Genomic DNA, 64832 nt, shown 5'->3' with positions numbered 1-64832 from the left:
TTCCTTTAATGGGGACGTTCTAACGTCGTCCCACAATTAAAAGAAATAAAATTAAATAATAAATCGTGTAGGGCTTCACGATTTGTAGGAGAATTTTTTTTTTTTTAGACAATTTGTTTTTTTTTTTTTTTTTAAACGAATTAGCAAATCGTGGAGGGCTCCACGATTTGCATTTTAAAAAAAAAAACAATAGCAAATCATGGAGCCTTACACGATTTGCCTTATAAATAATATCTTGGTAAAAGAGTTCATAGTTGATATCGCCTCTTTCTCCACGATTTGCCCTACTTTTCTTTCTTAGTCACAATATTGGTTTAGCTACGGATAATTACTACTTACTACTTGTGTGAGTTATTGCCCATTTGTAAAAATGAGTAAGTCCACTATTTATATACTTCTATTGTTTATTTGTTACATATTTTTGGTTTTTGGCTTCAAATTTGTGCGCTTTCGGCGCCGGACTCATAGTTGACAGGGTTCTGATACTCATAAACGAAAACAAAGTTGTAACAAGCATATGAGGAGTATTTCATACAGTAAAAAACATGTTTCATTATCATAACTCATAAGCAAATTGATCAGCAGGAAACATAATTGTGAGCTGTAATTCGGTTTACTTCTCCATCTTATATAAATGAAACTCAAAAACAGAACAAGGGCATTGAGAGACCTAGTTAAGAATTAATTACTGTAATTCTTACATAACTTGCACAAGATTTAGAATTGATCTCACACACACACACACTAGGAAATCTGCCTTAAGAATTCATTGCGACTGAAAGATGGAGGTGGTTAATTTCGCGCATACATTATTTGTTATATTTGTCCATCACCTTTATAAAAAGATTTATATGGTAATCTTTTTTTTCAGCTAACATTTTTTTTTGGGCGCACCATCGCTATACTCCTTTTCGGTCTTTTAATCTATGAAATTCATATATTTGTCTTTCATGAGCAGTTAAAGTTAACATGGTCAGATAGAGTTAAATTGCCTCTTGATTTCTTCTTTTCCTCTATGTAGTACGTACCAGTATATTACTTATAATTGAGGCAGAATATGACATTAACAAAGTTCTATGATTTCTAAGGTTAAGGAGACAGTTGAGTTTAATTAAGTGAATAGTGCAGCATAATTATTTAGCATACTAATATAGTACTAGGAAATTTGTAAAATTAAAGCAAAATGAAGGTAAACGTCTATTTTTGCTATAAACAGTCGTTCAACAATTAAAGTATGGAAATTCGATGTGAAATCATAGTTAGATTTAAGATTTTGTACTTCCAATTTATATTCACGACCACTCATTCCACGATCCAACACATCTTGGACATCGACATAGAGTTTTACCTAAAATCGCAAAAAGTAATAAATTTAAATTTGAACCTATAATTTTTAAACTACAATAGATTCAATACAAAAAACCATAAATGGTGAATTAAAGAAATTAAAATCTTGGATCTCTCTGCATTCATGTACTGTATTTCATAAGGCCAGAATTGCTTTACTTGCAAATCAAGTTACCAACTTTTTCTTTATTTCAAAAGTTTCCAAAACCTAGACAATATTGGAATCTTGAGATTCCTATTTCTACACAAACCATGCTTCTATAGTTACCATATTTTCCTTTATTTTCAAAATTTTGCTGAAACCTGGACAATTTAGGAAAAGTTGAGATTTCTATTTCTACACAAACTAGGCTTTCTCAAAGTCTATAAAAGACTTACACGGCTTGAACAACTAGTCACACTGCCTCTTCTATTCATTTAGGTTACCTTAAAATTTCTAATTCGCAATATCCTCTGTTTCATTGCCCCAACAAAAATAGAATATGGAGAATCTACATACCTCCTATGAGTCCAAAGTTTGGACAGACGACTTTATCATTCCGAAGACGCTGAACTTGAAGAGCATCATCAACAACAACCCTTCTACTACGACGTTTTTCATGATTGAACTACGGGTTCAAGAATTTCTTCAATATCTGCCTGAGAAAGAGGATTGCATAGTGGAGGAACCTCGAGGTCCATTTATCGTGAAATCTTTCTATCTGCCGAGTAACGCTGTGATTCATGACGATGCTGCGGAAGATAGCATCTGCAAAATACTAAGCTCAGTAGGTGTGCCTTTGTACAGAATGCTGCTCATCATCCGAAAAGTCTCTTTCTTTGCTCGGACCATGATGTCTCTACCTGCCAATTCAGGCCGCCCTCTGCTTCCAATTGTTATTGGCATTGAAGTTAACAGTTGGGATCCTAGAGATGCAGCAATCGCGTACGAGAGAAAATTTGGTTGGAGACCAGAGATTGAGGAGGAGGAGCCCACGGCTAAACGCCAAAGAATTAAAGATGAACACAGATACAAGGTCTATCTTACCCCTGTTTTAGGTGTTAGATACATGTGTGAAGCATAGCAGCACAGCTAATTCACTAGGAAGCTTCAAGAAAGTTACAAGGAGGATAGATTGCTACATATGAAATCTTGATTTAATTTTTAGTCTTAACCAACTTTATTTTTTTTGTAGACTGTAAGCCAAATATGGTTTTTCAGTACTTACATATCTTGCTGGATGTAATAATCGTTATAGGGCCAAAATAAAAATATACACTTGCAATTTTCCAGTTCATATTTATTCATATTTTGCTATCAGAAGTTAGTGTATTGAAGATTTCCAAGTTCCAGATATGTTTCATGCAATTTCTTATCTGCACATTTACATTGATCGTGATGATTATATCTTTTATGAAAAAACAAATCATTAGGTACTTCATGCACTTGAAACATTATTAGTTTGACAGTTGTTTATTATAACTCAAATTAAGTATGACAAACTCCATTAAAACTGCATCAGGCAAAGAATAGACAGAATAGTAACTATATATGAATCAAACCACGCAAATAGTACTGGTATTATGCATTAGGAAGTGATTTTCTTTATTTCACTCAAACTTGCTTCTAAAATGGTTATAATGTTTTGGTATTTAACATAGAATTATATCTTAATTTAATCCTAGACTTTTTATTCCCTAGTTTATGAACAAAAATCATATATGCATCCTCATTAATTTCCTAATAAATGAACAAAGTATTTTCATTTTCTTGAAATGAATGTTGTTTATTTTTTAGCAAGAATACTGCATAAACCTTTTGTCTTCCATGGAGCTTCAACTGTGGGGTGCACACTCCTAATTTTCATGTCGTTTACAAGAAAAAGATTAAACCAAGAGCTGGTGGTGTTGCCTTTTGAAGTCAAATATAAGGAGATGTAGAGAAATATAGCAGAAGAAAGGTAAATCAAAACAACAACAACAAAAAATGATGGGGAAATCATTAGTTAGAAAATTTTCTTCTGATCTTCCTTTCTATATCCTGAGAAAAATCTAATTATTCTTATCTTATCATGATAAGGCCATATTGTTTACTTGCAAATTTCAAGTATATATATATATATCAAAGATATTACAATATAACTTTAAAAACTCCAATTTCAAAACTTTCCAAAACCTTTTTATGACAATATAGAGATGAATCTTGGGATCATTTGAACTTAATACATTTAACGCATAGCATAATTTTTTTTTATATTAAAATTTAACAAATAATAGGTATGAACCCTTAATATTTGGATTATAATGAGGTCAATTTACTAATAGGAAAATTTTGTTGAAATTAAGACCAGAGTTTCTAAATACATGTTTCTATTTTTGCTCTCACACAAACAACAAGAAAATATAATGGGGATCGGAAATCATTAGTTAAAAATTTTCTTCTTCCTTTCTATTCTTGAGAAAACTATTCGCTCGTACTTAGTAAGGTTACAATTGTTTTACTTGCAAATCTTCCTTAATTTCAAAACTTTCCAAAACCTGGACAATATCCGAATTTTGAGATTCTTATTTCTACACAAACCTACAGGCTTCTATAGTTACCATATTTTCCTTTATTTGAAAATTTTGGAAACACAATTTACTAAACAAGCCGAGGCTTTCATCAAAGTTTTAATTTGCTATGTCCACACTTTCTGTTCATTTAGTCACTTGCATTTACCCTTTCTAATTCGTCCCAACAAAAATTGAAGATGGAGAATCTACAAACCTCCTATGAGTGGAAAGTTTGGACGGACGATTTAATCATTCCAAAGACGATCAACTTGAAGAGCATCAATAACAACAACCCTTCTACTACTCCTTTATTCTTGATCGAACTTCGGGTTCAAGAATTTCTTCAATATCTGCTAGAGAAAGGGAATGCCATCGTGGAGGAACCTCGAGGTCCATTTACTGTGAAATCTTTCTATTTGCCGAGTAACGCTGTTGTTCATGACGATGCTGCTGATGATAGCATTGGTGAAATACTAAGCTCTGTAGGTATGCGTCTCAACTCATCAATGCTGCCAATCATCCGAGACGTCTCTTCCTTTGCTCGGACCATTATGTCTCACCCTGCCAATTTGGGCCGCCCTCTGCTTCCTATTGTTCTTGGCATTGCGGTTACTAGTTGGGATCCCAGAGATGCAGCAATTGCGTATGAGAGAAAATCTAGTCGGAGACCGGAGATTGAGGAGGAGGAGCCCACGGCTAAATGCCAAAGAACTAAAGATGAATGCTGATACAGGGTTGTCTTACACCCGATATAGGTATAAGTTACAGGGAACGTAGCACAGTATCTAACTTACGAATAAGCACCAAGAAAGTTACAAGGAGAAGAATTGCTATATATATAATCTTGATTACTACTCTAGTTTTTAGTTTCATCCAGTATTTTCTAGACTTTAAGCCACATGGTTGCAATACTCGTTATAGGTTTTTCAATTTTACACTTGCAACTCCAGTTCATCTTTATACACCTTTTTATAATAAATTAGCGTGTCAAAGATTCACATACGTTTCATGCAATTTCTTATCTGCTCAATTACTTTGGTTTTGAAGATTTACGAAGGATCTTTTAATAGACCAGGTTCTTCATGCGCTCGAAGCTTCTCAATTCGATGATTGTTTACAAGTTTAACAACTCAAGTATGACAACTCCATTAAGACTGCATTAGGCACAGAGAATAGACAAAATATTAGTATCTGCATATGAATCGAACCAAATACTAATCTTTCCTGAAATATTTAATATTTGGGCATTTTCTCCTTAAAATTATCTAAAACACCCAAGAATTATGTTGTCTATCAGTAAAAATTTAGTACTCAATAGTCCATAATAGTTAACGGGTTACCTAGTCGAACCTATGGAAAGTTTGAGAAACTAACTTTGAATTAATAAGAAGTTCATTATAGTTTCTATAATTAGTTTAAAGGGTTCAATGCTTGGGTTTCTGAAGTTTCAGGACTTGTAGAGCACTTTACACTTGCTTTTACATACTTATTAAATTATTGCCCTATAGACCTGTACCAAAACACACTCTATGGACCATGGATCCATAAGCCAAACTGGTCGTACAGGGCACTAACTCTCCATTAGTATCAACATGCCTGCCTACTACTCGAATTGTAACTTGCAATTTGCCAAATCATGAATGTAATCAAAACATTGGAATTTGGACAATTTTACATAGCCAACAGACTGCATCTTAATTTCCAAGCCAGACACACTCAATCTTAGAAGTCTTCCACTAGAGCCCAATCCTAAGCCCCAACAATAATCACACCGGAGGATGAAAGCCTCCATCGAAGACCAAATTATGGCCAGTGACAAACTGAGAGTCATCCGAAGCCAAAAACAAGACTGCATCAGCTACATGAGAAGCTCTTAAAGTCCCATTTTTTAAGCAATTGAAAGACTCGAACAGTCTCTCTAACTCCTCTACACTCATCTTCATCGATTTCTCTAACAAAGGTGCTGCCACTGCCGCAGGAGAAACACAGTTCACACGTATACCATACTTACCTAGTCCTTTACTTGCACACTTCACCAATCCAAGTACTGCATGCTTCGACATTGCATAGGCAATTTTCTTTGTTATCCCCCTCGTGGCCGTCAAGCTCGCCGTGCATATTATATTCCCTTTTACATCACTCCCCACCATGGCCTTCGCTGCGCGTTTCACACACGCCACTGACCCGCGTACGTTGATCGCAAATAGCTTGTTTAAAGCATCCAGATTAAATCCCAGGATATCTTGTTCATGCTCGTGTGTGCTAGCAATTCCGGCATTACTGAACATGATGTCAACCTGACCTTGAATCTCCAGCATCGATTGCACCAATGATTGAACCTGTTTCTCGTCTGTGACGTCACATTTGATGAAAGTGCAGTGACTGGGCCCGACGGATTCCTCAACTGATCGACCCTTTTCTTCTTGGATATCAGCAATTACAATCTTAGCACCATGTTGAGCAAAGAGACGTGATGTGGCTTCGCCGAAACCACTTGCTCCTCCGGTGATGATGGCAATTTTACCTTCCAATTTTTTACTATCCATTTTCTTCAATTTTTGCACTCAGTTTGAAGGTAACACTTTAGTACTGGTGCATTTATGCATAACGTGAGACTACCATCTTCTTGCACGTTGACACATGCAACAAATTGAAAAGAAAAATTGACATGTGCAGTGTGGCAACTTCATAAAAGTAATGATTATGATTAAGTAAAGGCCAACATCAGTTGAATGTTGCGAGTTATTGATATTAGCAGAACAATCCTCAAATTTGTCTCTTCATATGATGGAATCAATGGGAAAGAAGATCCCATCGCTTGTTGTAGCCACCTTGGCCCTGGGGACCAGGGAAGGGGTCCAAACTTAGTTATATTTCATTTTCTTGTTATAATCCAGCAAAACGCGCCCATTCAGGTTGAAAAAACTTTGGCTCACATGTAATTGGAATCTGCAATTCACAAGGAAGATGTTTCTAGTTTTTCAAGATCCTAATCTGCCATTTGAGTTAAATAAACAATATCAGCTGTGTTTTGAACTAATCTCGTTTTCTTCTAGAAGCATCCAATGCCTCCTTAGTACCAAAGCACCTTCTTATATTGTGCATAGTGGACTTGTCACCCTCATATTGTGCATTCAACTGGAAAGAAGTCATTGCCCATCTTGACATATCTTGTTAACATAAAGGAGCTATACATCATTTCATTAGCAAGGAGGACAAATTCATCAAAAGAGACGCTATATTTGCAATCATGATTTTACTGAGCCTGTTAACACATAATTATTGACCAAAAGGATATCTAGATATATAATAATCCCTTACACGAGAAGCACCATCTCGGGAAAGGATTCCCTCAAGATCCTTGAAGCACCATCTGCCGGTGAAGCTGCCTGCATCAGTGAAATGTTTGACGTTGGCCAAATGGTTCAGTGGCGGATCCAGGATTTTCACTCAGGGTGTTCGGAAAAATAATTGAACCACTTCAGCTAGCCTTCTGTATTTGTTCAGGGTGTTCAAAAGTTAATATATGTACATGAACACAAAAAATTTACCCTAAATATATACTGTAATTTTTTGCCCAGGGTGTTCACCCGAACACCCTGGGCAAAGACTAGATCCGCCCCTGAAATGGTTAGTGCAAAGTGACATTCCAAACCCATGAAGTTTAAATCCTAGATCCACCTCTGTATAAAAGGGTGCTTCCCTTCAACTACCTTTTCACAGAGGTTGACTCCAAACGTGTGTCCCTTGTCAAGATGAAGGACCTCTTGGACATAGTCTGGGGCAACTCCTTTAACCTGCATTGCTGAGCATGATACAAGTTGGTCATAAATCTCGATACCATGATCACAAATTTTCTATATATTGGTATCATGTCAGAGGATGTTGGAGAATCAACCGATTACTGGATTTCAGCAGTAACCCAGAGGCAGATCCACAGCTATAGCGATTTGCCACTTTCTGTTTTTCTAGAGAGAGGCATTAGCACTTAACCATGGTTAAGTAACAAATGTATGTATGAAAGAGACACACAAATATTTGTTTGATGTAGGCACCAACTGTGTGGCTAAGTCTTTAACCTTAGACGTTAGGGACGTTCTGATTGTCTACCAGGTGTCTTGTTGCGCAGAATTTCTAGTAAATGGCAATAGTGGACAGGGTTCTGATATTTAAGAATTGTAAACGAAAACAAAGTTGCAACTTTAAAGAAGCATATGAGGAGTATTTCATACAGAAAAGCATGTTACATTATCATAAGCAAATCGATCAGCAGTCAACATGAGTTGATACTTTCAACGCTATCCCACTATATCAATAACTGGAAAAAGTTGAAGAACACTAATCACTGCAAAATGTTTTCAATGTCTGATGGGGGATACAAGCCTGTTAAGTCTGCACCACCAACATGGTACCCAGAGGAGAGAATCTCGTAGCATGTATTAAACCAATTCTCGGCAGGGAGCGTTCTACTCATCTTAGATAAACAAAGCTCAAAAAACAGAACAAGTGCATTTTTTTTTTTTTTATTGGTTTTCGTTTTTCTGGTTTATTGAATTAGAAATGTTCAACTGGTCAAGCTAGAGTAACTAATTCTTACATAACTTACACTAAAAAAAAGAGAAAAGACATCATTTGACCCCTTAACTTGACACGAAAACTTAGTTTAGCAACTAAACTTAAGTTGTATTTATTTACCCCCCTTAACAACTTTCAAGTTAATTAAATACCCTTAGCATGCGTGGGCCACTTGAGATCTAGGTGTTGTTCACCACATTACGTGGTGATTGGTCCACGTCATTAAATATTTTTTTAATTATTTTTATTTATTTAGTTTTTTTCTTTCTTCTTCATTCTTTCCCTATTTTATTATTTTATTAAACAATAATTAAAAAAAGAAAAAGATGGACCCATAGCCGCCGTTCTCCTCCTCCTAAACTCCCCACCTCCACACCGCCGCCGCCACCATCCCACCACCACACCATCACCATAACCACCGCCTCCTTAAATCAAACCAACTGAAAAATCCCATCTTTGTTAAAAAATTTCTTTATTAATCATATTTCCACCATAACCACCACCGCCGCTACCGCCAACCTTTCCAACCACCGAAGCAATAATAATTTCGAACAGACCATCTTCTTCCAATTGTGTTTCTACTTCTCATTCAAATCACCAAATTAAGAAAACCCACAAATTTTGGACTGAAATTCAGATTGATATCAACCAAAAAAAAAAAAAAAAGAGGCGGCGGTGGGTATTAACAAAAACCCACGTGCAATTTCTTCATTGCAGTTCGTGTAATTTATTCAATTTCTTCATTGTTGTTTAGAAAAATAAAGACGATAACAGAGGCTTCTCCCAATTTCAATATAGCATACCCACTTCCACTCTTTGCAAGCTTGCTTCGCCGCTTCTTCAAAATCTCAAATGATTTTTGAAAACTTTCAATGTCATTTTTCAAATCTGATTCGAAAACCTCAGAACACAATAATAATTCACCCAGCAACAGTTACACCGAGGTCAGCGTCGCATCTTTCAATTTCATATTCGCTTATAATAACTACTAGAAACCCATAATTTATTGTTGTTAAACTGCCCTTCAAATGGACATATGCAACAACAATGAAGAAATTGCGCGAACTGCCCTTCAAATATGCTCAGCAATGAAGAAAATGCACGAACTGCCCATCAACACAAAGAAAGGAGAAAAAAAAATTTAAAAAAAAAGGAAGAAAGAAGCTGAGGAAGATAGCAGCAACGATTTGGAGGATGGGGAAGAAGGAGAGGGAGGGCGGGGGGGGGGGGGGGGGGGAGTGGGGCTAGAAGAAGAAGAAGAAAGAGAAAAGAAAAAAAAAGGAAAAAAAATATTAAAAAGTATAATACATTATCATCCAATTAGAAGAGGACATATGTACAGCTGAAATCATTTTTGGGGTTTTTTTCCCCTTCTACGCGCTTTTGAGAAAGTCATCATACTTTCTTTAGCTTGTCACCCGCTAAGCGTATTTAATTAACGAAAGTTATTAAGGGGGTAAATAAATACAACTTAAGTTTAGTTCTTTAAATTAAGTTTTAAAAGCTTGAGGAATTAAACGATGTAAAAAATATGGGAGTATATTTAGAAAACATAGGCGATAAAGGGTAAAGCTACAAGGTTTGGAACTGATCACTCACATGAAAAAAATATTTCGAAGAATAAGAAAATATGCCTAATGAATTGTTCTTCCAATTTATTCTTCACAGACAACCGTACTGGGTCGGATCCAACATTTCTTGTACATCACCTACAGATTTTAATATAAACATTCTCAAAAATTTCGATAATTTTTACTAAATTTGAACGTATAATTTTTGAAAAGTGTAATGGAGTCCGAGCTAAAGATAAGATGGAATTCATTAAATTAAAATCTCGGAGTCCCTTTTGCTACATTAGTATACACTGTACTTCATAAGACCACAATTCTGTTGCTTCTTCTCAACTTACCAATACCTTTATTTCAAAACTTTCTAAAACCTGAACATACTAGGAATCTTGAGATTCCTATTTCTACACAAATCAGGCTTCTATAGTTGCCATAGTTTGCTTTATTTTAAAAGTTTCCTAAACCAGGACAATTTAGGAAACTTGAGATTCCTGTTCCTACACAAACTAGGCTTTCCTCAAAGTCTATAAAAGACTTACCCGGGTAAAACAACAGATCACACAACCTCTTCTGTTCATTTAGGTTACAACTTTGGAATTTGCAGTGTCACCTGTATCACTGCACCCTCTCCAATTCGCAATTCTCTTAAGCTATGGACTTATTGCAGCATAACATTGCCATCGGTGCTGCTTCGGAGTCAAAACAAAACCAACTTGCCCTTGTTCAAGGCATGAATAATCTTGTGGTTGAGCTTGATAATATGTCCAAATTGGGAGAAAAATGCAATAATATTCAAGTGCCAATGGAGGTTCTCAACTTGATTGATGATGGCAAGAATCCAGATGAATTTACAAGGCACATGTTGAATACTTGCATTGCCATGAACCAAATCACTAAAGGCAAATCAAATGCATTCAAGGCTTTGCGAGGCCATCTCCTCGAGGAAAATTACGGACAACTTTGAGGCCAAAAATTGTTTTAAAATTTTCGAAGATGACTTTTTTTAATTAATTTTCAAGACAGAAATTTATTGCAATAAAATCTATTCTTAAAGAGTCCAATAATCCAAGACCGTCTTCCTTTTATATTATTCTCTTTCATTAATTAATTTAACTATTTCTAGTTACTTGCGTTTACGGCCTCCATCTTTAGTCTAAGTGTTCTTTCAATTGCTTTTATTTTGCTTAATTTGTGATTTTATTATGAATTCCATGATCTCTTCAATTTTAGATATATCACTGAAAGTATGTATGTACGTGTTTTAATGGTTGGCAAAATCTTGTGAGATTAAAATTATTTCTTTTACCAAAGTTGGAACTACTTCTTTCCAATATTAGTGGGTTGAAGCCTAGCGCAGTATGTAATTTACGATCTAACAACCTAAAAAGTTATAACAAGGAGGAGAGAATTAAAGCTATATATACAATCTTGACTAGTTTAATTTTTAGTTTCAATCAATGTTTTGTAGACTGCAGCCAAGAATGGTTTTTCAATACTTATATATGTTTCATGCAATTTCTTATCTGCACAATTATTTTGGTTTTGATGATTATATAATTTTCAAAAATTAAACCATTAGGTACTTCATGCACTCGAATTCTTGAAACATCATTAATTGGATGATAGTTTGTAAGTTAACAACTCAATGAAGTATGACAATCCATAGAAACTGCATTAGGCCCCAAAGAATAGACAACATTTTCTACTTAAAATTATCTAAAACATTTTCTAGAGATTTTGAATATTTTTCGATACTTTAATATACTATTTATGACAAAGAATATTATATGGATACATATTTCCATCCTTAAAAGATTTTCCTTCATTATACAAAGTGTTATTAAGCTTACGATTTGACAATTAAAAAATATAAAATTAAATTTTATGCATCTTTTTTGCCTGTAACAACGAAATATATTTAAATAAGAATGTTGTTAGAGGTATATAATGGTCACTCGCTATAGCAGCAAAAAATTTCGAACCCAACGATTTTCTTCTTTTTTTTTTGGTCGAAAGGGAAATTTTTTATTTCAACCAAGTGTGATAATTACAAAGCCACTAGTTCATAGGAATCTAGAACTAGATTTCAGTCTCGTCTCTATTTCCTACCTATACAAAGATCTACAAAACTGCTCTAGATAGGAAAATAATTCAGCTTCTCCAATATGCTGGACTACTTCTTTTGTCTTTGGCCTCTGATGTGAAGCTGTAGGACTATCTCCTTAAGTCTAAATCTGTAATTTTTGCTAACATTCTGAAATCTCCTATGATTTCTTTCAATCCATACATGATATATGGTTGCGGGAAACAGGAAACTCAGGATCCCAACTCTTGGCTTGCTTCCACAAGTCCTCTTTGAAATCCATTGCACTTCATCAGTCCAGTTTCGAACTTGTCTTCTTTCACCCCTCCAGTTGAGCGGGGCAGCCCATGTATGTTTTGAGTAATCACAGGAAAAAAACAAGTGTGTAAGAGTTTCTTCAGATGAGGAGTTGCGTAGAACACACTCTTTTGGCACTTGGGTCCCCCATTTCTGCAGTCTGTCAATTGTTGTCAATCTACCTTGTATACCTAACCATGTTATAAACTGATGCCTTGGTATTAGGTGGGATCCCAACATTAAGCTCTTCCACTGAATTTTCTGATATTGTGGCATGAATGATCTGTAAGTCTTCTTGATACTGAACTTTCCTTTGGTACAGCAAAGTCTGAAGAGTAGTTGCACCATCAAAATCTGTGAACCAACCCCTAGCATCAAATATTTTCCTAACGACCCAACAAGCTTGTTTAGGAGTGATCATGGAGTTATAGAGCGATTTGACTGTATTGCCGTTGGGTGTATATATACATTTTTTTTGCGCGGATTGCTCTTCAAAGGCATTGGTCTCTAATTTTTGCCCCTCAAATTGTTGGTCTTTAATTTTTGCCTTTCGCCTAAAAATCCATGGGTTTCGGGTTCAAACCCCTGCTCAGTCAAAAATTAAAAAAGAAATCGCAAAGCAGAGTTTTGGATTCAAAGGTAGAGTTTGCCTTATGCCTGAAGGCAAACTCTGCCTTAAGGTAGAGTTTTGCAGCCAAATTCTGCCTTGCGATCCAAACTCTGTCTTACGATCTTTTTAAAAAAAATTTACTCAGCGGGGGTTCGAACCCGGAACCCATAGATTTTTAATCGAATGGCATAAAGACCACCCCCGAATAAAGACAATCGTGCAAACTGCCCGCATATATATTGCAAAGCCTGTGTACCACCTTTTCTCTCTCGTACTAATACATTTTCTAACTAGACTTAGAACAAGTTGTAGCTTATCCCACGACTTACAACAAAAGAAAATGGAAAAGGGTTAAAAATGCCCTTAAACTATGCGAAATGAACAAAAACGCCCTCCGTTCATAGTTTGGTCTACGAATGCCCTTAAACTATACGGAATTGAACAAAAAAAAAAAAAAAAAAAACCATGTTGTTACTTAATTGGGTCAAAAATGCCCTTTTCCTAATAAACATATTGTTTCTTTTCTTTTTAAACACATTATTTTTATAAAAATATTATTTTTAAAGAAACTTTTTCTTGTTTCTTTTCTATTAAAATCTCTTTACCTAATAAAAAAGTGGGAGATTTTTTTTTTTCTTCTTAATCTCATTTTATCAATTAAAATAAAATTACCCCATGTACTTTTTTAACTGATAAGATATATCATATATATAAGATCACAGTAACCACATCATTAATTTTCATTTAGAAAACGATAAAATTATTTTTCCAAATAAAATAGAAAATATTTTTATTTTTTAATCTTTTCTGAATTCAAGTAGGATGAGCATTTTTTGATGTAATTTTAAAGTTAAAATGAAAAAGGGCCAACAATAACTCCATCGATGATATCTTAAAGATATTTTATGATTTGAAACAATGTAATAAATTTTCTTGTTTTATGGCATTATGATTATTGTACTTAACTTTAAAACCAAGGATTATATCAGCAAATGCTTATCCTACTTCAATTCGAAAAAAATTAAGAAGTAAAAATATTTTCTGTTTTATTAGGAAAAAGAATTTTATCGTTATATAAATGAAATTAGTGATGGGGTTACTATGATCTTATATATGTGATATATATTATCAGTTAAAAAAAATATATGGGGTAATTTTATTTTGATTGATAAAATGAGATTATTAAGAAGAAAAAAATATATATTATCAGTTAAAAAAAATATATGGGGTAATTTTATTTTAATTGATAAAATGAGATTATTAAGAAGAAAAAAAAATTATCTCCCACTTTTTTATTAGGTAAAGAGATCTTATTAAAAGAAAAGAAACAATAAAAGGTTTCGTTAAAATAATATTTTTCTAAAAAATAATGTCTTTAAAAAGAAAAGAAACAATATGTTTATTAGGAAAAGAGAATTTTTGACCCAATTAAGTAGCAATAGGGCATTTTTGTTCAATTTATATAGTTTAAGGGCGTTCTTGGACCAAACTATGAACGGATGGCATTTTTGTTCATTTCACATAGTTTAAGGGCATTTTGACCCTTTCCTAAAAGAAAAATACAAATTCGGGGCCCACTAATACAAGACTAGAATTTATTTATTTTTTTAAAAAAATCATTCTATACGAGTCGTAGGTTATCCTACGACTCACAATAATTTAAAAAAAAAAATCCAGTCCCACTAATACAAGAATTAGAATTTTTTTTTTTAAAAAATTATATAATTATCCTAGGGAAAATGACACTACACACTATATTACAAAACATAACGATACTTTTTCTTATTTATAAACATACTAGATCTGAAAAAATTAAAAGCTCACCCTTCTCTTTCCCTTTTCCCAACCGCCTACCCTTCCCTTCCTCTTTTCTCAGCCGCCCACCTTCCCTTCCCCTTCTCCCCTTTTTCATTTCATGTATTTACAAAATAGCAGTTGTAGATTTGTGTTTATGGTAAGATTTTCATATTATATCTCTCGTTTTCGACACCTGGCATCATTCATGGGTTTGTGGAAAGCTTTTCTCAATTGGCACCTTATGTTTTATATATAAGAATGGATATATAAGTTGTATTCGCCATTTGTTTTGAATGAGAAGTTTTGGAATTTAAATGACATAGAGCTTTATTGAAAAATCCGAACAATTGAAGATTGGATTTCTGCCTAATGACGGTGTGCCGCGATGATGATGACGGCTGCAACGATGACAAAGTCTTTCCCTTTTGTCCCGATTGTAATTTCCTGTTTTACCTCATGGATAATAAAAGAAAATCTATTTTTTTTTATTTTGTTAGAAGATGAAGAGATTTGTAATAGTATTGTATGAAAGTTGTATACAATCTTGTTGTAGTTATGTTAAATTTAATTCTAATTTTGAAGCGAGATTCAAAATTGCATTAAGCTTGTATGAATAATGTATGAAAGTTGTATACAATGTTGTTGTAGTTGTATTAAATTTCCAAAAACCTAACACGGACTTTTGACAAATTTTATACAGTTATATACATATTTCATACAGTTTAATTTCTAGACAGTTATCATACACGAAAAACATGAGAATTTTAAGCCTTGAGTGTGATATACATATTTCATACACAAAATATTTGAGCGAAATTGTTAAGCCTTGAGCGAGAGATATACATATTTCATATAGTTTTCATACACTAAATTTGAGCGAAAATTTTAAGCCTTGAGGCAAGATATACACATTTTATACAATTTTCATACACAAAATTTTGAGAGAAAATTTTCGTATATGTTTTGTAAGAATCTATGGTTATAATATTTGTAAATATACCCTATATATATATAGGATAACCTATGACTTGTTCGAATTGTACAAAAAAAGAAATTAGAAATTCGGGGCCCATAGACCAAACGTTGGTGTAGGCCTTTAAGTAGGCATTTGGACATGCGATTTCATCTCATGAGATGAAATCAGCGTTTGGACATGCGATTTCATCTCTGATTTCATCTCATGAGATGGAATCCCAAATCATCCAAAAAGGCTTGATTTGAGATTTGAAATCAGGATTTCAAAAAATATAAATGTAAAATTTGAACCCATACATTTATATTCTGTAAAAAAAGACCCATAAGTTGGTAGATATATTTACCAATCATGTTTACCAATCATTTGTATTAAATATTAATCTGCAAGTTGGTAAAATATATTTACCAATTATGTTTACCATGTGGGAGGATTATATTAAAGAGTAGTTACATTACTATTCATGTTAAATTTTTCTTTTTATTGAACTAAAGTTTGATCAATTGATGTTGTATTTTTTAGAAAGGCCTTCTAGTAGCGTATTAATTTTATTATGAACTATGATTTACTCATTTGGTAAGATTGTATAAGAATTAGGAAAATTTTGATGGTTTTCACAATTTGTGGGGTTTTTATGTTTATAAAAAAAAGCGAAACTTAAGAAATCCAAATCGTACGTCCAAAACATTTATTTATTTAACGATTTCATCTCATTGATGAAATCATGTCCAAACGGCTCCTAAGAAAATTGTAAGTCGTAGAGTGATGTGCGGACAACCCGTTTTGGTTTGTAAATTTTTTAACAACCTCTTTTTGTTTATTTGCTTCAAAAACGTGTCCTTTAGGCTCCAGACTCTCTTCATGAATATCACCGTAAAAGAATGCATCTTTTGATATCCAACTTATGTAAATATCTGTAATGAGAAACATTCGGGGAAATAAACAAAAGGACAGAAGTTGGCTTGGCTATCTGGGAGAAGGTGTTAGAATAATCCACCCAACTTTGAGCATATCCTTTAGCCACAAGTCTGATTACCGAACAATCCGGTTAACTTTGATTTCAAAGAAACACTTACATCCCACTGCTTTCATTCATTTTCAAAACTCATCAAATCCCAAACGTGATTTTCATCTAAAGCATATATCTCCTCTAACATAGCGTCATGCCATTTAGGATAATTCAAGGCCTCTTTCAATACTGTCTTAGGTATACTTGTAGAGCCTATAAGGTAAAGCCTATAAGAGGGTGTCTGACTAAACTTATAAACTATCAAATTAGTTTATAAATACTTTTTGGAGATTACAAGTTTAATTTTTTTTTATTGCTCTTTTAAATATCATATCAATTCAAAGTTATGTCATATAAATTGGAACAGAAAGTGTGAAACATAAGAAACTCTAACTCTAACAAACCGAAAAAAATAAATCCCGAAATTCAAATTTAACGACAAGCTCCTTAGGAGGGAAAAAGGAGAAACAAAGCAACGGTAACCATACTTTTGATCTTGTGTATTGGCCAAATGCCTCCATGTTTAACGAACGCATGAATGAGTAACCATGCTTTATTTATCAAACTCGGCCGTGACACTAATCCTGTTTACGCTACTAATCTCATAACTAATTACATTTCCTCTGGTTTTCCCAACTCTCTTAACATTGCACACAAGGTGTTCGACCAAGTGCCTCACAAAGACACAACCTTATGGACAACTCTCATATCATCATACACTCGCTCCAATCAACCCCACAAAGCCCTTCATCTCTTCTCCAACATGATCCATCAGGCCCATTCAAACCCGCAAGCCCGGCCCAATCACTTTATCTTCACAACTATTGTCAGTGCCATTGGTTCTGCTCCAAAACATCTTGTTTTAGGACAAAATTTACATGCCCATGTTGTAAAATCTGGATTCATTACTGGGAATATCATTGTTGAGACCGCGTTTTTAAACTTGTATGCGAAATGTGGGGTTCTTGAATGTGCACGGAAGGTGTTCGATGAAATGTTTGAAAGAAATTTGGTGACGTGGAACGCGGTGATTTCTGGGTATGTTCAGAATGGAGAGGTGTGTGAAGGCTTGGAGTTGTTTTATCGAATGAAATGTAGAGAATTTTACGTGCCTGATGAGTATAGCGTTGCCACGGTTTTATCGGGCTGTGGGTATGTACAAGATTTAATTTTGGGGATGCAAGTTCATGGTTATGCAATTGTTAGTGGGTTTGAGTTAAGTTGTAGAAATTCACTTGCTAACATGTATTTTTATTGTAGTAGAGTTGAATCGGCGGAGAAAGTATTTGTTGGATTAGAGAGGGATCTTGTTTCCAAGCTTGTAAAGATAAGGGGTTATGTATTTAATCATATGTATGATGAAGCCGTGATGTACATTTTGTCGATGGAGAATGCTGTTGAGATTTTACTTACGGATCATACTATATTCGTGCCTCTGTTAACTACTTGCGCTAAGATGCATTTGCTCGATGCTGGGAAGCAAGTCCATGGTCTCTTTATCACTTTGGTGGATTCATGTAACACTGCTCAAGAGAGCAGAGCGATTATTGGTAGTGCACTCATAGACATGTACAGCAAGTGCTGTGATATTGGTAAAGCGCGAAAAGCTTTTGAAAGTTGGCTACCTGAACGACACATTCCACTGTGGAATTCTTTGTTATCTGGTTATATTAATAATGGACTCATCGAAGATGCTAAGGCATTCTTTGAGGATATGCCCGAGAAAACTATTGTTTCTTGGACTAGCATGATGACAGGGTATGTGCAAAAGGATTTGCCCCAAGAATGCTTAAATTTATTGGCTAAGATGTATTCTGGAGAAGAAGGATCTAGGCTAGAAGGAAACTGCTTGACCTTTGTGGTGGCTCTTGAAGCATGTTCCCATCTAACAGATTTGGACAAAGGAAAGCAAATACATGCGAAAATTATTAGAGCGTTACCGGATGCAGATGACAATGTGGCTGTTGGTACAGCTTTAGTTGACATGTATTCAAAATCGGGTAACTTGTGTTACACGCTACGACTTTTTGATGCAATGGAAGAGAAAAATGTTGTTTCTTGGACTTCTGCAATCCTGGGATTTGCTGTTCATGGATTTGCCTTCCAAGCCCTTGAACTTTTTCAGCGTATGGTAAACATGGGAATTAAGCCCAATGAAGTGACATTTATTGCAGTATTAACTGCTTGCCGTCATTGTGGTTTAGTCGACGAGGGAATGCAATATTTTACGCAACTGAGGGAGCGGTATGGTTTGATCCCCGATGAAGAACACTATACATGTCTAATTGATTTATTGGGACGTAACGGGAGGCTTGAGGAAGCATGGCATTTGGTGGAAGAAATGGACGAGAATCATCTAAGTGATAGGTGCTCTACTGGTGCTATTTGGGCTGCACTTCTAGGGGCCTGTCAGTTGTATGAAAACGTCGAAATTGGAAAAAAGGTAGCTGAAAAGATGATGGAAAAGGAGAACCAGGTTTCCACTGCCTCTGTTGCGCTATCTAATGTTTATGCGGCAGCTGGGATGTGGAATGAAGTGTACGGAGTGAGAGAGAGTTGGAGAAAAAAAGGTCATGCTGATGGAGAGCCTGGTCTTAGCCGCATATTCACACAACCTCGTTAATACAAAAGTTCTTAGACACAGTTTTATTGCCCTTTTATGTAATTAGTGAGGGGTCATCTTTCTGCAAAAGGTTAATGAGACTGGAGGAATTGAAATCATCTTGAGCTTTGATGATAAGAGTTGATTTCCTCCCTAATTTGTACTCTTTCTAACAGGGAAAAAGAAAGTTTAGAAAGAGGGAAGCTAATGTACACTACAGGATCCTTTCGTTCACATTCTAGTTACATGGAGATTGTTTATGCTATAAATAATAATGAAGCAAGATGAATAACTTTCATACAGATTGTTTTGCAATGAACAATAATAATACATGAAATGTTAAATACCAATAATATACCTAGCTACTTTGGGGACATTTATGTCTTTAAATTTTTTTTTTTTTTTTTTTTTTTTTAAATCTCCGTATCACTAATACTGATACTCTTATTTTGCATTAGATCCGCGTAACATAGGTGCATATATTTTTTAATAGCGCCAACCAAAAACCACATTACGTGGATGATTTTTGCTAATTCCTTCAACCAATAATGCATTATTTTATCTGAGATTTTATGTTGGATTTTTTTAATTTTTTTAAGGCATAATACATAAACATGCTCTCAAACTTGGCTTCAACAGGCAAGTATGCCCTCCAACTTTGGGTGCGCACAAGTAGGCACCTCAACTTATCTCCACTTTGTCAATTGAACTCCAACTTACAAAATAATCATCTAAACACCTCCAAAATTTATATATTGTTGAGTGTCTACTTGTACAAACTCAAAGTTGGAGGACATACTTGTCAGCTGAGACTAAGTTTGAAGGCCTGTATTATGCCTTTTCTTAATTCATCCAACCAAATGACCCCTATATGTACCATGAAAAAAAGCTAAAAATAATGGAGTAATATATTAACATGACAAATCAAACTTTAGGTCCGCGCCAAAATTGGTTCTCAAAAGTAGTTTCTTTCCCGACTTTTCACCAAATATCCCCTCAAATTCTCCATATTATGCGGGAAGTTCAACGGAAAACAACTCCCTACATTTTTCCTTCTCTCTACCTCCTGCTAAAAATAGCTCCTTCCTAGTTACCCAAAACATATTTCTAGGTTCTCCCTTTTTAGACAGCCTAATTACCTATCCATACGCATAGGTATCTATCTATCTTTATATACACCATTATACATTCACAGATCAACAAAATTTCTAAAGGTGTTTACACCTCTAGCGTTCTCATTCTCTTGATGTTATCAAGATTGAGTTTTAGAAGTTCGCTTTAAGACATTTGATAGATTTTGGAAATCAAAATTTTAGCTATTTATGGAATCAAGATTGTAGAATTTCTTTTTCCCTTTTAGAAGATTTAAAGACGTTGCTACAAGAAGTTGATCATAATTTATAAATTATATAAACATGGGCTGTTTTTCATGTTTTTCGTCGCAAGAAAAGAAGGCATTCAAAAGAATATATAGCAGAAGCAAAGAAACATCAGGTGTTGTTCATCACAGAGAAACACTCCTGCAACAGCAACAGCAACAACGTCCACGTTCATTATCAAGGCCAAAGCCACAGCAAGACCTGCATTTTCATCCACAACCTCCATCTGGTAAGTTATCAGTTTTTCTGTCTGTATGATATGTTCCATAAAAATGATAACTTTATAACGGCATTTTCAGTTTGTTGTAACTTTTTCTCTTCTTTCTTGGGTTTTGAAATCATATTCCAACTGTGATCAGGGCAAGATTTAAAATTAAACTAAGCTTTTGCTTCATAAAGGACGTTTTTTTGCTTTTTATAACCAATAAGTTTCCAAGGGGGGCTTGGCGCATTGTCCTAAACTTGGTCGATAATGGGCTCGTCCCTCTATCGTTCTCCACTTAAATACTAGTAAGCTTTTAGTTTGCTAAATCAAATTGCACTTAACACTCAAATCAAGTGTTGCGCTCTTACCACTGAAACAAAGCCAGGAGGCTGTTTCGTAAAGCTATTTTTCTGCACATTTTGGTGAATTCTACAGTAACCAAAAAAACAAGATGGGTTTTTGGAAGCCAACTTTTACAACAATAGAATAGAACAGTAATACAGAGGGAGATTGTTGTAGACGGTAGACCTAAAATATATAAGTTATCTCTCTATGGTAGTATAAAGAATTAGGTTAGATGGTTCACACAATTCAATATGGTAACAAAGCAGTAGAGGTCCTACGTTCTGGTTACAATGCCATATATGAATAAAATACCTTCAGGTGCTAGTTTAAAAAATAGGATGCAAAAATCAAATATGTTAAAGAGTGTTACCTCTAGCAACTTCAGCTTTCAGGGAAGAGATCCACACAATTTAACAGGAACCTCAGCTGTCATTTAAGTATTTCCGCTGGTGCTTTGCTTTCCTAATGTATAAATATTCTAACTTTGTCGGCAGAAAATACTAGAAAGGCGCCAGCAGAAGTCACACACCAAAAGGCTTCTAACAAAGGTGACGATCAGAGCATTGCAGCTCAAACTTTCACCTTTAGGGAACTGGCAACAGCTACAAAGAACTTCCGATCAGAATGTCTGATAGGTGAAGGTGGATTTGGACGTGTTTACAAGGGTCACCTCAACAAAACTGGCCAGGTGCTTTAACACTGGGAAAATTTTGCTATTGTTTTGGCCTGAAACTGTACTAATCCACTTCATTTTTTCCAGACTGTAGCAGTGAAACAGCTTGACCGCAATGGATTGCAAGGAAACCGAGAATTCCTTGTAGAGGTGTTGATGTTAAGCCTTTTGCACCATACGAATCTTGTAAATCTAATTGGCTATTGTGCTGATGGAGATCAAAGACTTCTTGTTTATGAGTACATGCCAATGGGATCATTGGAGGATCATCTGCTTGGTATTTATTTTTTTCCCCTAGTTTTCTTACTTCCTGCATTTGTAATAGAAGTTTGTTATTGTAATATTACAACATTATCTACATAATATTTGAACTCTTCTAATGCCCTTGCTGAGGTATTAAGGCCAAATACCATATTAGAAGAACCTGAAAACATAATCTACTGCCAACATATATACTTGCTATGTGTTAAGTTTGCTTTCTTAAGTAACATATCGTATATTATCAAACTAATGAAGAATCATATATATGTGTTTCCTCAGATCTTGAACCAGATAGAATTCCACTAGACTGGTTCTCAAGGATGAAAATAGCACTACATGCTGCCAAAGGACTGGAATATTTACATCATAAAGCCAATCCACCGGTGATTTACCGTGACTTGAAGTCGTCCAACATCTTGCTGGATAAGGAATATAATGCAAAACTGTCAGACTTCGGGCTAGCCAAGGTTGGACCTACAGGGGAGAACACCCATGTTTCTTCAAGAGTCATGGGAACATATGGTTATTGTGCTCCTGAGTACCAACAAACTGGCAAACTCACTATCAAGTCCGATGTTTATAGCTTTGGTGTAGTTTTATTGGAGCTAATCACCGGAAAGAGAGCAGTTGATATCACGAGGAACGGGCATCAGCAGAACTTAGTTACCTGGGTAAGTGAAAAATTTCTCCTTCCTTTCCACTTTCACCTTAATGAGCATTTTCATGATGAAACAATCGCCATTGAATACGACATGATCCAACACCAATAGTGTTTATGTGCAGTAATTTGACATACCATAGCCGGATTGCAGAAATCTATGCTTCTTTCATATCTAAAATGCTTTTTCAAGGTCATTACAAGAAATTGCTGCCATAAAAATTAATAAATGGAATAAAGATTGGAGAAATGCTCTTTAATTTTTGGGCTACTGACTGCAATTTTTGAGCACATTCCTGTATATTCTGTTCTTTGGAAAGTTATATGCTCTGAAAGTGCTCATTGAGATCATTCACTGCATCCATAAGCAAGAAATACACATGAAATGCAAATGTTTATCTTGCAAGTGTGTGTGCTCAATAAATACTGTTTCAAAATGTGAGCTTAAAAGAACTAGAGGTGACATGTAAGACGGAGGAGATGCATATGTTAAGAATCCAAATAGTATTGATCAGCGGCGGAGCTAGGAATTTCGATAAGGGAATTCAGAAAAATACCACATCTTGAACCTGTAATGCTCTTATGTTGAAGGAATCCAAAAATTTATATGTAAAAATAGTCAATTGTTACCCTTTACGCAGTATCACTTTCTAATGTTGGGGATTCAACTGATAACAGAATGACATAGATAACCTAGTTTCTAATATTTCTTTATCCCTCTTGATGGCTGATGTTCCATTTACTTCTAAATTCAACGAGGAGTTGATTTATTAAATTCCGCATAGTGTTGTCTTACTCTGTGTTTAAGTAAAATATGCTTGTTCCAGGCTGAACCGATATTCAAAGACACAAGGAGACACATTGAACTGGCTGATCCACTTCTTGAAGAAAATTTCCCAAAGAAAAGTTTCAATCAAGCAGTTGCTATTGCTTCTATGTGTCTGCAAGAGGATCCAGCCGTTCGTCCTCTGATCAGTGATGTGGTCACTGCACTCAGTACTCTTCCAACACCTGACACCACAGAATTGGATTCACCGTTTGCTTCTCCAACTCGAGCACCACCCCCAATGCAAATGTCGTCAACTGAAGACGACAGAATAATATCTACAAAAGAGTGCCAACGAGAAGTCGCAGAAGCCATAGAATGGGGTTCAAATTCAAGAACACAGAATGCAAGATCACTAGCATCTTGTGGTTCTTCAGTGTGACATAAGCACATTTTGGCTTATCACTGCAATAGTATTGGATTAGGTGATAAAGATGATCAGGTTGCTTCAGCCCCTCCAGAGATGCTCTTAAGTAATCACCTAGTGCTACCGCTGTTGAATTATTTAGGAAATGAAGCCACATATATGAATATTAGTACTTCAAATATTGTGTATGTTGCAACAATACTACAAAACGGACAATTTGTTACAGCCACTATCGCAGGGAATTCAAAGAAATGATGTATACTACCTAGCTCGCAGAATGAAGAATCCAAATGTCATTACTTAAATAGGATTTAAGTTATATAAATTGACCGTATAGAATCTTTTATCTATCAGTGTAGTTTAATCTTTGTAATGTTTTAACTCGACAATATAATCACGACTCACACGAGCAACGGTTTCCATTTTCTTTCTGGAAATATTTTGCCTGTGGTTCTCACCATCTTTTTGATATGATCTGAAAATCACTACTTCCTACATAAACGAATTTCTAAACTACTTGTTTTATGCTTATTTCCTACATAGTAAGGTGATCCCTTTTTGTAAAATTTGATTAGTACTTGTATGATCTTGACTATTTTATGGCAATATCCGCTAGATAAACAAAAGAAATAGAAATATGCCAAGACCATGTAACGTAGACTGCTACAGAGATCAATGAAATTTTGAGGAACAATAAGGCATGTTTTCCTTTGAACATACTCTTAACTGGAATCTGCATATTGCAGTGAGAAATACGTAAAGGCCAAAATAACATTATAATCTCAACGGGGGAAACTTCACTATAAAAAAACTATGCAGATTCTTTCTTGTTTAATAGGAGTACAATTTATTTTTCATGTAGCTAGAATATGTATTATGTAACAAAGCAAAGTGGACTACCCAGTATATCAAAATTATTCTACTAAGTAAATTTCACTTAGCCCGGCATCTTCACCCGATTTAAGGGGCGTTTATTTCATTTTTTAAGATTAAGATTTCTGAATCTAAATAATAAAATGTTGTGGTTAGATTTGAATATTGAATGATTAAACCCGTTTATTTTCTCAACATAGTATAAAACTCAAATAAAATAATCTAAATTTATATGTGTTGCCCTAAACCGCACACGCACTAATGCACGATCAATCAAGTAATAAAGAGTACTAAGTAAAGTATGATTTCCACGAGGACTAATAATTAACTATCACTAATTAAGCTAATTCTACTTTATCTAGCCAAGAAGCAGGTTCAGGGTGATTTTGAGATTAACAGCTAAAATTTGTGTTTAACAAAAAGAATAATTATTAACACACTTAGCACGATGGCTTTTAGTCATGAGAAGTAATATTCCAGAGCTATAGTTTCTTCTAACAACCCTATTAAATTCTTCAATTAATCTGACTAATTAATTGAGGAATTAATCAATGGACTTCCCAAGCTATGTTTTTACTGCAATTTGTGGGAAGTCACTTTTTTGGTTTAACCGTTATAGTTGTTTTTTTTTTACTTTTAACTAACAGACGTTGAATCTTGCAAATTTGGGAGCGTGTAATTATGCAAGGATGTAGTTTAATTTTAACGTATAGTGAAGTGATGTTTTTGCCCAAAAACTCAAAAATAAGCGGATTGTTATAAATACACCGTATTATGAATGTCCATTCAAACACACGATTTCCCGGATAAATTTGCAATTGGATAAACTTGCAATTAAACGGCGGCAGAAGCTGAATTATGCGGGCGGCTGACAAGGCTCACAAAAAGCCTTGGTAACAACAGCTTTAAATCAAGTAGATAGGCTGCTGAGTAGCTCGAGTTGGCGAGCACTTGTCGGCAAATAAAAAGCTCTCGAATCGCTTTTTTCTATAAATAGGAAATCAATTCAGTTTATTTGTACATCAATTGAAAGAGCAATAAAATCTCTCTATCTGCCCCAGCTCCTTTGGCTACATTTATTATTGTTGTGTACTTTTAATATTATTTCATAACACGTTTTCAGCACAAGATCATTCGGCCATTTTGAGCACTTACTTTGAGTTTGATTTCTATTTCAGGTGCAATTCTTAGAGATTTTCGAGAATCGGGGTGAATTAAGTTCTAATATCATAACAGAGATATTGGATAGTTTATATTCATTTGCCAACTGATCACCTTCAGTTCATATCAAAGAGTGGTTTTGATTTTTTTTTTTTTTTTTTCAGAAGGCAATTAGGAATGAAACACACTTTTAGTCATGGAATGTTTGAATTTTTTTTTTATTTGAACTTCACGTTGTCATGTCTAAAAGTCAAAACACCATTTATCTAGTTGCATGTTCATCAGGTAAGAACTAAGCTTTATACCTTATTGTTCATATCTTTTGGGTTCTTCAAATTCGATTACTTGACTGTAAATATGAGCAGAACGATATAGACGGCTAATAAAAAGGATGACCTCACAGAGAATATATATGGCTATTAGGAGTTTGCTATTGATAGAACAACTCGTTGGGTTCGTTTGATCCATGAAAACCTAATTGGTTTCGGATCATTTATGTCATAAATTTGTTCTTGAAGAACAATAATGTTAAGAGAGATTATGATGTTAATTTCATATCCCTCAATGGCTAAATGAGAATTTGCAAGAAATATATGATCATCAGAAGTGACAATATTCTTTATGCGTGGTTGTGGCATACGGTCATTTCAGGGATATCTCATGGTGCTTCATGTTGGCTTCTAAAGTAGCAATTGCCTTGAAGCTAGGTGTACTCTAAAAGATATGTTAGAGAAATTTTTTTTAACCTCATATGTATGCCTTGATTTGCTCTTGAATTAGCAATATCTTAAAAGAGATTCTAAGCTATCACGATTTGATATGCTTAATGCTCGCTCAAATGACTGTGTTCCTTTCCTAAAGAATGAGAACTTTTGATAAAAGCTATAAATATAGATTCATCCTTGAAGTGAATGTGTGCTAATAATAATAAAGCTTATCAATACAAACGTGCCCTTGGTTGTGAAGATATCACGACACACCTAGAAGAAGTAGAGTATTTGAAAAGAAATATTCTGGATATTTTATGCTTTACTCTTGAAGTAGTAAGCCTCTGAAATTTACTTCAGCATAACTCCTGAGGTAGTAAGAGTAGATAACTCTGCAGTTTACTCCCGAAGTAGTAAAACTCTGCACTCACGAAGTAGTAAGACTCTGAATTCTACTCGCGAAGCAGTAGAACTCTTGAAATCTACTCCTGAAGTAGTAGATATCTGAAACTGAAGTCTCTCGAAGAGGTTATATATGATAGCACCATTTACCCTAGATCGTAATTGCTACGATCGGAAAATAAATTGTAGTAAACCTGAAGTTTACTAGCGAGAAAAATGTTTATCATATTGAGACTACAAATGGTCGGAAGATTGACTATCTCCGAGTTATCGGGTAAGAAATACGTATGTGAAACGTTACTTGAGCATGATGAGATCACATGCCACAATAAACAAGAAGTTTATTGATATAAAATCTCATGCAACAAGAATCAGAAGTTTACTAAAACAAATAGCACATGTCATGGTAAACTTGAAGCTTATTAGTACAAATTATTTTATCAGTTGACATGACTGTTTTGGTTGTCCTGATTTAAATTTGATGTGTTAATTGAGTATTCAAAATATGTTGAAGAACTAGATGATTCTTCAAGAATTTGCTTGTTGCTTGTTCTCGTGATAAGTTGATTACACCAGCTAATGTTGGTTCAGAATCCCCTAAATTTTGGAAAATATAAAAGCTGAATGTGGCCCCTTCACCTGCGATGTGATGTCATAAATAGATGCATCTATGAGACGGTCACATGTATGTTTATTTTCAACTGGCAGTTTGACATAGAAGAAGTTGCTTGCTCAAAATAATTGAGTTGGAATCACAATTTTCAGAATATGTAATCAAGACAATTCATCTTGATAATGTTGGTTTATATCTAAACTGATTTGGCATTGCATGCGTTCATAATATAGCTAAACCATTGCTTAAGAGAACAAAGCTTCAGATGTTGGTCTGAGTTATGATATATTGCATACAACGGCACTTGTATGCTTCAGATCAATGAATTATAATAGATTCTCCCCTCATAATTGGTTCAGGGTTAGGAACTAGATATTTCCATCTTATAGCTTTTGATATGCGGTATATGATTAATGGATATACCACGATGCACACAGATGGATTTCCCAAAGGAAATGGGGATATATGTTAGTTTTTTCTAACATAAGGGAGAGAGAATAAGTAGCTAAGAAATATGTTGTGAATTATCATCAGTATGATCCTCAGATAATTCAAGTCAAATGCTAGAAGCATTTGCTGACCTAACTATTTCATATTTCATCTGCAAAATGCTCTAATGTCCCTGATGGACAGAGTCTATAACATGCATAGAACATGGTAGACCAATCGATTTCAAATGTAATAATCCTTGAAAAGGGGGAGGAGCAAATAATCATAATAAGGAGGTGATGGGCTCTTGAAAATCCTACGACATAACACTTCATGAAACCTTATGGGAGGTTCAGGTATCTAAAAATAATGAAGTGATGAGATCTCAGTAAGTTATGTCAAATTGTGAATCGATAAAAATTGATATATCGTCGACGATATCTTTGATATAATATGGTGCGCAATATTGTATAAGATTGTGAGGATCTGAGTTCTACGTCTCTTAAAGCATGCTATAATTACCAAGTGATATGATGCATCTTGGTAAGTGTAAAGTTTTTTGGACCTGCAGTCCAGACATCAGAAGATGTCACACCATTTAACTAGTAAATGGATGTTGTCACAGTCTAAGTGTCGTACTTGATAAAATTCAAAAATTTCTGAATGATTCAAAATGCCTGAAGCATATACAAGTTCTTGAGGAATTTGTTCATAATCCTTATATGGATTAAATCACGTAAGGTGAATGTGATTTAATCACCTTAGTGAATATTCATTAACAAAGGGTACAAAGATGACTTTGTTTACCCTTATCTCTTTATGATATCCAGAATTTTTCATATTGCTGTGCAAGTAGATGACTTGAATATTATTCGAGCTGCGAAGAGTTTTCAAAAGCAATAGATTATCTGCTAAAAGAAGTTGAAATGAGAATTTAGATTGGTCTTGAAGTACCATATAATTGTGCAATTGATGCATTTATTTATCTTGCTATAACTATAAGCATGATAAAATTTCTATCCTACATAGAGATATTGAAATAAGGTCAATTGCATTTTGCAAATGAAACTCCTGACATGAATGTGTTTATCCTAACAAATATTATCAAGTGTTTTGGATATACAGGGCATTTATCTGATTGGCATAAGATTTCAATCCAGATATGTTATCTATTTCCAAAAAGGATTACTGTTAGACCATGTTGTTTTACATGACAATCAAATTATAATAAGATAACAATATTTTATAAAGCAAGTAAAGAATGTACTTGGCGTGATTGCAATAATATTATATGGCGGTGATGCAACTCTATATAAGGAATGAAGATGCAGATGATCAGTCAGGTCGTCAAATGATCATTTGACAGATCTAATCACAAAGGCTCTGTCAACCTCAGGATCTGATAAGTTTGGTAAACAAGATCGGAGTATATTATCTTCAAGAACTATGTGATGCTTAATCTGGAGAGTAAAATACGCGTTGTACTCTTTTTATTTAACCAAGATTTTGTCCCATTTGGGTTTTGCTGGTAAGGTTTTTAATGAGGCAGCTAGCAATGTATATTACTAGATACATGTACTCTTTTTCCTTCACTAGGATTTTTTTCCCACTGGGTTTTTCCTATTAAGGTTTAGACGAGGCACATTATCTATTAATGAACATCCATGGGGGAGTGTTATAAATACACAGTATTATGGATGTCCATTCAAATACACGATTTCCTGGATAATCTTGCAATTGGATAAACTTACAATCAAACAAAATGCGCTTCCAAGCTCGTACCGGCGAAAGTTGTAGCGGCTCTCACGAAAAGCCTTGCGGCCGGTTTCCTCAGACTTGCAATCAAGCAGACAGCTTGCGAGTAGCTCAAGGAGGTACCTTACAAGTAGCTCAAGCAGGCAGCCTGTCAGCAGCTTCTGAAAAGCCTCGCAACTGCTTCTTTTTTTCTATAAATAGGAAGTCAATTCAGTTAATTTGTACATCAATTGAAAGAGCAATAAAATCTTTCTATCTCCCCCGGCTTCTTTGGCTATATTTCTTGTTGTCATGTACTTTTAATATTATTTCATAACACGGATATTGTTTCTCTTTAATGGAGGGATATCATTATATATTTTATTAACTTATTAAATAGTGGCTTAGCTCTAAATACTTTGTAAAAATTTCTTGGGCGACCAACATTTAATTGGTATCTGTCTTGCGTTTTATTTTGCATGAATAATTAGTTATTAGGTAATTTCAGATAAAAATGGCTTCTTCTTAGTTGTTGTACAATAATACTTGTCGAAATCTATAGCAATTGAATGTAATGCTTTGCAGAAACTTCAAATATAAAAAGTTTAATCAAATGGGTCTTGAAAACAATGGCAAATCCAATAATTGCAAAATGAATTTGTTAGATTTATTGTTGTTTGACAAATTGATGATTGAGATTTGTCCTTTGTGATATATAGAACTTATGTTTTAAATTTGAGCTTATTTGGAGTAGATTTGAGTGTTGAATCGTACCTTGAAATTTGAAAAAAAAAAAAAAACACATATGACTGAGATTTTTACCAATTTTTACATGCCCTTCAATCATGTACGAACAAGTTCAGGCGTACAGTAAAATTCAGATACACATGATATCCGATGAAAACATCTGATGTGCGGCCTTCACAAGATCACACTTTAGACACAAATGTCTGAAGTTATGCCTAAAGTGGGTAAACTTACAAAAAAAAAAAAAAAATCAACTCTGTAAATATTAAATGGCGACCCCAAAAATGGATGTTCGTGCACTTTGGCCAAATACGTTTTAAACAGTGGCTTAACTCTAAATAGCAGAGATTAAAATAAAAAGAGAAATTTACACCGTGGGTCAGACTTATAAAGTTATAAACATAATTAACACAATTTTTAAAGTACGTCAAAAATAGCAGGTATTTAAACTTTTTCAGCATTTTAAGATAAAATAGATATAGTTAATGATCCCAATAAATTAGGGATTCAATTTTATTCTCTTGCCCTTTATAATTGTTTTTCTCTCTTCTTTAAGTGATACTCCCGTATTTTTCTCACTCATTATTCTCTGGCTTCTTCTCCTTATTATTCTTCTTCAATCTTCAACCAATTCACCCTATTTTTTTCTAGCTTCTTCTTCAACCAATTCCCCTTCATTATTCTCTAGCTTCAGAGATACATAGAAGAGGATGAAAGACATTATTTCGATTCTGAATGTATTTATAATTCATATTTTGTCTAGGTTGATCTACTGCTAACATTTGAAATGTAGTTTTTGTTATTTTCAAAACTAGAGTTTTCTTAACGCAAATTATAAAACTCATTTAATTTACTTCTAATTAATTATTTCTGAACGTATAATGAGATCTAGAGGATTGTGATCTTTTTTTCCATATAAGAAGTCACTGGAGTTGCAAATAAATAACATATATATCTTATTTATTTTAAAGACTATATGTATAATATTGCTAGTTATACATGATCAATTATTCCCCATTTTGTATGCTATGAGCCTTAAACTCTCATACATTATATCTTATTTATTTTTAAGACTATATGTATAATATTGCTAGTTATACATGATCAATTATTCCCCATTTTGTATGCTATGAGCCTTAAACTCTCATACACACACCTAATGTATATGACAGATATATCAATATTATTATTAGAGTTTAATAATGTATACTAATGATTATACCAATGAGTATAGTGGTAATATTATTAGTATAATTAGTGATATACTTATAATATTATGAGTATAGTTAAACAATAACTATATACATAATGAGCATAATTATATATATTACTATTATACTCATAAATATATCTATAAATATATCTGATAATATTATGAGTATAATAATGTATTCGATTAATTATACCAATGATTATACTGCTAATATTATAGTATAATTAGTGTATCACTAATTATACTATAATATTATTAGTATATAATTATAATAATATTATGACTATAATAAAACATTAATTATATACATAATATTACTATTATACTCATAAATATATCTGATAATATTATGAGTATAATAATGTATTCGATTAATTATACCAATGATTATACTGCTAATATTATAGTATAATTAGTGTATCACTAATTATACTATAATATTATTAGTATATAATTATAATAATATTATGACTATAATAAAACATTAATTATATACATAATGAGCATAATTATATATATTATTAAGTAGACCAGTAATATTATAAGTATGATAATGAATATTATTAATTATACTAGTAATATTATAAGTATAATAGCAACAATAACCTATAATAATAAGAAGAAGGAGGAAAAGAATATGTATAATTAAAGACAGAAGGCTCATGGAAGAGAGAAAAATAGTAAAACTACCATTACCTATAAAAATATGGTTTATGCTAGTGGACAAAACCATTTTTATGAAAGAAAGAGAGAAGATAAGATTCATGTTAAGCATAAAATGAGGAACTACATGAAAGTTTTGGAAAAGATAATATTAATTTTTCGGAGGGAATTGTGATGGGGATATGAGGAAAAAAGATAGAAATGTAAATAAAATAACTGTTAAGAAATTATAAATATTTTTAAAATTTGCATAGTTATGTTTTTTTTCCCCAAATAAAAATGGTTCTCTCTACACTTCCCCCAAGTTTTACCCGTTAAGGTAGGCCCGACCCAATTTATATGGACAAGCCCAACAAATGAAGTTAGGTGAGCACGTGCTCCAAATTTCTCGCACGTGTCTCCTGGAAGTTTTGGATCGTATTTCTTTACCCAAACAAATAATCTGTAAAAATTGTTCCTTTGGAGATGTGCATAATATTGTTGCATAGTTCTATTAATCAATGAACAGCTAGAAAGAACACATTTGGGCTGAAATTTTTGGTTTAAAAGGAATGAAAGATCAATCTTGGAGATGGGTTTTAGGTTTGGTTTATATATTAACAGTTGCTTCAATATGGATTGCTGCTAGTTTTGTAGTTCAATCTGTTGTTGATGCTGGTGTTTCACCTTTTCTTGTTACATACCTTTGCAATTCTTTATTCATAGTATATATTCCCCTTATTGAGATTGTACGTTTTCTTGAAGATAAATATGGGAGTTTGTTGTTTTGGAGAAAGAATAAGAATAAAGATAGCATTTTGAATGATTCTGAGGAAACTATTCTTCTTGATGATGATGGGGTTGTTGTTGGTGATGGTGATGATGGGGTTGTTGTATTAAAGGAAGGAATTGTGGATCAAAGTGTTGTTGTTGATGTTGGTTTGGATGCGAAAGGGCGTTGGACAAGGTCTAGAGTAGCGAAAGTTAGCTTGTTGATATGTCCTTTTTGGTTTCTTGCACAGCTTACATTCAATCTATCACTCAAATATACTACTGTTACGGTAAGCATACTATCTTTTGGTTTTGAGAAGTTCGTTTTAAGTGTATATACCTATGTTATGTTTAAACTAGTTATCACATTTAGGGATCGGTTGATTGCTGGTTAGAGTTATGCAGGTATTAGTAATGCAAGGATTAATTATGCAAAGTTTAATTATGCAGGGTTTAGTTATTCTTGTATGCATAAAATTATACATAGATTCTCTCATGACTTATACATGTATTAGTTATGTTGGATTGTAAGTAATCAAACACCGTACGTGGTGTATTGAATTATATACGTAGCAACTAAATGCTGCCGACCACGGTACTAGTTATGCTGGTTTGAATACATAAATATTTCACTTCCTAACTAGCAACCAAACGATCCCTTAGCGGGTGGAATGTCATATCCAACCTTTGTTGATCGATTTGTTGATATGGGTTTGGATTTGAAAGGACGTTGGACACGCTCTAGAGTAGCAAAAGTCAGCTTGTTAATATGGCCTTTTTGGTTTCTAGCACAACTTACATTCAATCTGTCACTCAAATGTACAACTGTTATGGTTAGTTAGCTTGTTAATATGCCCTTTTTAGTTTTGAATGCTGCTAATCTGGAACCTTTTTTAAAGGGGTCATTTGTTTGCTGGTTAGAGTTATGCAGGTATTAGTTACAAGGGAATTAGTAATGTAGCGAGTAGTATGTGCTTATTAGTAATGCGGGTATTATTAGTTATGCAAGGTTAGTTATTTGTGTATTATGTGGAAAGAGAAAAAACCAACCAAACATTGTATGACTTATGCTTGATTCTGTGTGGGGATTATTTTTCCTCATTTTTGCAACCAAACAATGTACAATATAGTTATGTAAGTTTTAATTCATGAATAACTTTTCTCTAACCAGCAAACAAACGACCCCTAAGTGTATTTACCTATATTATGTTCCAACCATTTATCACATGTAGTGGGTGGAATGTTCATATCCAACCTCTGTTGACCACTGTGTTGTATGTGTAATGTGGTTATGATTTTGGTTTTTTGTACAGTCGAACACCATCTTAAGCAGTTCCTCCAGCTTGTTTACTTTTCTGGTGTCTCTTGTATTCTTGGGAGAAGTTTTCACATGGGTGAAGCTGTTCAGTGTTCTACTTTGTATGGGAGGAACAATCATTGTGAGCTTGGGTGACTCAAAATCAGGAACCAACAAAGTTGCTTCAAACCCTGTTCTTGGAGACATTCTTTCTCTCCTCTCAGCTGCTTTGTATGCTGTTTATATAACCCTCATTCGTAAAAAGTTACCTGATGATGATGGGAAAAGTGGCCACGCCAGTATGGCACAGTTTCTTGGATTTTTGGGTTTATTCAACATGCTGATATTCTTACCCATACCTCTTGTACTCAACTTTGCTAACCTTGAGCCATTTAACACGCTCACCTGGGAGCAAGTTGGCCTAATTGTTGGTAAAGGTACGTACCGGTCTATATTCTGTGCCTTCCCTTGCATATTTAAGTATGTATCAATTTGTCATGTCTCCGTGTGCATAAATGAGTGAAATAGGGAACTATGACATATGATAGTTCATTCCATTATTCTTGAACCAAATTTCTTGAAGTTCACGGATATACCCTTTGAAGCAAGTGCTTGCATTTGTTCCTGTCCTATGTAACACAATATGATTTGTATCTCTCGGCAGAGGTTGTATTTTAATTGTGTCGACAAAATATAACATAAAGGAAACAATTAGAGAATGGTTGGGAAAACTACACGGCCATAGGATAACTTGATTTTAACCTATCTAATTTTTCTAAAAGTGTTGAAGAACGACTTGAAGAAATGGAACCGAGAGGTTCTTGGATGCGTGGAAAAAAATATTACTAACCTATTTAACGAACTTAAAAGTACTAGAATAGGAGGAGGAAAAAGAAGGCGTAAATGATGATGGGGAAATCGAGAAGTAAACAATCAAAGGAGATTGGTGCAAGCATTAGTGGACCCAGAAATTACTTGGAGATAAAAGTCACACTTAAATTTGTTTGGAGAAAGGTTATAATAAGCCTAAATCTTCTATTGTGTTGCTAGTTCATACTTCATACAAAAGAAATAATTTCATTGTGTGCCCAATCAAATGCTGTACGTGATAAGGGGGAATCGGAGCTGCTTATGGACTGAATCACATTCTAGACAATTAGCGAGGAGGAGAAAGAGGAATGGAGTAACCATTCAAAAGAAGAGATCCTTTAGGCTTTGCGAAATTGTTTGGGAGATAAAGTGCTAAGCCTTCATTATTTTCCTTTGCGTTCTTTCACCAGTTGGGAGATGCTAAAGAAGGAGGTTGTGGAACGTATGAATCACTTCTACCAAAGTGGTTGTTTGAGAGAAGCTCTTGAATTCTTTAGAATCTTGTTTCCTAAGAAAAGTGGTGTTCGGTACATATAAGATTTTTGGCTGATTAGCTTGGTGGCAATATCCTTCGATTGCTGTTATTATCTGTTGTTTCTTGTATATTGATTATTGATTGCTGTTATTATCTGTTGTTTCTTGTATATTGATTATTGAGTATCTTGACCTTTGATTTATGGTACTGTGTGTATATATATATATATATATATATATATATATATTTTGAAACTGGTACTATATATATATATATATTTGAAGCTAGTACTTTTAATTTATGGTATTATCTGTTGCTTTTCTTTGAGTCGAGGGTCTATCCGAAACAACCTCCCAAGGTAGGGGTAAGGTCCGCGTAGACTCTACCCTCGCCAGACCCCACTTGTGGGATTTACACTGGGTATGTTGTTGTTGTTAGCTTGGTGGCAGTGTATAAGATCATCGCAAAATTATCCTTTAGATTGAGACAAACTAATTTTTACCTCATGGAATGCATTTGAGGGGAGTAGACAAATCCTAGGTTCAACTGTTGTTGCTAATGAGATAATAGATTGGAGACTGAGGAATGGAGAATAGAGAATGTTGTTTAACTGGATACAGAAAAAGTGGATAATTATGCGAAATGGAACTTCTTGTTATATTTTGAGATAAGTGGAGGCAGTGGATACAAACATTCATATCAACTGTTAAATTCTGTCATGATCAGTGTGGACTTTCCTTTGTTTCTTTGGTAATAGTAGGGATTAAACGGGAGAACCCTTTTTATTGTTATGGAAGCATTAAGTAAGCTTCTATCTTAGTGTTGGAGATGTGTAGTAATGAATGATTGTGCTTACTAATCAGAAAGCATTAAGTAAACTTCTAGAACATGTGAAGATCAGGTTTCTTTATTGGCTTTAAGTTTAATGGCTACTGGGTAGATTATCTTTCTATCCCACTTTCTTGTTTGCTAATGACACTCTTTTATCTTGTCCACAAATTGATACTAATTTACATCTTTAGTGTGGTTGAAGTAGCATTGGAAAATCTAAGTTTGTTCCACTAGGTATGACTCGAAATGTGTAGGACTTAGGCAAGGGTACGTGGACGCAAAGTGACTTTGTTGCCTACTAAATATTTGACGCCTCCTTCTGGAGGCAAGTTGAGAAACCTCTTTATGATGACTAAAAAATGTTGTATTATCACGGGTGTGAATGTAACACGGGTACAGATCTAGAGGTCAAATTCGAAATTTTGTAAATTTTTAGATTCATCAAATGACAGTGATACATCTAGGAGTACAGGTATTTGGATTCAGATAGTAGATGTGTATAAAATACCGCCGTGTTAAATGGTCCAAAACTTGCCCAACTTATTTTGTTCTTTTTTTTTTTTTTTTTTTAAATCAAGAAAAGTTGTTAACCGTTCTTCTAGGTCTTGTTTATAGAAGTGAACTTTATTTTTCATCCGAACTTGTTTGTGGGCCATCAAGAGAAAACACATTTCTCTGAATACGTTTGTTCAGCAACTTTTTAAAAGCCCAGCCTACCAGCAACTAGCGAAGAAAAATTAGCTTATTTCTCCTGCCCCCAACTAGCGAAGAAACCTTGGCTAAGTTACTCCCACCTGCGACTTGCTAAGAAACCCTAGCACAATTGCTCCTCTGTATTCAAGTTATGGTGGCTTCAAACTTCTCTATCAATCTCTAGACCCTTCATCTTAGTTTGAAAAGAGTGGTTTCATATGCCTATTTCTATTTGACTGAAGAAGTAGAAGGGAACATTTAGACATCTATTTTTGAATGACAAAAGAAGAAGTATTCCCTCTCCATTTTATGTGACACTCTTTTCTTCTACTTTGTTCAAAAAACAGTGATACATTTTATATATTTGGAAACAATTTAACTTTAAACTTCTCATAACATGCTTTTATAGCCACACAAATATCATGGCATGTTTAAGAGATAAATAACATGGCACGTCTAAAATCACAAGTTTCAAAAGTCTTTGTTTCTTTTTTAAACTTCTTGGCCAATGAAACTTGTTCACATAAATTGAAACGGAAGAGTAGTAGTTTTTTGTTCCTGGAAACTATCAGAATGTTGATAATACCTAGTTTTTAGTGAACAACATATGAGACAGTTGACTTATTTAGGACACCGGTGTGACGTGAGGCAAACGGAGTTTTAGGAAGGTGGCACTTCTCCAGTGTTTTATGTGAGATGCTATTCTAAGTGCGGATAATTTGAGGAAAAGGACACATAGTATATGTTTTGTTATTGTTTGTGGTAAAGGCATGAAAAAGATATGGACCATGCTTTGTAACATTGTATCTTTACTTAGCTATATGGGTCTAAGTTTAGTCCCTATACAATTCAGCTTAGACATTACCTAGAATGGTGATGGATGTTGTGGCAAGCTAGGAGGTGGAAAGTGTAAAGAAAAATAGAAAAGATAGCTTAAGAGGTAAGGATTGTTCAAGGCCATATAAAGAGACTACACATAACCTCAACAAATGTAGGACTTTAACACCCTATGTATGTTCGCCCAGATTTGGATATCTGAAGCGCGGTTAACATATTATAGGGGCTCAGCATTGGGTAATAGGCCCGCTTAAACCCTTTAACGAGGCTCAAACGTGTTGAGTACTTCGCGTCGCTTAATGTGCAGTTCAGTGTCATCATCAAGGCCCTAAGACATACTTTTCTTTGCCAATGAGCCTCTCCTAAAGAGGCAATGGTAAACAATTGATATTTCACTTTATCGTAAAAGAATTTCAATTTCTTTGTCTATATATTTGTCATTCATGCTTAGAATTAGTAGTCTTGAACTAAACATATATATTTGTATTTTTTCTCCATTTGCGCCTTTTTTTCACTAAAGCCCGTGCTTTATTTGTGCTTTGCGCTTAAAGCTACAACGGACCTTAGAGCTTTTTTGCGCTTTTCGCTTTTGATAACACTGAATAAAATGTTAGGATATGTCTGATGTTAATACAACATAAAGAAAAATAGACCTTGGACCTAACTTAACCCCAACAGCTAACTTAAGAGGTAAAGATTGATCAAGATCATATAAAAGACGATAATAACTCTCAACCAATGGGGCTTTAAGATAAAGCGTGAAAGCAAGGAAGAGAATGTGATGGAAGATAGCCTCTGTTGTACCTGTTTGGACGATTTGGTGAGAGAACTATAATTAGATATTTCAAGAGATTAGAGAAGCCAATCCATGATGTCCGGGCGATATCTTTTTACAATTCTTTTCGTGTAAAGAAACTATTCCTTCTTGTATGTGTAGATTTTTTGGGAGTTTAATGTAAAATCTGCATGTTTAGATAATATTGTCTTGGTGTGTGATTGAATAAAGTGATTTTAACTTATAAAAGAAGATTTAGTTTTTCTGAAGGAGAACTTATTTTAGGGCAGATACACATCGACGACTCCTTAAATTTGACTCTATTTTTCATTTATGCACCTTGTTTTTCATCATACGTCTTAAACTTGTCCATTCCGGCGAGTTCTTCGTTTTCTTTGTTTCAAAACCAGTAATGCTGTTTCTGATTCTTCTTTCTTATTCCACCATAAATAGCCGTTTATCCAAAGCTATACCAGATTCAAACGCCATTTCTTAAAGCGAGTACCAGGTTTTTCTTCTTCTTGCTCTTCTTAATTTATTCAAACCCATACCCGATTTTTCTACTTCGTCCTTCTTATTTATTGAAACGCCAAACACCATGGATAGCCATTTTTATAAAGAAGAAGAGTTGAGTCTTTTGCAGTTAGAAAGAATCTCTGATGTATACCCATAGGTCCCCAACTAAACTGCTGGAGTAAAACTGAAACAAAATCAAGAATTGGTTGCACTTTTTTACTCTACATTGCCGAGTTGAGAAAATGTTCTAGGTTCTACATTTTCTGATACCAGTTAGTCAGAAAGAATCTCTGACGCTATACGTCCCTGGCTAAACTGCCGGAAGGAAAAAACAGTAACAAAAATGGATGCCTCTTTTTTAGTGTACACAGCAACTTTTAAATTATAATTAACTTTAATTATACTCTATTTCATGACTTCTCTTTTTTGTATTTAATCTGCATCTGATAATTGAGATCAGGAGAAGCGACAACTAGGAAGCATAGATTTAATCTCCAGTCATATGATGATGAGTCCTTGACATGCCCTCAGATCACTGCATGTCAACTGTAAAAGAGATCCTTTAATCAGCTAGTATTATGAGATTTGATTTTTAGCTGTTCATTAATTCAAATTCACAGGAATCCTGTACCTTAAATATTTTAGTTGTGAAAGGTAGAGTTAGACTAATGAGGCATGTCGTCCATAGTGGCATATTATTCTTAGGAAATAGACTACTTGTCCAACGTTGGCATCAATGTTTACATTTCTTCATTCTTCTTGTCTTTAAGAATTTCTACTTTTCTTCATTAGACTAGGGGTTTGGCATGGCCACCTTTTGGTTTTTGTAACTAATTTCAAATAACCATATTTAGGTATGTTTGATAATGTGCTGAGCGATTTACTGTGGGCCAAGGCCATTCTTTTGACGTCCACAACAGTAGCAACAGCGGGACTCACCATTCAGGTCCCGCTAGCTGCAATCGTGGATACACTGACAGGAAATGCACCGCCCATCTTGGATTACATCGGAGCTGCAGCTGTTATGGTTGGTTTTGCAGGCATTAACATCCCTTCAGATTCATGTTCAGTACCAGAAGAAGCAAACATTGAACTAGAAAATGGGAAAACTCAGTCCACAGAACAGGATCACCTATCGCCAGGTAGATTAGAGAGCTAGCTCTTTTGCTCCACGTATCGTAGTTCAGGTGTATCTTATGTTAATCTTACTTGAGCGTTACAGAAAGGAACTCGATGTATTCTTTGTCTACGTCCCTGAGCATGTTCAAAGCTCAATGACACCCACACTCTTAGGTCAGTTCGCTGCAAAGTATAGGCGTGTGCAGATAACAATTAAAACCCCCAAAATTCTGTACTTAAATATGTAAAAGACATGATATCGAGTGAGAATTATCTCTTTCAATTTTTTTAAAGCTTCAAAGTACTCTTGTTTGTTCAGACTAGAATGCATGACTTCCCATCTGCAGAAGGAATAGACTAGTAAATCCTTTTACTTTTCTTCGGATGATCCATTTTTTAAGTGACTGAACTGACTATATAATTATCTAACCTGTCTTTCTCCATCTAATTGCACAAACTTTGAGTCCAAGGAGCATTGAGAATTTGGTGAACTTCGTGTTACCGAAAGTCCGAAACAAATAGAAACCCAAATAATTGAACTGCAAAAAAAAGTTGATGATTTGGTTTGATTTGGAGTTTTGATTTTTATATTAAATAATTCAATTTGGTTTTCGATTTTTGCAAAAATAATACAGACAAATTGAAATACCATACTGTTTCATACAATTTAAAATCCTTATCCGGAAGTATCGTTAGCAAGTGTAACTTTCTTTAATATTTTGATTCTTTCTTTTTCTGCACAAAAAGAAAGTATCTGAAAAGTATTAACTTCTATAATTTTCCTTCGTAAGTAATTTGAATATAATGATGAAAGGAGTTAACCATCTTGTCTCCTTAAGAAATAATCTTCACCTATAAACTTTTTCATCATCCTTTTTTTCTTTTTCCTTGCATTATGTGCGTGTACAGTTTTGGCAACATTATAACTTGAGTTCAAATAAAATTTCATCGAACATCACAACAAAACTAGAAGGCGAGTTAAGTCTCCAATAGAAGACATGAAAGCAGATTGACATCGAAGTAGAAATCCTAACTTAAGTGAAGACAATTTTAGACTATTCAATTATAGAACAGAAAAGTAAAAAATTCAAACCAAACTTTATGCTCCTCCCTATTAAGTTCTGTTATCTTCACGTCCCTATTAACTTATTCATTATCCACAAATAGATCAACGAAGATGCTGCAACAAGAAATAATGGAAGTTAATATATCTCAATTTCGATATGTAAATCACACATTCTTTTTGCGCTCACACATTCTGTTTGCGCGCAATTCAAATCATCAAATCTATTTTTCCTCTCGCTGTTTTTTAGGTCCTCCATCACATATCTGTATCTACCAAGGAGTCGACAACTTATATGCAATCAGGTCATGACGACATCGCAAAAGGTTCTTATTCAATAAAAATAAGGTCCAAAAAGAGTGCAAGATGAATATCTCTTTCAAGGAACAATCTTTGATCAGAATCATCAATTCAAGATACCTTCTACTTAGCAACCTATAAATCTATCTCATACCATTCCAATTGGATATCAATTTTCCAACAGAGATGAAATGTTTTAAGAATTTCTCTAGACAAAACTTGTTTGCCATTAGTTCATAGTAGCAGTTAGGTCCCCATATCGTTGCATAACTTTCTTAGTTGCTAAAGCAGCAGCCTCGCTTGCACGGAATGTCCCAGTTGCCATGATTGCAGCAAATTCACGGGTAATCTCCTCTTGTACCTTGCTCCTAGCGTTGCCAAGAGGATCTTTCATAGCGGTATTAGCAGGTGTCTTCTCTTGCTCTGCCACAGGTTCAACTGCAGGGGGCACATTAGCATTCTTCTTCTCTTCATCTTGACTCTCTGCCTTTCTAGATTGCTCAGCACCGCTACCAGAGGAGTTCCCACCAGAAAGTGTCGTCTGGGAAGCAGGAGCGACGGTAGATGGTCTGAACTGGGGTGCTTGTGGGACCGCGTTAGCCCTCAAGGTTGATTCCAGTTGCTGTATCATGGGCACTGCAATGCAATAATATATGGAGTAAGTCTTATGTACTGGAGAATTATCTTAACCTGAAGATTTCTCCTGAAATTAAATCCAATGCAAAGAGGAGCACTGTACATAGATTTTTTTAATAAATTTCTCCTGAAATTACTTCCAATGCAAAGAGGAGCACTGTACATAGATTTTTTTTTTAATAAGAAATGAGTAACCTTTTATTTATAAACCGGCAAAATGCTAATGCTGGGAGAAATTACAACTGGAAAAGTGAGGAGAAAGCACTGTAGATAGCTCAAATGTGAGCACCGTAGATAGCTCAAATGTGCTTTCAAGTATATAGCTATTACTACCAAAGATGAGACGGTTTGCACTATCTTGAATATCTAACAACTCTTATGCCAAAACGTATTAATTTGTTCTAGAAAGCATCATGTGATTAGTCTACATGTCCGACACTTCATCACAGAAATAACTATGAAAGCAATACGAATTTATACAGAAGAGATGTGACAAAGACAAAAAGGACATAACGGAAACCAACACAAACGCCAAAATCTTAAGACGTGAAAAAAGACGAATCACATAGAACATCATGTTTCACTATCACCATCAATCACACATGTTGTATGCAGGTTCAACACAGAAAGTGCAAAAATCATACTTACTTATAAGGGCACCCATTGGGCTGTTCGTGACCTCGTTAGGAAGATTCAAAATATAGTCTGGAATGGTTGCACCGACCAAAAATTGAGTGACCTCATTGGTGAAATTGTTGCAGTTGTGGGTAAGCAAACTATATGTCTCTGCAGTATACCGAGGGCTTATCTCTTGTAAATACATTTCAAAGACATCCTTGGGTACGTGTGTGACACCAAGGTCTACAACTTTAACAGGTGTCCCATATGGAGTGGTCCCAGCCGGAGCATGTTGTATACCACCTCCAAAATAATATTCATGACCATAGACCACCACTCCCGTATGCCTACAGAAATGATACACAAACATCAGAACTGAATAGGGAGATCAAGAGAGTAATTCACAATGCGGCTATGACAAGAACGAGCTACAGCAGTCAGCAGATACAGATTGCGGGAAAGATAAAAGCTCCATGATATAGGACAGAAAAACATAAAAAGACTTTATTAATCCTGCCCCAATATGTTAAGACACCACATACTTACTATGAGATCAGGCTACCGGAAGAAGATTAGAACATCAACCAAATCAGTACTTCTACTACATTCAATTATGCAATCTAGGCAAGACAGTTCTGCTGGCTTTTATGCATCAGATCAGGAAAGCTTTAACTCATGCTGAAATGTTACACTTAAAGACTAGTGGATTCAGAAATCCATTAAAAATAACATATGCTATTAAAGAATCAACCAAGTTATGTGGCAGGCGAGAACCCAATTGACATAGGTCTCGGTCTCCCTTATGTGATAAGGGAGTCCTTAATAGTTAATATTACTAATCAGACTGCGACTTGAAAGAAAAGAATGCCTTTCAAATAGTATGCAACTTACCATATTCCTTCAATAGCTTTTCCCAAAAAAGTCGTAGACAACTGCCGAGCTAGACCTTGGCTCAAGTCATAGACGTTCAAGGAAACCTTGTGACCCTCCTGCCACAATCAAAGAACATGATAATCAATATATGTGTGCCTCCTATACAAGTAAGGCAGAATCTAATGGAGAATTTGATAAAGATTGGCATAACCAGAATGTGAGAAAGTTAACAATACCTCAGCCATCTCAAACAGTCCAATAAAAAAGCGTGCTTGGATAGAAATGCACTATACAACCAAGTGGAGCTGGAAAGATGACCTGAAATATTAAAACCAAGAACATTAGACACGATGGAAGTGTAAAAACGAAAAGAGCAACTAGCCGGCTCGAAGCAGATAAAGTGAAGTGGTTTGGCTTGAGAAACAAGACCGAGATATATAAACAGACACGTGACAACAATCAAAGACACACATCAGGGATCACTATCCTCTCATCAACCATCACTAATAGAATAGAAGCTTAATCAGACAACGAAGAAAACATTGAAAGGCGCACAGTAGTGCTAAGTACTGAGATGCATATTTCTTCCCCAATCATAAATCCAGAATCATCAATCACATTTTAAACACAAATTTCAGCCTCACAAAGTTGCAATCCCAGATACAGGGTTGACATTTTAGATGGTCCCACTCAATCTCAGAAAGTCACCTTTCTTCTTAATTCCAATTTCCTTCAACAAAGAAAGTGACTTTCTGACATAATAACTATTAGTTAAGTGACCATATTTTTCAGCTCGTACCACTCATCTAATAGTTATTATCTCAGAAAGTCACTTTCTTTGTTGAAGGAAATTGGAATCAAGAAGAAAGGTGACTTGATAATAACTATTAGTTAACTGACCAGATTTTTCATATCGTACCACTCATCTAATAGTTATTCTTGATTCCAATTTCCTTCAACAAAGAAAGCAGACTTTCTAAGATAATAACTATTACTTAAGTGACCAGATTTCTCAGATGGTCCACTCAACTAATAGTTGTGTTTTCAAAAAATCATCTTTCTTCCCATCTCTAATTTCCTTCAACAAAGAAAGTTACTTTCCAAGATAATAACTATTAGTCGAGTGACCACACGAGTTATCAACAATCTCAGACAACTGAAACCAAACCCCCTGTCCCTTTTTATATGTACAACATTATTATAGAGGAATCAAATAGCTTACTTTTTTCAACAATCCTGCTAATTTTTCAACATTACAGCTTATCTAAATTGACAAATCACTGTTGCAAGAAATTTTTTACAATTGGAAAAAGAGAACCCTAATTCTTGCACCAATTCCCTCAAATTTCGTTAACCTCTATGTGGATAAAATAATAATAATATGCTTTTACACAAAAACTTAAAAAAAGAGATTGATTAATTACCTGAGAATGAGGGAAGTTGAAGGAAACGTGAAGAGAAAAAGAGGAAAGTTACGTTCTTTCTTTGGCGTCTAAAAATAGATAAAAAGAAAGACTTGTTAAAACAGACCAAATTTCCAGAGAAATTGGGACGTTTTATATTGGACAGTCAAAGGCTCTGAGATCTTCTACAATGACCCGGACACAAGTTGTTCCATAGCCTTCTAGAAACTACTAACCACTAGCATTTTGACACGTGTTCCCTCGTGTCACTTCACGCGCTTGGCTAGCAACGGCCAACGATTCCAACCCTGAGAGCGGCGATGCTCATTAATGGACTTTATTTAGTTTAAAAATGGAAAAGCTACATAATTTGGCAGGTCGGAGGAAAAAAATAAAAAATATTACTACTTCCTCTCTCTCTCTCTCTCTCTCACACACACACACAAATTATTTATCGTGATTACAAAAAATAATTATCTCAAATTATTTGTCGTTTTAGAAGTATAAAAGGTATAATTAATTATTATTTGCCCATTTTATCCTAGGTACAATTAGTTATTATTTGCCCATTTAATCCTTAGCATAAATTTTTTAATTAATAGAGATGACACATAAATTGAGTAAATATTATAGAGAGAGATTATAGCTTAGACATAAATAAAGATAAAGTTAGTCAAATGCTTCTAATAATTAGGCCCCGTTTGGACATGCAATTTAGATATTTTAAGTTGTATTTTCTCTTATAGACATAAAAACCCCACAAATTGTGAAAACTATCAAAACATTCTCAATTCTTATACAATCTTACCAAATAAGCAAGTCATAGTTCATAACAAAATTAGTACACTACTAGAAGGCCTTTCTAAAAAATAAAACATCAATTAATCAAACTTTAGTTCAATAAAAATGGAAATTTAACATGAATAGTAATATAACTACTCTTTAATATAATCCTCCTACATAAATTAAAGGTTGGTAGACATAAATAAAAGTTGGTGAAAGTTAATGAGATTGGTAAATGATTGATGGGAGTAATTATTAAAAATATTTATCAACTTATGGGTCTTTTTTACAAAATATAAACTTATGGGTTAAATTTTATATTTAAAAAAGTTGAAACCATAGTTTCAAACCCCAAATCATGCCTTTTTGGATGATTTGAGGTTTGAAACCATGAGTGAAAACGCATGTCCAAACGCTGGTTTGGGGTCATGTTTTCAAACCATGATTTGAAAACGCATGGCCAAACGCCTACTTAGTATTTCTTACGGGGTGTGTAAACCAAAATAGTGACAAATAATTTGAGACAGAGGGAGTACTTCTGTCCCAATTTATTTCCTTTTTATTCTGGCATAAAAAGATGTCACCTTTCTATAATTAGAAATAACTTAACTTTAAAATTTATCGTTTACCCTTAATGAAATGATTTATCCATACAAATATCTAAGGATTTTTAGACCATAAATTTCAAAAATTCTCATTTCTTTCTTCAACTTTGTACCAAGTCAAACAATGCCGCATAAATTGGGACAGGGGATTATTATCACCCACGCTTATGTTGGGTTCAAACGCAAATGCAAGCGCATACATGATCGACAAGTCATAAATTGATTAGCAGGGTATTTCCACGAGGACTTACTATTAAACAATTATAAATTATCTATTCAAGAAGGTTTTCAAAAGTTGATTGTTGTTTATCGTAACTACTAGTTATGTGAGGCCTGTGCTAAGCTCGGGCCCAAACTCAAGATATAAAAGTAGATATTTTAATTAAAGAAATATAATTTGTGTTAGTACAAGTGTACAACAACAATAACCATATACTCATTGTAGTCTCACAAGTGGGTAATTACGTTAGTAATAACTAAATTTCATATAAGTATATTTTCAATATATGAAAGCAAAACTTTCATTCCACTCCTTTAATATTTGAACTTTCATTTTGATGAAATTGTTTACTTCAAATCAAATGCGGAGCCAGAATTTGACATTTATAAGTTATGTATCCTAATTTTCTAAAGTTATTTAGTTCTAAATAAATAATCTATATATAGTTAATGAACTTTTAAGACAAATACATAATTTAACTTGTAGCAATGACGGATGGAGGCTGCTCCTCTCTTAATTAGGGATTAGGGGTTTGAACATGGATATGGAAAAAATCTTTGGAGGGAGCGCTTCCCCGAATGGGCGCGATACGATGCGAATTATCTGGATTAATTGGGCTCAAATGCGGATATCGAGCACCAAACAGAAAACCAAAGAACATGAAAAATGAGGTAGGAGGTTCGATAACTTTTGAAAAGTAGACCCTGAAAACAAAAAAAAAATAAAAAAAAATTGACTTAAATAAATAAGATTAGGACCTAAAAGTAATTAATTAAAAAGTTTTAAAAAAATTTAGAAATTCTTGTGAGGACTATAAAAGTCCCTAAGTTTGCCCTTATATATAGTAGTAAAATGCAGAATTTGTAAACTAATTATCGGAACTTCAAATATCAGAGAGATGAGATTTCATAATTACATTTAAACATGTAATCATGTTGAGTATCCACTAAATTGACTATTCAGATTATTTGGTTTATTATAGGGTTTATTTTGCTAGTAAGAATCTTCTTAGTTCAAACTCGCCTACTCCAATTATTCTAATGCCTATATTTCTATGGAATCAGAGTCTCAGAGATAACAAGAACACATTTATATTTTATGTGTAATGACTAAACAAGGCATGTCAATATATTTCTATCATAATCGCGAACCTATTCTCCGAGCCTCGGGTTCAAAAACTTGTCCAATATGCAATCTAGAATTACCTTTCTCAAGTTCCATTCTATATTCATAGATAGTATTTAATTGGTGATTAAGCAATCAAATAATTAAGAACATTATCTGAATAAACAAAGCAATATTGATAACCAAATGTCGATTAAAGCTTCCACTACTACTTCATAAATATCCCGCAACCCAGAATTAAGGAAACTAGCCATATATACTTACATTACAAATATCAAATGTCATATAATTCATCAACTATAAGATATAGAAGAAAGAAAGATATAAATACGATGAATCATTGCTCCATAATGATCTGGTCGTCCTTCTAATCTCCGACAATCAGAAACCCCTTCAAACACATGTTTAGAATGTAATTATATTGTGCTGGAATGATCTTGAACCAAAACACCCTTAATAAATCAAGATTGGGTCGAACTGGGTCGTCACTACCTTGACACGCTACATGGCATAGCGTCCCATACGCCGTACTAAGCCAACCCTTGCAAGAGCTAAAATTCATCAAGGTAGACCTAACACGACGCATGGAACGATGTCCTACACCTCGTGCTAAGATGGATTTATTGAAAGCTTATTTTGTACCAACCTTGAAATTTCACTGACACCTGGAACAACACGAAACGCCACACGGCGTTGTAGTGTATTTTTGGGTTGATTTTCATTGCCTTCAACTCTTTTTAGGCACACTTCTTTTTTGGTTGATGCACTTGTCACTAGGGGTGAACATGAAAATCGAAAAACCGACCGGCTATATTTGGTTTAGTTTGGTTTCAAGATGGAAAAAATCGAACAAAACCGACTTTATATATACATATTTCAAAAAACTATATTTTGTTTGGTTTTTGAGCATGTTGAATTAACTAAATTGTTGAAAAAAAGAGTTTTATATATGGGTACTAATGTCATCTATACCTCCCGTAGCTTGCTAAGTGCAATGTTTAAACTTTGTGCTAAAGTGAATATGAATGCCAAGACTGTTTACCCCGAATTACAGGTAACAATTAAATTTGTATGTGGTGAAATAGGATATGTGGATGAACTTTAATCTTTTAAGTTGGTATTAGATGTCTATGGATGTGTATAGGATTATATTTATATATATGTGTATAAATAATATATCGTAAATGACATATGCCAAATATGCTTAAATAATGAATATGGATTAGATCAGTTGTGGATGAATAATACAAATCTGGACCAAAATACTTTGAAGAGAGCTTCTATATTTTAGATGGCTATAATATTATGATATGAGAAAAAAGCTAACCTAAAAAAAAAGCGGGGGTTCCTTATGGCCCTTAGTACAATACAAAAAACCTTTATGAATAAACCCTAAAAAAGATAAGGCTGATCCGTACGATTGTCAGCGCAAATAGCGGAACGGTTTTATGATGCGTGGCAGCATCACAACCGGTTATCCGGACCAACGGACACGCTTATTTTGGTTCGGGTCAGCTGTGTCCGGTACAACATCCTCGGTGTAGAGCAAAGATTGAACATGCTCGTACCCATTTGGACCTGTCTTTGGCTCCGGCCTCATCAGTCATACGTTGACCCGGTTTCTACCGTATACAGATAGTCCCCACACTTTCCGGATCAAAGTTTCACCAGAGTGACGGGAAGTGGAAGAGGTAGTCTCATAAGTTCATTCTTATCTTCAAAACAGGCGGGAACCGTAACGTCACGTCCTTCTGACTTCGGCCACGTGTCACATTCCGAATGGCCAACTTCGAAACCGCCTCAACCACGTCGCTTCAAGTCACGTCTCATTAATTCTCGAACACGTGTTGTTTCTCGATTGGTCGCCATTGGTAACCGTGACGGTGGATCATCTATATAAGAGTTACAGTAGTATTTTAACTTTTCACTTTTCACCTTTCACTTGTCTAATCTTTAGCTCCTTGGTTAACTTTTCAACTTTGCTTGAATCGTCAACATTTTTTGCGTCAAAACCTTCAAATGTCCATACTCATTCCTTCATCTCTGCCTTCAAATCTTCATCTGCATCTTCAATCTTCAAATCTTCATACCAACTTCTCCATAAATTCATAATTGACTAAAATGTCAACCAACACCGACTCTGCTTCCCAGGACGTACCCTCGGTTTCTTCTCTCGGTCAAAAGCCGAGCTCCGTTTCTAAACCCAAAGGTAAAACCCTTGTGGAACCAACCGCCATGGATATAATACCGGCCAAACCCATTATAACCATGAATTTGCCATTGAGAAGGCAGTACAAATTGCGAATAGGAGTTTTAACGTGAGACGATACCCCTCGTCAATTACAGAGGATCGTCTTCCTCGGGTTCGAGCCGAGTGCGGATGGGACAAACGTCCTATTCAAGTGTTTGCCTCCGGCGCCGACGAATCTATCACTGATTACAAGGAAGGGTTTCTGTACGTTTATATGTACCCGTTCACACTCAAGCTCGAATCCCCAATCGATCCGGTTATTCTCGAAATATGCCGGAACTACAATGTGTGCTTAGCCCAAATTAGGCCGATTATCTGGAAGATCGTGGCCTGCCTCCGTCTACTAGCAAATAATGCCAAAAAGGAGTTCACGTTGGCATACTTTATCCGATTGTATTGTCCAAGGATCTTCCGAGGAGGCGTGATAAAGGTCGCAAAACGAGGGCGAAACCCGATCCTGTCCAACCTTAACGAGGATAGAGATCAAGGGTGGTTGGAACGTTATGTCTGGGTAAGGACCGCAGACATCATTCCGGCTGAGTACATGCCCTTTCCGAAAAGCGGAATAACAGACGTAAGTTCCTCAAACGTGTTTCCTCTGCATGCGTTCAAGCTTACTTTTTTTTCTTTTACTTTGTTCAATATTTTAGTCGAGGCATGGATTTCTACTGCTGTTTGGAATTTCCCCGAATGGGTTGAGGCAATCATTAGCCAACACCTTCATGATGATCGGACATGGGCAGACCTGTCCCGTGGCCAGTGGGTTGCACAGAACCATGGTAATCTTTACCTTGATTCGGTACTCATCGCGTCCTCCCGTTTTGCTTTTTCTTTTTATAACTTTTTTGATATTCAGGCTTGCCCAAGGGATCTGTGGAGCCACGACCCGCACCAACGGATGAGCCCGCGACACCAGGCTCAAATTTTGACACGGCCGGATCATCCCGGCTTATTGCTGCAGCCGAAAAAAGGCAAAGAAGACCTTCAACCAAGGATTCAAAGAAAAAGAAGAGGTCGAGGGGTGATGTTTGAACCTTGAGGGATGAACCCGAGCCTGACATTATTCTTCGAAGAGTTGGTACGGGTCCTTTCGTAGCCTTTATTCCCGAGGAAGAAACTACTATTCCAACCTCGACTACAAAAGTGCGGAGGATGAAGTTCTTTTCCACCTAAGCACCGAGTATGTCCAAGCTCCGATTCCTCTAAGGTCAATTAAATTTATTGACATTTCAGGTGATGTTTCACCCGAGGCGGCGCCTTTGGTGAAGAGGCCTAGAAGGTCCGAAACAACCTTGGGAACCGAGCCTTCCCAAAGGGTTGAAACAGCCCCAGAAGTTGAAGTTACCGCGGCAACCGACTCGTCATCTAGTGCCGACCCAGCTAATGCGACTGAGGTACTTCCAACTGCTGACACTGCTAGAGCTGTTCCGGCTTCTCCTCCTAGGTACTTCCAAACGCGACCGTTCTCCGGTTCGCTTCCCTCCTTTCATCGAGGCCGGATAACCTCGATGATATGCTTGCCGGTACTCCTCCTGCCACGGTCGATTCCTCGGGTTTCGGTCATCTTCATATTTCACGAGCTACGAGGGTTGCCAATCGGTCCACCGAAATAGGTGCGCGGTCAAAACTTGTTGACATTTTCCCAGCCCCGAGTGTAGAATCGAGGAGGACTAGGTCGGCTGTGGTCACCGTCCCCGAGGACTGCAGCTTTTTATCGCGTTCAGTGGGGTTTGCAAGTTACCTAAGACCTCTTGTTTCAGATTCAGACAAGAAGAAGATGGAGGGACTCCCATGGAAATGTCTTATGAATGAGGGCATGCATGCGGGTAATCGGGTAAGTGTTCTTATGCATTTCTACAGCATTAATGTGCGATTCTCCGTTTTCACTAATCAATTTTATAACTTCACTTATTTTTCTTTTGAAGAGTGTTGTGCTCTTAAATGAAGGCTTCATTCAAGCCCAACGCAAAGTAGAGAACTTGAAGGGTCGCCTAGATGCTCGAGCGAAACCGAGAAGTTTAAGCTGCTTTTGCGGGGAAAAGGAGGACCACCGAGGCGGGGCCCTTCCTCCGAACCTTCAATCGTAGCTCGAGGCAGCTAAAGCTGATAACCTCCGTTTAAAGGCTGATCTTGATAATGTGGTTGAAAAAAATCGACTCCTGGACCAGGATAACACAAACCTTGGCCGATAGAATGTCAATTTTGCTATGAAGCTCGGCGAATTTGAGGCTACTATCGCCTAACTTCGAGGTGAGCTTAACTCGATCAAGACTGATGCCGAGAAGGTGGTAGAAAAATTTCACCAACTTGAAGCCGAGAGAACCACCGAGAAAGAGAAGCTGAGGGTATTTGAGGAGAAAGCCGAGACTCGGGCTCGAGCCATTGATGAACTTAAGAGCAAGCTCGAGGAGGCTACTGTGGCTAATGATCTTCTTTAGACCGAGCTTGAATCCGTCAACCAGGTTCGAACCACTCTACTTGAGGCGAAGTTTGAATTGGAGGAGAACCTGAAGAAAGCTAAGGCCTATCTGGAAGAATCTCTCAAAGATATGGAGGTTGCCGAGGCTCATACTACGCTTTCGATCGAGTATAAACGTTAGAAATCCCGGCGAGTTACCCTCGAGCAAGTAGAAAGGGGTTTGGGGGACATCACGGCCCGGATACTTGAAGCCAAAGCTATCGAGGATAAGGCCAAGAAAGCCCTCGATGCTAGCTCCGACGATGACTCCGAAAAGATCGTTTCTGAGAATTCCGGCTCCAATCATAATGGGTAGACTGAGGCCTGTATGGGCCTTTATTTTATTTTTGTTTTTGATCATGTAAAAATCTAAGTGTAAAGCTTTGGTTTATATATGAAATGCATATTTCCTTTTTGGCCGTTGTTTTCTTCATCAGAGTATATTTTTCAATACTTGCCTTAAACATTCTTTTTTAAAATCGAGCCTATCTTAACTCATTGGTTATTTGGCTTTATTTTGTTCGGTTTGTTTTTGACTGAGGATTTTATCGAATGATTCGCCCGTGGGGCTTATTTATGCTTTGTGAATTCAGATGTCTCCGAATCACCTTAGGCATCTTGGGTCGAGGTCTTTCAATTATTTGAACCTTTTTCGATTGTTTGTAGATTAGGTTCGGACACTTGAATCCCTGCCCTTTTGTCAATCTTATGACGGCAGTCCTCATTCGAGGGTGTTAATAGATTTTGGGCTCGGCTCAATATGACCTTGTAGCCTTTGTTGAATTTCGACAATAGTCCCCGGTATAGGGTAGCTAATGAAAAGACATATCCAAGACGTATTTTTCAATAACGTTTCTTCACATTGCAAGTGTTTATACACAATTTAAGGATTTCATCCGACTTCTTCTGTTCTTGCCGTAGCAAATACTACCGGACACGATTCATTTGATCGTTTGGTCCTTTCATCGAACCTCAACACGAAGGTTCGAGTTTACGTAAAATAAAAGCACAAATTTCGAAAACCATTTTGAAGTAGACTTTGTTTCTTCGTTTCTTCATTTTTCGGTGAGTCGAACTCTTTTTCTAGCCTCGATGTGGGTATAATAGTCCCCTAGTGTTTATCCGTGAAGTATGAACGGAAAACTATCTAGTCCCAGATGAATGATAGCCTTCGGCTTTTGGACACTCGCCGTTTTCATAAAGTAACACGTTGTACTTGTTGCCTCGTTAAAAACCTTGTCGGAAAATCCACTTCGGGACAAAATCAAACTAAGAAAAAGAGTGCAACACGTGTTTTCAGACCTAAATCTAATCCCTGGGATCTATCCCGATATTAATTCTGCAAAAAAAAGGGTCGGTTAATTTCAAAAAATGATCACGAGTGTCAACGGCACCTCAGCAGTAGTACTTCTTCAAATGAGCCACGTTCCAGTTGTTGCGCAGCTGTTGACTGTCTATGGTTGAAGTTGGTACGACCCTTTACCTGTTACTCCGGTTATCTTGTACAGTCCTTCCCAATTCGGACCCAATTTCCCATCTTCGGGGTTCTTGGTATTAAAGGTAATTTTTCGAAGTACCAAGTCCCCAACTTAGAAGTGTCGAAGGTTGGCCCTCCGGTTGTAATACCTCTCCATTCGTTGTTTTTGAGCCGCTAAACAGACTAGCGTATTTTCGCGTAGTTCGTCCGCCAGGTCAAGCTTTACGGCCATAGCCTCCTCGTTTAACCCGTTGGTGGCATACTGCAACCGTCAGCTCGGTTCGACAACTTCCACGGGGATTAGAGCTTCGGCCCCGTAGACTAATAAAAATGGTGTCTCCTCTGTGCTCGACTTTGACGTCATTCTGTAAGCCCATAATACCTCCGGCAGTACTTCCCTCCATTTGTGTTTCAACGTTTTAAGTCGTTTCCTCAGATTTTGAATTATGGTTTTGTTCGTGGATTCCGCATGTCCATTTACACTTGGGTGATACGGAGTAGATACAATCTTCTTGATCGTCAACCCTCGAGGAAGTTATTGACCTTGTTGCCAATGAACTGAGGGCCATCATCACAGTTTATTTCGGCAGGGATGCTGAAACGGCAAATGATATGGTCTCATATGAAGTCAATAACCTTCTTTTCTCTAATCTTTTCAAAAGCCTGCGCTTCAACCCATTTCGAGAAGTAGTCAGTCATAAACAAAATGAAACGAGCCTTACCTGAGGCCCATGGCAGGGGACCGATGATATCCATTCCCCATTTCATAAACGGCCACGGAGATAGCACCGGGTGCAGCAACTCTCCAGGTTGATGAATCATTGGTGCGTGCCTTTGGCAACCATCGCATTTCTGGATGAAATTTTTTGCATCTTCCTCGATTCGGTTCCAGTAATAACCTGCTCTGATGATTTTTCGAACTAGGGCTTCCACTCCAGAGTGATTACCGCAGGTACCCTCGTGGATTTCTCTCATCACATAATCTATTTCTCCGGGACCCAAACATTTAGCAAGAGGTCCGAAGAAAGATCGGCGATATAATTGGCCGTCTACCAAGCAGAATCGAGCTGCTTTGGTCCGGAGTGATCGTGATTCTTTTGGGTCGCTCGGGAGCTTCCCATCTTGCAAGTAGTCGATGTATTTGTTGCGCCAATCCCAAGTTAGACCCATTGTGTTTATCTCGGCCTGACCGTTTTCTACTGTCGAGTTTATCAATTGGACTACGGTACCGGGGTTGAATTCTTCTGCTTCGACCGAAGAGCCCAAATTGGCCAATGCGTCTGCTTCGTTGTTTTGTTCCCTGGATACATGCTGCATGGTCCATTCTTTGAACCGGTGCAATATCACCTGAGTTTTTTCTAAGTATCTTTGCATTCGCTCATCCTAGACCTCGAAGACGCCATTCACCTGGTTCGCGACCAGGAGAGAGTCGCATTTTGCTTCGATTACTTCGGCTCCCAGACTCCGAGAAAATTCAAGACCTGCAATCATAGCCTCATACTCGGCTTCATTGTTAGTTAACTTCACAGTCCTGATTGATTATCTAATGACTTCTCCTGCGGGAGTTTTTAAAACAATGCCCAGCCCGGTTCCTTTAGGTCGTCGCCCCGTCCGTATGAATGGTCCAGATGCCCGAGGTCTTTTCAGAAGTTATTAAGAGTTCCTTCTCTACCTCGGGTATCATTCCGGGGGTAAAGTCTACTACAAAATCGGCCAAAATTTGGGATTTAATGGCCGTCCTAGGTTTGTACTCAATCTCATAGCCGCTGATCTCAACGGCCCATTTGGTCAACCTACCCGATAGTTCTGGCTTATGCATGATATTTTTTAACGGGTAAGTAATTACAACACATATGGGATGGCATTGAAAGTAAGGTTTTAGCTTCCTCGAAGCACTTACCAATGCCAAAGCTAACTTTTCAAGGTGCGGATAATGGGTCTCCGCATCTCCTAAGGTCCTACTCACATAATAGATTAGAAATTGGGTACCTGTTTCCTCTCGGACCAGAACGCTGCTTACCGCCACTTCGGATACTGCTAAATATAGAAAAAGTTGTTCGTCTGCCTTCGTCGTGTGTAGCAAGGGCGGGCTGGTCAGGTACCGCTTTAAATCTTACAAGGCCTTTTGGCATTCCGGTGTCTAAACGAAGTAATTCTTCTTTCTTAGCAAGGAGAAGAAACGGTGGCTTTTATCTGATGACCTCGAGATGAACCGGCTCAAAGCCGCTATCCTCCCGGTTAGTCTTTGTACTGCCTTGACATTGTTTACCACTTCGATATCCTCAATGGCTTTGATTTTGTCCGAGTTAATTTCAATCCCTCAGTTTGATACCATAAAACCCAAAAATTTGCCCGATCGGACACCCAAAAGCACACTTCTTCGGGTTCAGCTTCATGTTGTATTTGCGAAGTACATCAAAGGTATACTGCAAATGTTTTAAATGGTCCTCTATTTCGGGGACTTAACTAGCATGTCATCAATATAAACTTCCATTGTTTTCCCTTTTGTTCTTCGAACATTCCGTTAATTAAGCGTTGGTAGGTTGCTCCGGAATTTTTTAAACCAAATGGCATAACATTATAACAATAAGTCCCATACCAGGTAATAAAAGAAGTTTTCTCTTGGTCTTCCGGGTTCATCCGGATCTGGTTGTACCCGGAATAGGCATCGAGAAAACTCAACATCTCATGCTCGGTCGTCGCATCAATCATTCGATCGATGTGAGGCATGGGAAATGAATCCTTCGAGCACGCTTTTTTTAAATCTTTATAATCAACACACATTATAAATTTATTATCTTTTTTCGGAACCACAACCACGTTGGCTAGCCAGTCCGGGTATTTTACCTCCCGGATAGAGCCTATTTTCAAAAGCTTTGTTACCTCATCCTTTACAAAGGCATGTTTTGACTCAGCCACTGGTCTTCTTTTCTGCTTTACTGGGGTGAATTTTCTATCGAGGCTGAGCTTATGAGTTGTTACTTTCGGTGGTACACCTGTCATGTCTACATAGGACCACGCAAAACAATCGGCATTAGCTTGAAGAAATTTAATTAACTTGTTCCTGAGCTCCGAGGTTAATCCCGTGCCCAAGTATACCTTTTAATCGATCGGGTGATGCACGAACAAAATGACTTGCAAATAAAAATCTATATAAAACTTATAATACTGCGGTAGATTTGATTACATCCGAGTCATCGCAAAGTCTCTAACCCGAACGCGAATACAAACGATCGAGGCACGCCGAAATCGTCTTTATCCATACCCGTCCGTTTCCTTCTGCTCCGCTTTCGAACCCGTATTCTTTAATTGTTATTTAGTGTCCTTTCCTTTGATCGATTCATCATCTCCTTGATCTGGTTTCTTTAGAAAGAGGGATGCTTCCTCAACACGCATGCAACATTATCTCTATGATGCGGGTTGTTCCGCCCCGGATAGTTTCCCCATATCATCACATCATCATATACCGGGTTAGGAACTTGACATCATTGATATAGTGTCGATGGTGAAAGACATATTCTATGAATCCATGGTCATATCCGTAAGTAGTCTAAACGGAATGTCATTTGGAATTATATCAAATATCTTTCGGACGTTATTCAAACATAGCATATATCATACACGTGTTAACAAAACCATAAGGATCATAGTCATATTCTAAAACCAATCCGAGTCTTAAAACATTATTCACTTTAGACTTTCTACGTAACAACACGATCCGAGCCCTTGTATGTTCCGTTTAGAACAAAACTGTTTTTTTGAAAACCGACAAAGAGATTTCACCACATTAAGAATAGTTTCGCTTGCCATATTGAACCGTATCAAAGTTACCGAGTATCTAACTTACTTTCAACTAAGACATGCCAAAGAAAGAAAGTCAAGTAAGCTAATCCAAACTTACGTCTCTCACGACCACTCTATCAACCATTAGCCATGACACTTAAGATGATGTTGATCCCGAGAATTCAACTCGGCCAAATCAACAACAACCAAACCAACAACCACACTAACAATATCCATAAGTGGTCAATCAAAATACGTTTACACCTTTCATTTATATTAAAAATAAGGATAGAAATTACCAATGCATCGTTGTGTGGTTCACACATGATTTAAGAACATTCCAAGCATCCTCAATTTCAAAACAACCCAAACAACAGTTGAAAGAGATGGAGTCCATACGGGCATTATCATTTCCATCAATACGTCACATTACAACCACATTAGCGAGTTCGTTTTTCATTTTAATCGAGACCTAACACAACAACCAATTGTTATTTTCATCATACCACACTCATATACTCGACAACACCATAATTTCATGAGCATCCTTTCTACATATCACTACATGATTATCATATTAATCACATGTTGAGGCAACAACGGGTGATTTTCTTGCTCCAACAACCCCTCCATGGGATTCCAATTGGGAATGCCCATTTGTGATCCTCCTTTCTTTGCGATGGTTTAATGAATATGTCTCATGTCTTCATCACTTGTACATATATATATAAATATGTAGCACATGGCCGGTCATGTGCCCTTTATTTTTCTCCAATTTTCTAGATTTTTCTTTTGTGATCATTTTCCTTTGCCTACATATTTATATATCTTGCAATATAAGATGAACACATATCCCCTTAATGGCTTGAAACTCCAGCCATGTGTGGGTCCCACGACATGGCTATTGTGGCTATTTTATGAAATAATTTGTTTCCACTCTTGGCCCTTAATTTTTCTTATTCCAACTTTACCCTTAATGCTTCATACTAACACAAAGACGAACATGCAACTTATGCATTCTTAACAAAATCGAAAAAATATCACCTTGTCCTTAACTTTCCGCCATTAACTCGGAATATCCAAATGTACAAAATGCGAGGTATAACATATACCTTTCTGTCCGGTAGATGCACGAACAAAATGACGGCCCTCCACGGTAGATCTGGTCGAGTCATCCGGTAATACAAACGTCGAGGCACGAAATCGTCCTTTTCACTAGCCGGTCCGTTTCCTTCGCTCCGCTTTCGAACCCGTATTCTTTAATCGTTATTTGGTGTCCTGATCGATTCATCATCTCCTCGATCCGATTTCTTTAGAAAATCTCCTCAACCGCGAACATTTCTCCGTGCTACGTCACCCTTAGTTTTTATCCCTTCCGGGTTGGAAAACCAAGAATCGCCGACGTCACTTCTAAATGACAAATCCATTTCTGTCTTCCGAGCAGAGCATTATACTTCATATCTCCTTCGATGACGTAAAACACCGTACTCCGTATGTTCCCGTCGATGTTGACCGACAAAGAGATTTCACCCTTCGTAGTTTCGCTCCATATTGTGAACCCCGTGAGTACCCGAGCCGCTCTGTCAAGTAGCTTCACGTTCTCCCACTGATTTAACTCCGTCAATCAAAATACATTTAACCCGTGATTTAAAAATAAGGATAGAAATTACCAATGTCGGTGTGGTTGAACGATGCCATCTCCATCCTCATCGATGAAAGTCTCCTGACCCGTTCTCGGTTCGTTTTTCATAATTTTTTCCTCGACCTCTCGAGGCGCATTTTTGCTCAAATTTAATCACATGGGCCACGGGGGAGTGATCCTCCCTTTCTAGATGGTTTTTGACTCATCCTTTTTCTACCGAATCTTCAACTGACGACAATCTTCAGTTCTATGCCCATGGGTCTCATGATACTCACACATCACATTGGGGTCTCGAGTTCCGACCTCGTATTCCGTGAAGTTCTCTCTCCGAGGCGTCGATGTTGAATGTATTCCGCCTCGCATGTCTTTAGCCGACCTCACTTCTAAATGACAAGGATTGAGTCCGCTCCTAGTGAAGTGACTTGCCGCTCTTGATTTATCCGACCTGAAGCTTGGCTTCTCCGACTGAGAATACGGTCGGTACCTCTCCCTCGATGGTCCCTTTGGAAATGGTTCCTCGACCTCTCGTAATTTTTGCTCAAATTTATTGTAGGGGGAGCTAATTCATCATCCCTTTTTGCGGACATCTTTGGGTTATTCCAACAAGTTCTCCTTCGCCTTGAATAAAGCCGTCGAGCTTCCGAGTCTCTAGCTTGCGACCCATTCTTCCGAACCGGACCATTTGTTCCCTCAAAGATGGCCAAATTGATGAACGCATCGTCCTCGAGCATTTCGAAGATGTCCGCCTGATAGAATGCTCGGGCAGATGGTCATACCAAGTTAACGCTTCTTGTGAGAGTGTTTCCCCGAATTTTTTCAACAACACCGATTCAATTTCATCTTCTTCCACATCATTGCATTGCCTTTTATGGCATAAATGTACGAAGTCACGTGCTCTTGTGGATCAGTCGTACCATCGTATTTCCGAATATCCGGCATCTTGAACCTCTTCGGAATCAGCTTCGGAGCTGCACTCGGAGGAAAAGGCCGTTGAATGTACCTTTTCGAATCCGGCCTTTTCAGAATCAGTGGTGACCCCAGAATTTGGTCCACCCAGAAGTTGTATGTCTCCACTCTTTTTTCTGATGAATCAACTCGCTTTGCCAAAGTTTCTAGCATATTCATAACTTCGGTAGATGAACCGGCTCCGGATCCGTTGCTCTTGACAATCCCTGCTTCCTCTCACCTCAGTTCGAAAAACCCTTTTTGGCCTTGCCGGAGCTACCTTATCGTCTTTGCTGTGAAGCTGAGCTATGGCAATCCCCTGTTCGGCTATGGCGGTCCCTTGTTCCTGCAACATTTCAAATATTAAATGTAAGTTAATCTCATCCGGAATATCCGGTGTTTTCTGGCCTTGAGCCCGAGACAAAGTAATTGAGTTATGAGTATTCAAAGGATCGGTGGCCGGAAGGGCGGCATTCTCCTGATTGACGGTATTCTGCCGGTTGAGGCCTTCTCTCGAGTTGACAGCATTTGGGTCGGCTGGATCCACAGGTGGGTTTTGTAACCCGCTGTTGTTCTCGTTTTCAGCTACTATCTCGTTGTTGTTCACATGACCGGAGTGGTCGTTGCTTGCCATTTCGTACGTTTTTTTTGTGCAAATCCGCAGATTCTTCAATCAGCAGGTGAAAAAAGAAGTAGTAAGGATTAAACCACCATTATTATCCTATGCCCCACGATGGGCGCCAAACTGTTTACCCCGAATTACGGGTAACAATTAGATTTGTATGTGGTGAAATAGGATATGTGGATGAACTTTAATCTTTTAAGTTGGTATGAGATGTCTATGGATATGTATAGGATTATATTTATATATATGTGTATAAATAATATATCGTAAATGACATATGCCAAATATGCTTAAATAATGAAGATAGATTAGATCAGTTGTGGATGAATAATACAAATCCGAACCAAAATACTTTGAAGAGAGCTTCTATATTTTAGATGGTTACAATATTGCGATATGAGAAAAAAGCTAACCTAAAAAGGGGAAAGGGGGGGGGGGGGGGGTTGCCCTCTATTTATAGGTTTTTCTTACGGGCCCTTAGTACAATACAAAAAGCCTTTATGAATAAACCCTAAAAAGATAAGGGTCGATCCGTACGGTCTGACACCCGTACGGTTGTCAGCGCAAATGGCGAAACGATTTTACGACACGTGACAGCCTCACAACCGGTTATCCGGACCAACGGACACGCTCATCTGGGCTAGGACAATCCGGACCAACGGACACGCTTATTTTGATTCGGGTCAGCTGTGTCCGGTACAACATCCCCGGTGTGGAGCAAAGATTGAACGTGCTCGTACCCATTTGGACCTGTCTTTGGCTCCGGCCTCATCGGTCATACGTTGACCCGATTTCTACCGTATACAAAGACATGATTCTATTTTCTGTAAGAGTAAAATACTTGTCTTAAATTTGGAAACAAGAGTATAAATGTAGACACGCAAAGCATGATGAATTTGAAAATTCTAATTTTGCAGCCAATGATACAGAGTTGAAAGAAGAGATGGTAGAATAAGAATCTTGTGAACTATTTAAAAAGTTCAAACAAATATACGCAACACAACAGGATATGATCACCTTTTACCCAATCTTAGGAGTTGCTCGTTATCGTCTTATATATAGCTATAACAAAGACATAAGTAAAATTAACTGGAATGAAATATAAAATCTCTATTTTCTTCTAAATATAAGATGATTGAATGAATTACAACACTTTACACGGATTCAAATAAATTTGAGAACAAATCAATTAGGATCGCAACCTCTGACCAAACAAATAAAATGATAAAGAAAGGATTCTAAGTTGCAACCGGCTGTAATGTATTCTTAAAAAGCGACAAAAACCAAAATAACCAAAAAAACCAAGAAAAACCGAATCATAAAAACCGACATAGTATATTTTGTTTGGTTTTAACAATTTAAATAACCGACTTAATTAGTTTGGTTATTTTTCACATAAAAAAATTGATCCAAATCGAACCGTGAACGTTCCTTGTCACCAACCTCACTTATCTCCAATTTATAATTGTCGATGCACTTTTCCACCAACCTCCATTTGTTGATGCACTTGTCTCCAACTTCTATTGTTGATGCATTTCCCAACAATTTTTAGATTTTTTTTTTTTAATTGTGTTATATTTGCTTGCTCCTTTTTGAACCATCTGTTTTTTGAATATGTCTAGAAACTTTTCACTGAACAATCTATTTTTTGTTCACAATTGTCTATAACTTTGCTAAGAGAATTTTTGGTCAGACGGATGGCACACATTGGCTAGCGCCACTCATACATCGAAAGTTACTTCATTTTCTATCAAATTATGGAGACTATGAAACTAATTTGAAAGAAAAATTACCTAAAACTCATAACTCTCTTAATGATCGCTACTGCTATTCCTCTTCACTACTATAAAATTAGTGAAAGTATCCGTATTTATTTATAATAGAAATTGTAAAATCTATTCCTGTACAAATTTAACTACAAATTTTATTTAGACAAAAATTAAGTAAACTAATAATATTAAATCTTAAATAATTTGAGTTTTCTACTTCAACTTTAAATTAGTCTTCCAACAAAATTGTACAAATAACACAATTTATCTAAGCTACTTATTCATTCCATTTTATACTAAAAGTCAAATTTAAAATTTCCAAGTAAGGAATCAAACAAATCTGTGAAGTGTGAACTACTAGCGTTAAAACGGAATCACCGAATCAAGTCTTAAAGACCCAACAGTCCTTGCCGAACCTAACACTAGACTATATTTTATTTCCTTTGTCTTAATTTACGTAGTACGGTTTTTTTTTTTTGTTTTTTTTTTTTAATGTTTCCCAAAAAACTGTTACCTTTTATAATTAGAAACAACATAACAGTAAAATTTCCTTTATATCCGTAATGAAATACTTTATCCATTCAATTTTATTTATCCTATATACTAAAATTAAATGTACACTTTTACTTATTTTATTTAAAAAATCAAGAGATAATTTATCATTTTATACCTATTTTATGCTTATTATTAATTATTGAATTGGAAACTTTAAGAAATTATTAGTGGTTGCACAAATTTTAAAGTACGTTTGATTAATTTAAATCATTAGATTATTCAGTAATAATTATGGGACCTATAGTAAAATTGTCATTCCATTTATGACTCCTTAAGGGGTGTGCCAAATTAATACTCCCTCGGTCTCATATTAGTTGTCCATTTTACTAGAAATATCCGTCCCAAAATACTTACCAATTTATAAAATCAAGATAGAATTAATTAAAAAAATTCTTATCTTGTCCTTAACATTAATTGTGTTTTAAGTAACTAATATTGATATTAATTAGAGTGCAATTAATTGGAGAGAGATAAGAATAATATAATAAAAATACACTTTTATTTATGAGTTCTTAAAAAACATGTAAAGAGAAAAGTGGACAAGTAATATGAGACGGAGATAATGGACTAGCCTTCAAGTATCTAAACTTTGCTTTAGATCATAAATTTTAAAAAAGTTTCTTTTCTTTTTTAAACGGTGACACATAAATTGAGACGGAGCGAATATTTTACATTATTATTAAAGGAAGACTTAAAGGTTCTCCGAAGCTAAGGCTCGGATACTTAATCGGGACAACCTGTCCTGATATTTATTCTCTCTTATTACTATTTCTCTTTCCTCTTCTAAAGTTTCATTTCATCCTCACTTCACAATATTTTCTAAGCTCTTATTTAGTCTTCTAATCTAAAATTATCGAATGATTAATCTCTTGTCAATAACACTATCTTA

The 64832-nt window shown here is 35.9% G+C and overlaps 6 protein-coding genes across 8 annotated transcripts in view; 4 read left to right on the top strand and 2 right to left on the bottom strand.

Moving 5' to 3' along the window:
* Window positions 1-5505: 5505 nt before the first annotated feature.
* On the bottom strand, window positions 5506-6965 carry LOC132069052 ((+)-cis,trans-nepetalactol synthase NEPS2-like). Its single transcript, XM_059462611.1, has one exon. It carries the CDS (start codon window positions 6423-6425, stop codon window positions 5646-5648), a length of 780 nt encoding a protein of 259 aa, XP_059318594.1. The 5' UTR covers window positions 6426-6965; the 3' UTR covers window positions 5506-5645.
* A 10364-nt stretch (window positions 6966-17329) lies between these two features.
* LOC132062432 (pentatricopeptide repeat-containing protein At1g31430-like) lies at window positions 17330-19414 on the top strand. The gene has a single exon (XM_059455009.1). The coding sequence runs from the start codon at window positions 17330-17332 to the stop codon at window positions 19412-19414; it is 2085 nt and encodes a 694-aa protein (XP_059310992.1).
* A 1394-nt stretch (window positions 19415-20808) lies between these two features.
* Window positions 20809-24522, top strand: LOC132049874 (probable serine/threonine-protein kinase PBL26). Its single transcript, XM_059440846.1, has 5 exons — window positions 20809-21001; window positions 21817-22010; window positions 22083-22272; window positions 22536-22927; window positions 23742-24522. The coding sequence occupies exons 1-5, from the start codon at window positions 20809-20811 to the stop codon at window positions 24120-24122; spliced, it is 1350 nt and encodes a 449-aa protein (XP_059296829.1). The 3' UTR covers window positions 24123-24522.
* An 8552-nt stretch (window positions 24523-33074) lies between these two features.
* Window positions 33075-41097, top strand: LOC132049869 (uncharacterized vacuolar membrane protein YML018C). Its single transcript, XM_059440835.1, has 3 exons — window positions 33075-33689; window positions 34713-35133; window positions 40548-41097. Exons 1-3 carry the CDS (start codon window positions 33201-33203, stop codon window positions 40850-40852), a joined length of 1215 nt encoding a protein of 404 aa, XP_059296818.1. The 5' UTR covers window positions 33075-33200; the 3' UTR covers window positions 40853-41097.
* A 1090-nt stretch (window positions 41098-42187) lies between these two features.
* Window positions 42188-45893, bottom strand: LOC132049853 (uncharacterized). Of its 2 annotated transcripts, none has more exons than XM_059440817.1 (5): window positions 45727-45893; window positions 44539-44607; window positions 44321-44418; window positions 43460-43776; window positions 42188-42811 (listed from the first exon to the last, which is right to left on the bottom strand). In XM_059440817.1, exons 2-5 carry the CDS (start codon window positions 44545-44547, stop codon window positions 42405-42407), a joined length of 831 nt encoding a protein of 276 aa, XP_059296800.1. In that variant the 5' UTR covers window positions 44548-44607; window positions 45727-45893; the 3' UTR covers window positions 42188-42404. The 2 variants fall into 2 exon arrangements, with proteins under 2 accessions (XP_059296800.1, XP_059296807.1); XM_059440824.1 differs by having other exon boundaries at window positions 44539-44620; window positions 45727-45891.
* An 18774-nt stretch (window positions 45894-64667) lies between these two features.
* LOC132049841 (transcriptional corepressor LEUNIG_HOMOLOG-like) overlaps window positions 64668-64832 on the top strand; it is a 7407-nt gene continuing 7242 nt past the window's right edge. For both annotated transcript variants that reach the window (XM_059440806.1, XM_059440797.1), the window contains exon 1: window positions 64668-64832. This exon is cut by the window's right edge and continues 182 nt beyond it. The gene's annotated coding sequence lies outside the window, so the exon portion shown is untranslated.

The sequence above is a fragment of the Lycium ferocissimum genome, chromosome 1 (genome assembly GCF_029784015.1).
Source record: "Lycium ferocissimum isolate CSIRO_LF1 chromosome 1, AGI_CSIRO_Lferr_CH_V1, whole genome shotgun sequence".
Classification (NCBI taxonomy): domain Eukaryota; kingdom Viridiplantae; phylum Streptophyta; class Magnoliopsida; order Solanales; family Solanaceae; genus Lycium; species Lycium ferocissimum.
This window is presented reverse-complemented; position numbering and strand designations above follow the sequence as displayed.

Excerpts from the sequence above, each read along its gene's own strand:
- LOC132069052 (XM_059462611.1), bottom strand. The coding sequence starts at position 6,425 with ATGGATAGTAAAAAATTGGAAGGTAAAATTGCCATCATCACCGGAGGA.
- LOC132062432 (XM_059455009.1), top strand. The coding sequence starts at position 17,330 with ATGAGTAACCATGCTTTATTTATCAAACTCGGCCGTGACACTAATCCT.
- LOC132049874 (XM_059440846.1), top strand. The coding sequence starts at position 20,809 with ATGGGCTGTTTTTCATGTTTTTCGTCGCAAGAAAAGAAGGCATTCAAA. Across the intron at positions 21,002-21,816 it reads TCATCCACAACCTCCATCTG|AAAATACTAGAAAGGCGCCA; the intron begins GTAAGTTATCAG and ends CTTTGTCGGCAG. Across the intron at positions 22,011-22,082 it reads ACCTCAACAAAACTGGCCAG|ACTGTAGCAGTGAAACAGCT; the intron begins GTGCTTTAACAC and ends CATTTTTTCCAG.
- LOC132049869 (XM_059440835.1), top strand. The coding sequence starts at position 33,201 with ATGAAAGATCAATCTTGGAGATGGGTTTTAGGTTTGGTTTATATATTA. Across the intron at positions 33,690-34,712 it reads TCAAATATACTACTGTTACG|TCGAACACCATCTTAAGCAG; the intron begins GTAAGCATACTA and ends TTTTTTGTACAG. Across the intron at positions 35,134-40,547 it reads TGGCCTAATTGTTGGTAAAG|GTATGTTTGATAATGTGCTG; the intron begins GTACGTACCGGT and ends AACCATATTTAG.
- LOC132049853 (XM_059440817.1), bottom strand. Across the intron at positions 43,777-44,320 it reads AAAGCTATTGAAGGAATATG|GCATACGGGAGTGGTGGTCT; the intron begins GTAAGTTGCATA and ends TCATTTCTGTAG. Across the intron at positions 42,812-43,459 it reads CCCAATGGGTGCCCTTATAA|TGCCCATGATACAGCAACTG; the intron begins GTAAGTATGATT and ends ATTGCATTGCAG.